General features: G+C 34.9%; 2 protein-coding genes across 2 annotated transcripts in view; one reads left to right on the top strand and one right to left on the bottom strand.

Annotated features, from left to right (window-relative positions):
* LOC131145892 (uncharacterized) overlaps positions 1–2,030 on the top strand; it is a 3,891-nt gene extending 1,861 nt beyond the window's left edge. The window contains exons 3-4 of the mRNA XM_058095073.1: positions 58–138; positions 1,674–2,030. Of these exons, the coding sequence (XP_057951056.1) occupies positions 58–138; positions 1,674–2,030 (438 nt within the window). The remainder of the gene's footprint in view (positions 1–57; positions 139–1,673) is intronic.
* Positions 2,031–33,528: 31,498 nt separating this feature from the next.
* Positions 33,529–46,044, bottom strand: LOC131146781 (protein-ribulosamine 3-kinase, chloroplastic). The gene is made up of 9 exons (XM_058096567.1): positions 45,857–46,044; positions 40,851–41,004; positions 40,585–40,675; positions 40,385–40,459; positions 40,131–40,219; positions 39,263–39,381; positions 37,019–37,159; positions 35,317–35,393; positions 33,529–33,768 (listed from the first exon to the last, which is right to left on the bottom strand). Exons 1-9 carry the CDS (start codon positions 45,963–45,965, stop codon positions 33,622–33,624), a joined length of 1,002 nt encoding a protein of 333 aa, XP_057952550.1. The 5' UTR covers positions 45,966–46,044; the 3' UTR covers positions 33,529–33,621.
* Between the last annotated feature and the right edge of the window lie 26,045 nt (positions 46,045–72,089).

Raw genomic sequence — 72,089 nt, 5'->3', positions numbered from 1 at the left:
CCTACTATTACCAGAAGTGCGAAGGCAGTAGAGTTTTTGCACTTGACGTATAGGTAGACGACGGTGCAGCAGTATGCAGCCAGATTTGTTGAGTTGTCCCAGTTTGCCCCGTATTTGGTGCCGGATGAGGAAAAGAAGGTGAGGAAAATCAAGGAGGGCCTAAGACATAGTTTGTTTGGGTAGGTTATAGGCTTTCGAGCCCAAACTTTTGCAAAGGTAGTGGATAGAGCTGCAATGATTAAGAATGGCTTGTAGAGAGGTGCTGCAGCACAGAACCAGGGAAAGAGGCTCGTGCCTCTAGATTTTCAAGTAGGCTCCAACCGAGGGCCTTGGGGAATGTTGGATAATAGAGGAGGATAGAGACAGGGAGTGGGAGATCGGGAAGTACAGGGCAGACAGATGCCCCCTCTTTGTCCTATATGCTACAAGAGACACCCCAAGGGGTGTTGGGTCAGGGAGATTGTTTGTTATCGATACCATCAGTCTGGGCAGATAGCAAGAGACTGTCGAACACTACCAGCTATCACACTTGTTCCTAGACCATATAGAGGAGGTCACCAGACACCTCAAGGTGCTTAGTAGAGGAATACTGCCCCGACAGGAGTTTATGCACTGACACTGGGAGATGCTAAGGTGGCAGGAGATGTCGTGACAGGTACTATTTCAATACTGTCATATAAATCTACTGCTTTGTTTGATTCAGAGGCAACTCTATCGTTTATTGCCTAGGAATTCATTAAATTTTGTGGGATAAAAACTCGGCAATTAGACATTAATTTGTTCATTTCTACACGGACTGGGGCAGTAGTGTTGTGTAGAAAGGTACTCAAGAACTGTCCAGTCCATATTCAAGGGAGGTATTTACCAGTTAATTTGGGGGTTTTGGAGATGCATGGATTCGAGGTGATTCTGAGGAAGGATTGGCTAGCTGCCCACTATGCCAGTATTGACTACCATTAGAGAGAGGTGGTTCTTAGACCTTCAAAAGAACAAGAGTACAGATTTGTGGGGTCATGTGTGCGCACCCCACCACAGTTGTTAACTTCCATTTAGACGAGGAGGTTGTTGTTAAAGGATTGCTAGGGATATTTTTCTTATATGAAGGAAGTATTAGAAGGGGAGTTTAGGGTAGAGGATATCCCAAGAGTGAGGGATTTTCCTAATGTTTTTCCCGAGGAGTTATCAGGACTACCTCTTGATCGAGAGGTAGAGTTTGCCATTGATCTAGTTTTGAGGACATGCCAATTTCGTAAGCATCATATAGAATGACACCAGCGAATTTGAAAGAATTAAAGGAACAATTACAAGAATTGTTATACAAGAGGTTTATCCGACCCAGCGTGTCGCTCTAGGGAGCGCCAATTTTGTTTGTAAGGAAGAACTATGGGTCAATGAGAATGTGCATCAACTACAAGGAAATAAATAAAGTGACTATCAAGAATAAATACCCGCTTCCTCACATCGATGATTTATTTGACCAACTACAGAGGACAGAGACTTTCTCGAAAATAGATATATGCTCTGGGTATCATCAGGCAAATGTCATAGTAGAGAATGTTCCAAAGACAGCATTCAGGACTCGATAAGGCCACTACGAATTCCTGGTTATGTCGTTTGGATTAACAAATGCTCTTGCAATGTTTATGGATCTGATGAACAAGGTCTTCCACCAGTATTTAGATCAGTTCATGATAGTGTTCATTGGCGACATACTAGTGTATTCAAAGATCCCAAAGGAGCACGAGGAACTTCTGAGGATAGTGCTTCAGGTGCTGAGGGAAAGAAAACTGTATGCAAAATTCAAGAAGTGCGAGTTCTGGCTGGAGCAAGTTACCTTCGTTGGACATGTGATATCTAAGGGTGGTATTTTAGTAGATCCAAGCAAGATTGAGGCGGGAGTAGACTGGGTACAACAGAAGAATGTGCAGGAGATAAGAAGTTTCCTGAGATTGGCTGGGTACTACCGTAGATTTGTTGAGGGTTGTTCTAAATTTTCAGGTTTGTTGACTAAATTGACTAGGAAGGTGTGAAGTTTGAGTGGATCGACAAATGTGAACGAAGCTTCCAGGAGTTAAAGCAGCGACTCATCACTACACCTTTGTTGAAAATTCCTTTAGTAGGAGAGGGTTTGGTGATTTACAGTGATGCATCATATGTGTTCTGATGCAGTAGGGGAGAGTTGTAGCATATGCCTCTCAATAGTTGAAATAATATAAGAAGAATTACCCTACCCATGATCTGGAGTTAATAGCGGTGGTTTACACACTAAAGATTTGGAGACACTATCTTTATGGGGGGTAGGTGTGAGATTTTCACTAACTATAAGAGTTTGAAATATTTCTTCACACAGAAAGAACTAAACATGAGGCAGAGAAGATGGCTGGAGCTGATAAAAGATTACAACTGCATCATCAGTTACCACTCGGGAAAAACTAATGTGGTGGCTGATGCTTTAAGCCAAAAATTAGTAGGTTCATCAGTATTTGTAGTTGTGATGTAGCATATGATTCAGATGGATTTAGAAAGGATCGATGTGGAACTTGTAAAGGGCGATCATCAGACATTTATTGCCAATCTAGTATTACAGTCAACCTTATAGGAAAGAATTAAAGCGGCTCGGAGGAGTCGTGCAGAGTTAGTAGAGCTTATAGATCAAGTACAGGATGGTTAAGAGGCAGATTTCAGTATCTCAGATGATGGAGCCTTAAGGTTCCGTACCAGGCTGTGTGTACCTCCTGACCCTGAGATTAAGAAAGTTATTTTAGAGGAAGCGCATCGATCCCTGTATACTGTACACTCTGGTAGCTCTAAATGCATAGAGATCTTCGGGAGTCTTTTTGGTGGAGCAATATGAAAAGAAAGATTGTTGAATTTGTAGCGCAGTGTTTGACATGCCAGCAGGTGAAATCTGAGCATTAAAGACCGACGGGAACATTGCAACCACTCCACAACCCTGAGTGGAAATGAGAACATATATCGATGGATTTTATCATAGGATTACCGCCGACGTTGCATAGTCAAGACGCTATTTGGGTGGTTGTAAATCGACTAACGAAGACTACCCATTTCCTTCCTTTCAGAGTTAACTACTCCTTAAGCAGACTGGCAGAGTTGTACATTCAGAGATAGTTAGACTCCATGGCGTGCCATTGTCCATAGTATCAGACCGAAACCCACAGTTTACATCTTAGTTTTGGAGGAGTTTGCAGAAGGCCATGGGTTCTCAGTTGATGTTCAGCATAGCATTTCATCCTCAGAAAGATGGCCAGACAGAGAGGATGATATAGATACTGGAGGATATGCTACGAGCTTGTGTGCTAGATTTCGGAGGCAGTTGGATACAGTTCATGCCACTAGTCGAGTTTGCTTATAATAACAGCTATCAGGCCAACATTGGGATGGCACCATATGAGGTGCTATATGGCAGGAGGTGTCGATCCCCGTTGTACTAGGATGAGATGGGAGAAAGATAGATTTTGGTGCCAGAGCTGATATAGCAGACTCATGACAAAGTCAGACTCATCAGAGACAAGATCAAAACGGCACAGAGTCAACAGAAGAGTTATGCAGATACTCATCGACGAGAGTTAGAGTTTGATGCAAGGGATCATGTGTTTCTAAAAGTGGCACCAATGAAAGGAATTATGAGATTTGGGAGGAAGGGTAAACTGAGCCCTAGGTATACTAGACCATTCAAGATTCTTGAAAGAGTAAGTCCAGTTGCCTATAGGTTGGCATTACCACCAGTTTTATCTATAATCCACAAAGTATTTCAAGTTTCTATGTTCATAAAATATGTTACAAATCCCTCCCATGTGATCAGTTATGAGGCACTAGAGCTTGATAATGCCTTATCTTATGAAGAGATACTAGTGCAGATTTTAGACTAGAAGGAATAAGAGTTGCGTACAAAAGGGATTCCACTAGTAAAAGTGTTATGGCACAATCATGCAGTAAAGGACGCTTTTTGGGAATTAAAGGAACAGATGCACGAAAATATCCACATCTCTTTATTGGAGTTTAGAGCTGAGCCAGTCATAGTAAAAGAAAATATCAAGGTATGTATGTTGGTTTATATAGTGTAGCGTAAGATAGATAGTGTTTTTTTTTTGTTTTTTTTTTTAGGATAAGAATGGTTTTGGGGGAGTTTTATTTTGTTGTACATGATTGTAATCTCCCAGAACCCTTTTTCTGTAACCATAATATTCTTCCGCCATAAGTGAGGGTAATTAATAAAATTGCGATGTTTTCTATAAAGATGAAAAGGTGATGAATAGCAATTTCGAGGATGAAATTTTTATAAGGAGGGGAGTATGTAGAAATCCAAAGAAATTTAATTTGTGAAAGTAATAAAAGAAAAGAAATGAATGAGAAATAAAAGGAAAAAGGGGGATCAGCAAGGGTTCATCAACGAATCAATGGTCTTCGCCGATGAATGTCCCTCTAGGTCTCGCCGACGAAGTACACGTGTCTCATCGACGAGAAGATACCGAGAGTTAGGGAATTTCAAAGAATTTCAGGTTTGTCAACAAACCAACCTACTCATCAAAGAAGTGTTTTCATTGGCTCATCGATGAATCACTTTAACTTTTCGAAGAATGTTGGCCTATAAATAGACCCCAAGTAATTTTCAGCACAATTTCTCTCATTTGTTTTCTCTCTCTCTCACACACACACAAGGATTTCGGTCCTCCTTCTTTCTCTCTTCGATTTCTACTCCGTTTTAGGCCGAATCAACGATACGAAGATACCACAAGGTTCATGGGAAGATTCTATGTAACTTAACTAGAGCAGATTTCAATTTGAAGTTCTGGGGAACCATCCCAAAACCAGGGTACATGAAGTATTTTAGGGTTTAATGGCTATTTGAAGTATTCGGAACCTAGAAAGTGATAAATGAGAATTGTTCTAAGAATTGAGTTTATTAATTTGAAGAAATGTGAATTTCAGGCTTTTGAGCTGGGAACGCCGTGGAACGTAGGATCTAGGGTATTAGTGGACCTCTCAGTAAGTCAGGTAAGGGGAATAAATTATAGCAGTATTTTAGAAATTATATGTTGAATAAATATGTGAAAATGGTGATATGATATTTTAACTATATATATTATGATATGAATAATAGACGAAACTGTGTGGCATATGAGTCATACTGAGAACATGATTGAAACTGGGTTATGTGAACTACATGGTGAGTTATGAGAATATGAGATAAACATATATTGAAATGTTTTTGTGTAGAAAAGAATATAAGAGAAATCCAGTTATGTTTATATACTGAACTGTAATGATAAGAGAATTTTTTTATTGAGAAACAATGAAAAGTGATATATCGAAGAGTATTTTCTGAGAAATGATGAAATAGGTACATGGATATGTTTATTGGAAAAATGATGGAACATGAATATATATATATATATATATATATGTATGTATGTATAGAAATGATTTCTATGATAAATGTGACAGTATGAAATAACAATATGTTTTATACTGAGAAATGTTGAAATACCTAAAATGAGAACCTGTTGCGAATACTGAATTGGGAATATTAAAATATAAATATTGCAATGTGAATACTGCAATGTGAATATTGAAATGAGAATATGAAAATGTGAATGTTGGAATGTGAATACTAAAATGTGAATATTGCAATGTGAATACAATGTAAATATTGAATTGTGAACAGTGAAATGTGAATGTTGAAATGGGAAAACTAGAATGTGAATGTGTAAATGTGAAAATGAGAACCCTGATGGATGGATTGTATAGAAAGCATGGTACCGATGCTAGTGGATGATAAGTGCAGCCTCACAGTCTTGTGGAGAGTGTGGCGTGATAATTGAATGAGCTAGTGAGAAGGGTAGTTTTACCCTCTAGAGTCCGAACCAGGGTTAGGCAGGCCATTCGTACTACAGACAGTTATATGGATTGTTTATTTTGATCTAACCGAGTAGGCCAACCGTAGTTTAGATCCAGCCTTCGGATTGCACAACCTCGACCATGGGGGGAAGCATGGCGTGGAGAATATCCTCAGGGCAGCCATGAGTTAGAGACGCGCATGTATTGGTTACCAAGGACACTCATGTGTTAGATGATGAAATGGAAATGAAAAAAAAAAAGTGTGAGTTTAATAACACAAATAAATAAGGCGAAGTAAAACTCTCCATCTGAGGGCTTACTGAGTAAGGTGAGTGCCTTGATAAGTATTATTTGCAACCTCACTCGAGTTAATCGGGAAAGGTTACAAACGATATCAGAGTAGAGGAGAGCTACATGTATGGGCGTGTAATATCCCCTATCCTCGGAAACTTTCACTGTTAAATATGGGTTGCATGTGAATGAGTTGAAAAATGGAATTAAAGCTCATAAAATCTTGTGTTTTATATCTATACGATTATGAGTATAATTGGTATATTTTTCTTAGATGGTATTATCACTGAAATGAAAATATTATGATATAATGAAACTCTTACTATCACACACAGTAAATAATTTATTCCGTTTTACTAAGATGTGTCTCACCCAAATATTTAATATTTTAGGAAATCGTAATAGATCAGGAGATAAAACTCTGAGATAAAGGGGAGCCGACACCCTAATAGACAGGGTGAGTACTTTTGAGCTAGGGATGTATGATTCTCCTAGGATTTTTGGTTGATTTTTGGTTGATTTTTGGGAATGTATTAGATATGTATGTGATGACCCAAAAATATATATACGATTAAAGCACAATAATAATAAAATAAAAAAAATAGTCATTAAGTTAATATCAATACAGAAGTGTTTTTCTGTAGGATCCTTGATTCCATGTTTGATGCCTAAGAAAGACCTTGTCTTAGTGAGTGCTCAGAGACCATTACGATTCAGTCGCTCCCTAGAGGTCGGCCTGATCAAAATGGAATTTCATAGGATAAACATGATAGACACTGTTTGTGCACGTAAATAAGTACATATACATAAAATAGTGTTTTGACAGACATAATTTATAAAAATACATAGTAAGATAATAATAATATAGGTATATCATATGTGGGGCCCACATGAGTCCTGAAGTCGTGTGACATTCACATGAGTCCCGGAGTTATGTAAGGCTCACAAAATCGTAAAAGGACTATTGCAGTTACATAGGACCCACTTGGGTCTCGAAGTTATGTGGAGCCCACAAGACCATGTGGGGCCCACATGATTTTTCAAAATTCAAATTTAATTCTTTTTCAAAAATAAATAATAAAATAAATAAATACTAAAAATAGTTTAAAAGTAATAACAATGATAATAATAATAATGATAATAATGATTAAAAAATAAAATAATAAAATATTTAATTAACTAATTAATTAATTAATTAAAAATTTATTTAATGGAAATGGTGGCAAACACTCCCACATGGCCTCCATCTCCATCCTATACTCAAGCCATACCTGGCCCATCCTTTGTCCATTCTTTAATTTTTAAAAAATTATAATTTCACCCCTATCCCCACACTTTAACAAATTTTACTTCTTCTCCAAAATTTTCCTATAAATAGAAAGCTCTCAACCTTCATTTTTCACAAAAATTTTCAAAGGAAAAGAAGGATTAGTGAGTGAAAGAATTTGTGGTGGAGAGAGAATTTTTGAGTAAGTTCTCACTCACCCACTCTTTCCAATCTCATTTCTTAGAGATAGTTATTGTGTTCGTAGCACAAGATAAAAAAAGATGTAAGTAAATTTGATTATGTTAGTTTTTTTATTTAAAATTCATACCCGAGTTTATTTTGTAAGTAAATTTCAATTATGTTAGTTAGTTTCATAAAATTTCCATGAGTTTATTTTTATGTATATTTAATTATACCAGTTCTATCTTTAATATACTTGCATTTATTTTTGGGTTTAGAAATGTTCTAATCCGCTCGGATAAATTTTCAGCATTTCTTTCTATTAAAAAAATTATATATATTTTTAATACAAAAATTGTGTGGCATAAGTTTACTTCTACGTTGCATTTTTTCATGAAAATATGAGTAAAGATGAGATTTTTATGATTTTATTTTTAAATTGCATAAATTATAATAAGATGATTTTAAAACCCCTTATGGCAATGAAAGTTCAAAGTTACAGATGCTCGATACCGCAGCTTAGAGTTTAAATGGATCAGAGTGCACCCACACTGTTTATAGAGTGGTTATTTATGTTAGTGGATCTCTCTTGAGTGCACACCTGGTTCCGGACCATGACTTAATAAGGAAAATCTCACTTAATATTTACGTACGTTGACTTAGTTTGGTCTGCCAACAAGCTAAGTCCAGTCTTCGGACCGTACAACCTAGTCATGGGGGTAAACATGACTTACGAAAAATAGGCCTAAGGGTAGTTTTTACAATAATGTTTATACATATTTAATTACGTGTACAAAGTTATTGATGATTTGAAGGAAAAGTGTAACTTTACATGAAAAGGATCATTTTTGTGCTTAAATGATGATCTAAAAAAAACGTATAAGGAAAAGTATATGTATGTTTATCATTAAATATTTTTACAGTTTTAAAGTTAGAAGTTTAATTTAACAGCTATAGTATATGATTATAAAATTTTACTGTTGTAATTGAAGACAAAAGTTTTACGCAAAAATTTTTAAATTTATATTTATTATAGAAGCAGTTTTGAAGTTATAGTATTAAATATTGTTTTGCGAAATTTTTAAAAAGCTCATTTTTGTCACACACTAATAACAATCATATTTACTTACTGAGCGTCGTCTCACTCCAATCATATTTTTATTTCAGATAATTCTGAAGGGCATGTTAGAAATCAGACTTAGCAAGCATGCGGGTGGGGATAGAAAAAATAAAGATTGATTAGAAATATTAGTATGATGTCACATATTTATGCTTGTGTAATTTTTCTTCCTTTAAAATAAATGATTGTAATATGGATAATTAGTACTCTAGTTTAATAATAATTGAGTTTATTTACTTCCACTGTAAATCAATAGTAAAAAGTAAATATCCCAGATCCTTCGGGGTTGGGGTATTACATTTGCCTTTACTATTGCTTTACAGCGGAAGTAAATAAACTCAATTATTATTAAACAAGAGTGCTAATTATCCATATTACAATCATTTATTTTAAAAGAAGAAAAATTACACAAACATAAATATTTGGCATCATACTTATATTTCTAATCAATCTTTATTTTTCTATCCCCACCCGCATCCTTGCTAAGTCTGATTTCTGACATACCCTTCAGAGTTATTTGAAATAAAAATATGATTTGAGTGAGACAACGCTTAGTAAGTAAATAAGATTATTATTAGTGTGTGACCAAAATGAGTTTTTTAAAAATTTCGTAAAACAATATTTAATACTATAACTTCAAAACTGCTTCTATAATAAATATAAATTTAAAATTTTTGCGTAAAACTTTTGTCATCAATTACAACAGTAAAATTTTATAATCATATACTATAACTGTTAAATTAAACTTTTAACCTTAAAACTGTAAAAATATTTAATGATAAACATACATATACTTTTTCTTATACGTTTTCTTTAGATCGTCATTTAAGCACAAGAATGATCCTTTTCATGTAAACTTACACTTTTCCTTCAAATCATCAATAACTTTGTACACGTAATTAAATATGTATAAACATATATTGTAAAAACAACCATTAGGCCTGTTTGCCGTAAGTCATGTTTATCCCCATGACTGGATTGTGCGGTCCGAAGACTAGACTTAGCTGGCTGGCCGACCAAACTAAATCAACGTACGTAAACATTAAGTGAGATTTTCCTTATTAAGTCCTGGTCCGGAACCAGGTGTCCACTCAGGAGAAATCCACAAACATAAATAACCACTCAGTAAATAGTGTGGGTGCACTCTGATCCTTTTAAACTCTAAGCTGCGGTACCGAGTATCTGTAACTTTGAACTTTCGTTGCCATAAAGGGTTTTAAAATCATCTTATTATAATTTATGCAATTTAAAAATAAAATCGTGAAAATCTCATCTTTACTCATATTTTCATGAAAAAATGCAACGTATAAGTAAACTCATGCCACACAATTTTTGTGTTAAAAATATATATAATTTTTTTTAATAGAAAGAAATGCTGAAAATTTACCCGAGAGGATTAAAACATTTTTTAACCCAAAAATAAATCCAAGTATATTAAAGATAGAACTGGTATAATTAAACATACGTAAAAATAAACTCATGGAAATTTTATGGAACTAACTAACATAATTGAAATTTACTTACAAAATAAATTCGAGTATGAATTTTAAATAAAAAAAAAACTAACATAATCAAATTTACTTACCTCTTCTTTTATCTTGTGGTATGAATACAATAATTATCTCTAAGAAATGAGATCGGAAAGAGTGGGTGAGTGAGAACTTACTCAAAAATTCTCTCTCCACCACAAATTCTTTCACACACTAATCCTTCTTTTCCTTTAAAATTTTTTTATGAAAAATGAAGGTTAAGAGCTTCCTCTTTGTAGGAATTTGTAAAAGTGTGGGAAGAGGAGTAAAATTAGAATTTTTAAAAAATTAAAGAATGGGCAAGGGATGGACAAGGTATGAGTTGAGTATGGGATGGGGATGGAGGCCATGTGGGAGTGCTTGCCACCATTCCCATTAAATAAATTTTTAATTAATTACTTAATTAATTAAGTAATTAGTTAATTAATTATTGTATTATTTTATTTTTTTAATCATTATTATCATTATTATTATCATTGTTATTACTTTTAAACTATTTTTAGTATTTATTTATTTTATTATTTATTTTTAAAAAAGAATTAAATTTCAATTTTAAAAACTCATGTGAACCCCACATGGTCTTGTGGGCTCCACATAACTTCGAGACCCAGTGGGTCCTACGTAACTCCAATAGTCCTTATACGATTTTATGAGTCTTACATAACTCCGGGACTCATGTGAATCCCACACAACTTCTGGACTCATGTGGGCCCCACATAGTCTTGTGGGCCCCATATATGATACCTATATTATTATTATCTTACTATGTATTTCTATAAATTATGTTTGTCAAAACACTTTTTTATGTATATGTACTTATTTACGTGTACAAATAGTGTCTATCATGTTTATCCTATGAAATTCTATTTTGACCAGGCCAACCTCCATGGAGCGACTGAGCCGCAATGGTCTCTGAGCACTCGTTAAGACAAGGTCTTTCTTAGGCATCAAACATGGAATCAATAATCCTACAGAAAAACACTTTTGTATTAATATTAACTTAATGACCATTTTTATTATTTTATTAATCGTATATATATTTTTGGGTCATCACATTCTCCCCTCCTTATAAAAATTTCATCCTCAAAATTTGTTAATTTAAAATGAGTACTGTATAATTGGTTGTGCTATTTGAAAGAGTAAATTGATTAACAATTTGACTAAGTCTTAGAATAGATTGAGGATCAATTTGGTGAAGTATTTTATTTTGAGAATTGAAGTGTGAATTGTTAGTCTAATAGGGGTTGAAATGGAAAAGAAATTAAGAAGATGTGGAAAAGGATAATTATATATATATATATATATATATATTATACATGTCCTATAAATTAAAAATATATGTATAAAAATGAAACGAAATCTGACATTTAGAACCTTAGATCAACGTCAACATCTATCGAAGTGCTAGCGGTGTCACTACTAACCGCCTGGGTTCTTTCTTGGCAGAGTTGACCTCTTGTAATGTCGTCGGCTTGGGTCAGAAAAAGGGAAAGAATGCCCGTTTGTTCGGCGAGGGAGAAAGAGCTTCCCTCTTCCCTATGTGGCATTTGGTGGGGATGATCATAACGAGTCATTGGTGGCCTATATATGAGTCTCAATGAGCATTGAATCTCTTTGCAAAGGTGGAGTAGGCCAACATTATCCGAAACCCTTAGTGTGGTAACTGCAATATTGCCATTGTAAGGGGTATGGCTCATTGGTGTGATATTAGTTGTAAGTTTCAAAGATGGAATATTGTCGATAGGGATGAGGGTACAAGTGGTTGGAAGAATGACAGGGGCACTGCTCGGGGCGGTAGTGGTGGAGGAGGTAAGATGGAGATTTGATGGGGCAGTAATTGAGATAGTAGCTTCTCCAACTGATCCCCGCCTATGCCTATGGTTCTCAAACCAAAAGCGTATATTTCTCGGCTCGATTGGACCATACTGTCGGAGTTGTGTTGCAAGCAAGATAGTCTGCTCCACAGAAGCGAGTTCCCCTTGACTACTGTGGAAGGCCTCCTCTAAAATCTCCAGTTGTGCCTTACTGAGTTTCCATCTTTGGATCGACGATCTAGTGCTGCTCTCTACAACTTGGGGAGTTGGGTGATTTGGCAACATTTTCGAATAATGAGACAACTAAGAGACAAGTTGGAAAGAGATAATCACTGCAAACCGAAATGTGATTGTTCAAAATGATAGAAAGTTGTGATGCTTAGAGTTCGAGAATGGCAAACCATTTTTATAAGGGAATGGCTACGTGTTGTGGAAATCGAGAGAGAGCGACATGTGCAACGAGAATCAAGGGAGAGTGACGCGTGTCACGAATATTGAGCAACGCATTTTGCACAAATCGAGGGAGAACGACGTGTGTCACAAGAATCGAGAGAGAGCGACGCGTGTCACGGATATCGATCAACGCATTTTTCTCAAATCGAGGGAGAACGACATGTGTCGCGAGAATCGAGAGAGAGCGACGCGTGTCACGGATATTGATCAACGCATTTTGCTCAAATCGAGGCAGAACGCGTGTGTCACGAGAATCGAGAGAAAGCGACGCGTGTCACAAATATCGAGCACGTGTTTTACACAAATCGAGGGAGAACAATGTGTGTCACAAAAATCGAGAGAGAGCGACGCGTATTGCAAAATTTGTGGACTCAAGGTTCTTTTTATGTTTCTACATCTTTATTAATGCTTTAACTATAATTAATTTCATCCTTAGGTCACCACTTGGGTGGGTGGCCTAGTGGTAAGGAACCGTCCATGCATCCATGTGATCGCAGGTTAAAGTCCCCACTCTGCCCAAGTGGTCTCATGCCCTGGCCTTGCTTCGGGGGTGAGCTATAGCCGATGATTTTCATCCATGTGGCTTTTTCTTTTTATTTTTATAACTGCAAGAGTACTTCTTTTATATATATATATATATTCCATCATTATTATTATTATTATTATTATTATTATTATTATATTAGATCAAATGTATGTTGGGCATGTTTGGCCGATTGATGATTTGACATTGGTTAGTTATTTGAAGGAAATTAGTTAATTTTTATATTGCTTTCATTAATGGAAATTTTACTATATATAGTTTTTTTTTAATATAGAAAAGTTTAAGTTGTATTAACTTTTATAAATTTATACAAAATTAAAGATTTCGTCAAAATTGTTACTCCTAACTCAAACTTGGATACTTGATGGAAATTGAATATGTAATGGAAAAAATAAATAAATATACATATTTAACTTGCACATGCTAAGGGATTTTTTTTTTTTTGAATTTAAATATAATAAGTAATATTTAAATTATATTTAATTCCTTATAAACTAATACAAAATTAAAATTAAAGATTTTATCAAAATATATATTCCTAAATTAAGTTTGAATGTTTTGTTGTTAACTGAATATGTAATGTAAAAATACATATTCATATCCAACTTATACATGCAAAGAAATTTTAGGTAAATTCAAATTTCATAATAGACCGTTTGTTCATATCTATTTGTATGTATAGCACTTCTAAACTCAGTAGGGTCTAATGAGTTATTTCTTATATATTTAGTGAAAATAATACCTGTGAAAATAAATAAATCTCAGATATTATTATATTATTATATTATTATATATATATAAATTTTAAATTATTAATGCATTTGACAATTAATTATGAATCATCAATATGGGTACGTGTTTCTACAAACATAAATAACATATTTAAATTAATTAACGTGTCTTCAATAATACTACCATTTTTCTTAGTAAATTTATGATTATTACCTGTCCTTGGGAGCCTTCACGTTAATTTTATTTCCTCCAATGCTGCTATCTTTAAGATCCATTCTTAAACAATGATCAAATGTTATTTTAAAATCATAAATCTATTATTAACGTATAATAATATCACAAACTAAAATAAATATTCTAAACTACCCAATCCTACCCAAATCATGTTTTATGCCTAAGCTCTGGTAAAATCTATATATTAGAGTATGCAGAACCTATATCCTATGCTCTGGTAAAATTATTTCCTAAAGTCTACAGAACCTATAACCTATTGCTCTGATACCAAATGTAATACCCTAACTCTGAACGGTCTGGGATATTTACTTTTTACTATTGATTTGCAGCGGAAGTAAATAAACTCAATTATTATTAAACAAGAGCGCTAATTATCCATATTACAATCATTTATTTTAAAAGAAGAAAAATTACAGAAGCATAAATATGAGGCATCATACTAATATTTCTAATCAATCTTTATTTTTCTATCCCCACTCGCATGCTTGCTAAGCCTGATTTCCGACATACCCTTCAGAGTTATCTGAAATAAAAATATGATTTGAGTGAGACGACGCTCAATAAGTAAATAAGATTATTATTAGTATGTGACCAAAATGAACTTTTTAAAAATTTTGTAAAACAATATTTAATACTATAACTTCAAAACTGCTTTTAGAATAAATATAAATTTAAAAATTTCTGCGTAAAACTTTTGTCATCAATTACAACAATAAAATTTTATAATCATATACTATAACTGTTAAATCAAACTTTTAACCTTAAAACTCTAAAAATATTTAATGATAAACATACATATACTTTTCCTTATACGTTTTCTTTAGATCTTCATTTAAGCACAAGAATAATCCTTTTCATGTAAACTTACACTTTTCCTTCAAATCATCAATAATTTTGTACACGTAATTAAATATGTATAAATATATATTGCAAAAACTACCCTTAGGCCTATTTGCCGTAAGTCATGTTTACTCCCATGACTGGGTTGTGCGGTCCGAAGACTGGACTTAGCTGGCTGGCCGACCAAACTAAATCAACGTACGTAAACATTAAGTGAGATTTTCCTTATTAAGTCCTGGTCCGGAATCAGGTGTGCACTCAGGAGAAATCCACTAACATAAATAATCACTTTGTAAACAGTGTGGGTGCACTTTGATCTGTTTAAACTCTAAACTGCGGTACCGAGCATCTGTAACTTTGAACTTTCATTGCCATAAGGGGTTTTAAAATCATCTTATTATAATTTATGCAATTTAAAAATAAAATTGTGAAAATCTCATCTTTACTCATATTTTCATGAAAAAATGCAACGTAGAAATAAACTCATGCCACACAATATTTGTATTAAAAAAAATATATATATATATATATAATTTTTTTTAATAGAAAGAAATGCTGAAAATTTACCCGAGAGGATTAGAACATTTCTTAACCCAAAAATAAATGCAAGTATATTAAAGATAGAACTGCTATAATTAAATATACGTAAAAATGAACTCATAGAAATTTTATGGAACTAACTAATATAATTGAAATTTACTTACAAAATAAACTTGGGTATGAATTTTAAATAAAAAAAACTAACATAATCAAATTTACTTACCTCTTCTTTTATCTTGTGCTACGAACACAGTAACTATCTCTAAGAAATGAGATTGAAAAGAGTGGGTGAGTGAGAACTTACTCAAAAATTCTCTCTCCCCCACAAATTCTTTCACTCACTAATCCTTCTCTTCCTTTGAAATTTTTTGTGAAAAATGAAGGTTGAGAGCTTCCTATTTATAGGAAAATTTAGGGGAATAAGTAGAATTTGTAAAAGTGTGGGGAGAGGGGTGAAATTATAATCTTTTTTAAAATTAAAGAATGGGTAAGGGATGGGCAAGGTATGAATTGAATATGGGATGGGAATGGAGGCCATGTGGGAGTGTTTGCCACCATTCCCATTAAATAAATTTTTAATTAATTACTTACTTAATTAATTAATTAGTTAATTAATTATTTTAGTATTTTTAATCATTATTATCATTGTTAATATCATTGTTATTACTTTTAAACTATTTTTAGTATTTATTTATTTTATTATTTATTTTTGAAAAAGAATTAAATATGAATTTTGAAAACTCATGTGGACCCCACATGGTCTTGTGGGCCCCACATAACTTCGAGACCCAAGTGGGTCCTACGTAACTCCAATAGTCCTTATACAGTTTTATGAACCCTACATAACTCCAGGACTCATGTGAATCTCATACAACTTCGGGACTCATGTGGGCCCCATAGAGTCTTGTGCGCCCCACATATGATACCTATATTATTATTATCTTACTATATATTTCTATAAATTATGTCTGTCAAAACACTATTTTATGTATATGTACTTATTTACATGTATAAACAGTGTCTATCCTGTTTATTCTATGAAATTCCATTTTGATCAGGCCAACCTTCAGGGAGCAACTAAGCCGCAATGGTCTTTGAGCACTAGCTAAGACAAGGTCTTTCTTAGGCATCAAACATGGAATCAAGGATCCTACAGAAAAATACTTCTGTATTGATATTAACTTAATGACTATTTTATTATTTTATTATTATTGTGCTCCAATCGTATATATATTTTTGGGTCATCACAATGTATATGTGTGTGTGTATATATATATATATATATATATATATATATATGTGTGTGTGTGTGTGTGTGTGTGTGTGTGTGTGTGTGTGTGTATAGATGTATAGTACTCTGGGTATTTGTATTCTTGATGGTTTGTAATTATTAACATCCTTTGTTAGGGTTGTTTATATAAGTTTAACTGATTACCCGGTACCCGTTTCGGGTCGAGTTATGTTGATACGGTATCAGAGATTCTGAGGTGGACGATGTTTGAGTATTATTGATTATATATATATAAATAATGGTATGAAAATCGAGGTGTCACAAAAGGCATACTATCATATGAATCATTACAAGACTCTACACTAGATTCTTTCGATGAACTATAGTAAGAGTTTACCTCAACATTGTGCACCATAAAGCACATGTTGGCTACTTCTTGTTCACTTGATTCATTCTCCGATTCGTTTAATCTTGTACCCTCCCATGTAGCTTTCATTGCCTTATTTTTCTTCTTCTTGTCTTTCTTCAGCTGTGAACAATTAGGTTTAATGTGTCCGACCTTCTTGCAATTATAACATGTAGGTGGTTCATTCTTAGTTTCCTTTGTGTTTGTTTCTCCTTTATTAGTTTTTTATCCTTTCAACTTTCGAGGGAATTTCCTATTCTTTTTTAAAAAATTTCCAAGTCTTTTAGTGATAAAGGCTAGTTCTTCATCATCTAATTCATTATCTTCGTCTTCATCACTAGAACTTTCTTTGTCAGCCTTAAAGGATCCGATTAACTGATCAAAAGAGGTATTTTTCAGGTTTCTTCCTTCTATGATTGTTGTGGCCTTAGGTTCTCATATCGGAGGAAGTCCTCTAAGGATTTTCCAAATCTTTTCATATGTTGAATAATTTTTCCCTAAAGTATTTAAGGAATTTATTATGTGAGTAAACCTAGTATACATGCTAGTGATAGTTTCATCAGGATTCATCTTAAAGGCTTCATACTCACTAGTGAGCATGTCAATTCTACTATCTTTAGCATCTACCATTCCTTCATAAGTTACTTTTAACTCATCCCATACTTCTTTAGCTGACTTATATGTCATGACTCTATTGAATTCATTAATGTCTAAAGCACAATATAGTGCATTCATGGCACTTGAGTTTACTTGCATCATTTTAGTCATTATCGGTCAATTCTCATTCTTCTTTAGGAACTTTTTTACCATCTACTAATTTAGTAGGAATGTAGTCACCATGTGTGACAACTTTCCCTATTTTCCAATTCATAGTTTGAATATATATTCTCATTCTTTTTTTTTCCAAAAAGTGTAGTTTACACCGCAGAAAATAGGAGGTCTAGTTGAGAATTCTCCTTTAGAAAAAAGGGAATTGGGTTTATAAAATTCTTTTAAGTCTTTTTACAACATCACGACCTTTTGTATACTTAATAAACACACAAGAATGTTTTAATTTTAAATACTCAATTAAACCAACCACAATCCACACTCAATATCAACACAAGCCAAATACCTTTAACAATAACAATCAACCAATCATTCAAACACACGATACTTAACCAATTATAAGAGCTGTAGCACTTCTTTGATTTAGTGTTTGTAAAAACTCAGCTTAGAGTTTAAATAAAGTCTTGTATGAATTAATATTGGAGCACTTCTTTTAACCAAGATTTCCACAAACGATTAATCAACGAGCTCCCTTTAAGGTTTCCGCAAAAGATTAATTAACATACTCTTTCAAATTAAAAGTTTTCTTAGTCTCAAACTTTCAGCTACCTGCACTTTGAAACACAACCACAAAATTTATATATGCTGAAAATTTAAAGAGTAAGGATAGAAAGTGAGACCGAGTTTTTTACAAGGTTCAGCTTATACCCAGCCCACATCCTCGCCTTAGGCCAGGCCACCTAAGGATTCCATTATAAAATTCCTTTGTTGGTGGAACAAACTATTTACAATCCCTTCTTTAGGGTGGAGCCCCCTCTCCACGCGATACTCCATGCTTGGTACAACGATCTAATGACCTGAACCATCAAAGAAACAATGAAACAAGAAAGATTTCTTTTGTACAAGAGATGCTCTCAGATAGAGTTGGTTAGTACAAATATATCTCAGCTAATATACTTCAAAACAAATATCAAAGAGAAACTGAATTGAAGCTTAAGAATGTATCACCGAAATTCTTCTCTTGATATGAAACAGTAATTTAGAGGTTTGAACTCACAGAATAGTGATCAGAGACTCAGTATATCTCAGTAATTCTCACTATGAATGTGTAAACAAGAGAGCTTTGAGAGAGAAACAGCAATATGGCTTGAAAATAGATTTTCAATTCTTGGTACTGATTTGATTTGAGAAATCATGTATTATAGGCCCAAAAAGTGTTTAATTTGTGTTACCCAAGTTACTTGGAGTGTTTCCCAAGTTTATACGAAGTTTGAGGCACAAGCAATATAAATTTGAATTTTAAAAACTTTAAAAATTATAGTCGTTAACAAGGGTCAGGCGCCTGAGGCTTCCGGGTCAGTCGCCTGAGCCTTCTGAATACAGTGTAATTTCTCAACTTGAAATAGGGTCAGGTGCCTGAGGTTTTAGGGGTCAGTCGCCTGGACCTACACTGCCTGTTCAGAATTTGTTCAGAAAAATCTTCAGGTGCCTAAGGTTTAAAGTTCAGTCGCCTAAACAATTATAAAATCTATTTTTTCAGTTTATTTTCAAAAACTCTTAGTCATCTTGTGTTGATACTTTAAAAAGCTTTTTCCAGGGTTTTCAAAGTAAGGTCTCTAAGTCCATATCAACCCCTAATGAGCTTCAAAGCATTTCAAAATGATATTTATAATGAGGTGCTTACATAAGTCAACGCAAAGAGATAAAAACTCTCTAAGCTTGAAGTCTTCATATATCTTTGCTTTGAATCCTCTTAGACTTAAGCTTCAATATTCTTTAAGCTTCCACATGTTTTGAACGTCTTGGTCCTCTTGAGCTCTCTTTTGATTACTTAGTTGATGGAGTATACTTTATGGTACTTGTGATCTTGAACTTTCATTTCTTTGATCCTTTTGAACTTTGTCATACAAGGTTTCCTGAAATATCATCACTTAAACAAAAATATGTTAAATTAACCTTTATTTTTTATAATCAAAACAAGATTCAAAAGCCATGTAAGGCGAACAAAGAGTTTTGATGTTCGCTTAAAAGTAAGCAAATAAAACAGAAAGAGAGATTAAGAGAGAATTTAAGGATAGGATTCCTGGTAGTTCAATATATGTCAATTATCTGACGTTTTTAACGCTTAGGAGGGTAGATATATAGAGATCATATGAAAACTAACCATTTTATTCATGTTAAAACCTTTGGGCTTGTTAGAACAGTCAATCACTTAAAGAGTCCGATCAACTGCTTACTAGTGATTATAGAGGGAAAAGTGACCATTGCAAACAAAAGGTGCTAGATTGGTTGACTATCTCTGGCCTCTGCATGGGCCAATCAATCGCCTCCTAGGGCTGGTCAACCACCCCTAACACAATACCAAAGTTCGATCATCTTTTTGTCCCTAAATTGCTAGTTTAAATTTTATTGTGCTATGCCTTATATTTTTTTTTTATTTTATAGTTTTACAATTTAGAGTACATCACAATTGAGAGAAAAATAGCTAAAGTTAAATGACTTAACACCTTTAAAAAATAACTCAAATACAAAGTCATTAGTTCATAATAGTTTGTTATCGTCAAAACCAGGTTGATGAAACCTTGGGGCTAACAAAGAGAAGTAAATTAAGCTTCAATAACTACACAATAAGGGCAGTTGATGACAAAAAATATTGTGGTAATTTTCCAAGGTCCAACCTAGTAGGGGTAATGATATAGCTAGCAAGAGGTATGCATGAAAAATAGTCCACGTATATCTCCTAAGGTTTAGGGAGGGAAAAAATTCACTAAAGAAGGCTCAAAAGGAGGGGAAGCCATCACCTTTATGGAAGATGACATAAAAGGTGTCCAAATGCTTTATGATGATGCCTTGATATCGTTGGTAAAAGCAAATTACAGAGTAAGGAGGATTATGGAGGACAATCTTGTTTTAGATGGCTTTGGCAGTTATGAAGATTGAATGGGACTATCTGAAGCCTATAATACCCCTCTAGAAGGTTTTAAGGAGATATGGTGTAACCAATGAAAACAAGTTCACTTCCCATGATAGTAAGAAGAAAGCCTAGTCCCCGCGACATGGCGCGGTGGAAAGGCATCAGCAAGTAAGAAGGAGCATTGGGGGTTCAATTCCAGGTAGATACACTCATGGAGCTAGCGGTACCTGTGGATGGTGAGAGTTTACTCTGTGAGCTGGCGGGGACCATGGATGGTGAGAGTTCGCTCTGTGATCCAGCGGGGACTGTGGATGGTAAGAGCTCTCTATGAGCTAGCGGGGACCATGGATGGTAATGGTGATGTATCCCGGGAGTCGATTTGGCTGAACGTCCAATTGATACACAGAAGCCGTGTCCACATTCAGACTTTACCCTGATCAGAGAGACCTGGGGGCGTAGGACGTTGATAAATAGGTTTGGTGCCGCACTAGGGGGTCCGAAGGGCTCGTTGGTGGTTGGAGTTCCTATGTAAATCAAAAAAAAAATAAGAAGAAGAAGAAAGCCTCGTCAAATTATGGCACTAAAAGACTTTGTAGTGATAGATTGACAACTCATAATTAATGTGATCATAAAGTTTCCTAGCGTGGATACCCTTTCCAACCCTATAAAAGGTATAAGAAGTCAAAGGTGACTAGAATGCAACTTGCAACTATTATATGGCATCATTGAAAGGAAATAACAATGTACAAGTGACTACACCTATTAAATATTTAGACATCTGAGATCGAGGGGAGTCGACACTGAGTTCAATTTTGGGTAGCCTGTTTGTTGCTAACTAGTTTGGTGACCCTTTTAAAAACTATGTGTAGACAACCAAACAATTGATTATCGAAATCATTCTTTTTATTTTAGAAAATGGAGTTGTCACTTATTTTAGTTTTGAAAAGACAAAATAAAAGAAAACCTTTTAGAAAGATATTTTTTGTTTGGGAGTATAATTGTGAATAGAGAAGGTAGTCCCTTTAATTTATTTTAGATAGAATTTAAAGATGAACTTTCATCCTACAACACTCATTCCAAGGATGGTTATCGTACTTACCTTGTGAGTATGTGTGTCTCCCCTAAGAAAAGTTATTTCCTATGAAAAAAAATTACTTAAAAATCATGGAGAATGAATTGCAGCAATGATCAATCAACCATCAAAGATCAGTTGACCGCCTCCACCAAACTTCTCCTTTTTTATAGTATTTTTACCCCAAAAAAAAAAAATCATACTTAAAACCCCTTTGAAAAGGCTTTGGAAAGGTCCATGCAAAGAATTTAACCTCATAAAGACCCTACTATTTTATGTCTCTCCAAAACAAACATACATTAACACACTAAAAATAAAAAGGAAAAAGGATGAAGAAGGCGGAAAACTTTTGATTTTTGATTATTATGGCTGACTCTGCTCTATGGTCTGTCGATATATCCTCCAAAGAGGAATCAAGTCATCCATAGTTCATCAAAACATTTTCAAATCAAATTTTGAAAAAATTTTTGATGATTTTTTAAATTCTTGATGTCTTGACATCCTACGAGTGAGGTGCCCTGAGGAGGCAAGGGAATAAAATATAATTTTTGAAAATTTTGAATTTTGAGTCGCCACTAACCTATTTTTCCTTGGTGTGGTTAGAACACTCGATTACTACTCATTTAGTTAGTCATTAGACCAAAAAAATGCCAAGGAACTAGTAGTCTCATTTTGCTTATACTAGAATCGGAATCGAGAGTTCGGTTATGTAAGGGGAAGGTATTTGCACTTCCTACACACCCATTCTATGAACGATACCTAATTAATTAAGAACTATCCCCAAATTAAATTTAATAACATTTAATCGACTCCTTTTAAAATAAACAAACAAATAAATGAATAAATGTACAAAATTAACAGGAGATTAGAAAATCTAGGTGTGACTTAAGAATGTCTAATAAGACCTTCAAAAGAGCGGATCTTGTTAAAAAAAAAAAAAACCCTCAAAGTCGATACAGGTGAGGTCTTAAAATACTCCATTGCCATTTTTAAAATCATAAGGACACTCATCCAAAAATCAAGAAAATCATCAAAAATATCTTTTAAAAATATTCCCAAATTTTTTTCAAAATTGTGCAGAAATTCAACCGAGCATTTTAACATTTTTTTTTTCAAAAATTTCTGGAATTTTTCAAAGATTCTTCTCAATTTTTCTAAGTCAAAATAACTCAAAATATTTTTCTTGACTTCAAAAATATTTTTCTAAAGTTTTCCCTATTTTTTGGATTTTTTGTGATATTTTTTTGTGCAATTTTTCTCTAATTTTTAAAAATAAAATTTTAATTAAAATTATAAATAAAATAAAATAAAATAAAAGGGTTCAAATTTGAACTGGGTCAACCCAGTAGGTGCCACGTGTCCACCCACTGTGGTGACACGTGGCCAATTTTTTTCTCCTTTTTTAAAAAAAAAATATTTTTCATTTGAATTTTCTAAATAGGGTGGTGTTATCATGATGTCGCTCTAACATGCGTCAGCACTCTATTGACTCAATTCTTGGAACACAGATTGCTGACGTGGTGAATATTTGACCATCTAGAAAAAGCAGACATCGGACGGTAGATCTTGAACCACGTTGCCCCCTCCCCCCCCCCCCAATTCCTTGGTCTAGAACGTGTCATGTGTCTTCTCACGAAGGTGACATGTGGCCCACTATCTCTGAATATAAGATCCTTTTTTCCCTTTTTTGCCATTTTTTCACTTTCCTCTCTCTCTCTCTCTCTCTCTCTCTCTCTCTCATCTCTTTTTCTCTAGCTATCTCCCTTCTCTCTCAAATATTCTCTGCTCTCTGTTCACCCTCCTACCCGGTTCTCTATTCCTTTCCCTGTTCTTTGTTTATTCTTATTCTTTATTTGTTTCCCTTCATGCTCTATATTTGTTCCCCTTCCCCCACCTATGTTCAGTTCTATAATGCACTCCTGCCTACAAGACCTCCCTCTTTTTTAGGGTTTTCAGATCTGCGAGTTCCTCGTGATGTTATCCCTTAATCTGACCCCTCAGATTTGTTTGCAAGTTATCCTTCCCTTTTTCCCTTTCGTTTTCTCTTTTATTGAACTAACCTATGATTTTTTATCTTTTCTACAGGTTTTGATCTACATGAAGGGTGAAAAGCTCTCAGATCAATCATGAACTCTAGATGAGTTTCCTTTACCCCTCTATTTTGTGTTTTGTTCTTAGATTGGGTGTTCTGTATTTTGTGTTCTAGGTTTGGGTTAAGTGCTCTGTGTTGAGCTTGGTTCTAGATTCTGAGTCAAATAAGGTTCCAGGTGAGTCAACCCACCTTGAACTAGTGAGCAGGGTTAGGGTTGACTCGAATGAGTCAACCTGCTTGGGTGAGTGCTGGTTCACCCGAGTGAGTTAACTCACCTGGCCTCAAGGGGACCTAGGTTGGATTTGTGAATGGGTGGACTCAAGCCCACTGTAGGGCCTAACTTGGATGGGCCCTGGGAATGAGGTTTGGGGCTCAGAGTCTTTTTGGGCTTTTTATTTAAAAATGTGGCCCTTCTGGGTTCTTTTTAAAACTGGTCTTTTGGTTAGTTAAAAAACATAGGCCCTGGGGTTTCTTTCAAAATTGAGTCTAATTAGTTTTAAAAAAGATGGGTCCTAGGGTTTCTTTCCAAATTGGGTATGAGGCTTGTTTGCTTGTTTTAAAAAGTAGGCTTGTGGGCTTGTGGGCCTTATGGCTCTTTCAAAAATAGGCTTGTTTTAAAAACATGGGCCTCAGGGGCTTTTTCTAAATCGGGCTTATAAGCTGGTTTTAAAACGTGGGCTTCAAGGTTTTTTTAAAACTGAGCTTTTGGGATAGTTTTAAAACACAGATGGGCAACGGTGCTTCTAGGCTTTCAAAGTGGGGCTTCTGGGCTTAGGTTAGCAGAGTGGATCTTCTGGGCTTGGGTTAGCTGAATAGGGCATCTGGGATGGGTTCAATAGAGTGGGGCTTCTACATATATGCCTGCATGGGGGATGTTCCCTTCCTTCTTCTGACTGAGTGCCTGTGATATATGATAACTATGGAAGAGTAAAGCCAAAAATAGCCATACTAACCTGGTATCTTCTACTCCTTTGGGTTTTCTTATCCCTGCGTTCTCCTATTTCTGGGCTTTTACTTCTCCCTTCAGGTGGTCCTATGGGTGGGGTGTCTATCTTCTCTAGTAGGTAGGGAAGCCTTCGAGTTATTGCAGTAGTCTCTGTTGCATTCTTCTATGAGAAGGGTAGAAAATCACCCTTCTATTTTCTCTAGGGTTTTTACCCTCGAGACTTCACTAGCCTATCCCTACAATGATGCCTCTCCACTCCTTCTGTGAACCCCCCCCCCTATTTATAGGATTAGAGCCTTAGCTAAGATAGGCAACCACTAGGACTTTCCTTTCCAACTACCTTCCGTTCATCCAATTCTTCGCACGTTTTTTCTTTCCTACAACAAGAAATCTCACTGTTCATGCAATTTGGCTGATTCTCTCTTTCTTAGTGAGTCTTTGGCCAAAGATATGAGGGGATACATTCTAATCTTTTGAAATTTTCTCTAATTAATTTTGGAAACACTCAAATTTTATTTCCTTTACTGCTTTATCTTCTTTCTATTTTTGGATGCAGGTGCCTACAAAGATGCTTGGGGATATTCTTGTGCATGGAATTTTTATTCGGCCCCTTTGTATTTTATGTATTTTTGTATTTCTTGTGATGTATTTTCCATATATTTTGGTGTATTTCCCATGTATTCTGATGTATTTTCCCTATATATTAATAAAATTTTATTATATTTAAGGTTTGGTTAAAATTAGGTGTCTACACTTGAAAACACTTAAAGCTTTTGGTTTAAAAAATCTCCATTTTTCTTAAGAATTTTAATTCTTTAATAAACTCTCTACAAAAGCAATGCCACTAAACCAAGTTCAAGTTAGCAAGAAAAAAAAAAAAACTTTCCCACCCCCAAGCTACTTCATCGGTGATTACTTTGAAAAATATTATTTTCTTCCTTAAACTTTGAAAGTTTTATTTTTTTGGTGGGAGAACTACAATCCCATCTTGAAAACTCAATAAAAGAAACTTGAAATCTTTGAAAAATGCCCAAAAAACACATCACAAATGTGATTTTTGGTTCATTTCAGAATTTTGTTTTAAAAACTTAAAAACTCTTGAAAAGCACTTTAAAAAGTGAAATTTTGATTTTTTTTTTTTACATGAAAACTATGAAATCACATTAAGATATCAACAACCAGACTTAACCACACACTTTGGTGAGTGTTTTGGCCTATCAACATCATTAAAAATTTTAAAAAAGTTCAAAAAAAAATGGCAAAAAATATGGCCTTTGGACTGATTGGTGGATCACCTTTAGAGGCAGGTCGATCATCAATAGCAGCCAATGATTACATTTTCAAATGCAAGGATGAGCGATCAACCATACCTATAGGCTGATCAACCATCTATATGCCTATTCTTCAAAAAAAATGCAATCCTATGCAATTTTTATGCGAGTTTTTTTTACATATTCATACTACGACTTCGCTTTAAATAAATCCTAGATGATATATTCATCACAAAAACCTATGATCTTATTCAAAGACAATCACAAACATGCCACATAATAACACACATGACTTTATATAAAAACCATAATGAAACTTGAAAAATGACCAAAATAGGGTGAGAGGATTGACCTTAAATATGATGCAACAAATGTATTTCAAGTGGGATTCCCTCTTTTAGGACACACACTCCCCAAAAAAGTCAAAGGCAAGAAAAGAAAAGGATATGATTGTTTTCCAAATTTTCCTGAAATACAATTCTCTTTTAGACCCTAAGGACACTCAAATTCTTATGTAATTCACTCCTTACCCCAACTTGGCATGCCCCCAAAATGCCTCTCACATGGTCTATTTATAGAGCATGCAAAAATGGAGGGGAATAAATTTCAAATTTTCAATTTTGAAAAATTTAAATTCAAACTAAAATAACCACAAACAAACAACTACTAACGAACTCGATCGTTCCCTAACACCTAGCAATGATCCGAGCACTTGGTACACTTAGATCCTCTAGCCAATCAAATCAAGACAATTGAAAAATTAAAAAATTGAACTAGCCAATTGACCATCCCAAGGGGATTGGTCAATCGCTCTTGAGTGGCGCGATAAGAACAGGTTAGAAGAAGGTTGCATGTTCAACTATCATTAAATGGTCAATCAACTGCCCTATACAACTTCTCGTTATTATTTGATTTCTAGCTTAATTTTTCATATATTTATCTATATTATGAACTGCTTGAGATAAAAAAAAAATGATGACAGGGTAACTTGCGCAAAGGGTCACCAACAAAGGAATTAATTGAAGTGCAACTCGAGGAGGAAGAGTAGAGGAGTTGTACAAGTAGGAACATTACTTTCAAAACCACTCAATAGCTCACCCTATTAGAGCTATTGAAAGAATATGCAAACATATTCACTTGGGCTTCTACAAACATAACAGGTATAGACTAGTAGTCATGCATTGTCCATGAATTGCATATAGATTTAGTAGCAGCCTGGAAAGTAGAAAAGAAGCTTCGCCTTTAAGTATTTTAGAGATATTGACGAGGAAGTGGTTTGACTAATGAAGGCAAGTTTCATTTAGGAGGTGCACTACCTTAGTGGTTGAACAATGTCATGATTGTGAAGTAGGGGTCTAATCGATTTGATTTGGTTCGGTTCGGTCAATTTTCTATAGAATTGCACACCTAAAAATTTGCCTAATGGAATCCTTATTGGAAATATAACTAGATGTGCCTTCTAAAAAATGAATTGTTGAATTGATTTTTAAGGAGATGTTAAAAGAAGTGAAAAATTATATCAATTATGTTCTTTAAAATTTTCAAAATTAGTAATTAAATGCCTTCTCAATTAGTTTTATATTTTTGGTTTCATAAAACATGAACTTGAAACCAAATTGAAACATTTGATTCGCTAATTTTCTGAACCAAATCAAACAGAAAAACATAAAGAATCAATCAGCTTCAGTCATGGTTTGGTGCAGTTAGGTCAATTTCATCAGTTTCAATCATTTTTGTTACATCCCTATTGTGAAGTAAGCCTTATTGTTGACTTTGACACTTTTGAGGTTTTTTATGGTTAAGGGGACTTCTAATCCCTGTACAACTCTTAATATGTGCCTTTTACCTAGTTCTAAATCTTGTATTGTGTTTTGCTTCCGAAATTTCAACCATCAATGAGATAGTTGGAAGACCTTCTTAGATATCTCTTCTTCCCTTTATCATTAGGCAAAATGAGAACTCTCATTTGATGAAGATCGGATTATTAATGGAAATTGTGATTCCAAGCAATGAGATTAAGTCAAATGAAATAAGGTATATAGTTTCTTATACACATTGAAATATGTTATATGATATATTAAGCTACTAGTTAATTTTCTTTACTTAATGCAAATTGATTGCTTTCCTATTTTTGAAGGCTTGGTTTTGGCCAGGATGGGATACTTAGATAATATTATAGGATAGCATTTTCTTTACTTTGTCTTAAGCAAGGTGCGGGTCACCTCTTCCTGATAAGATCAAATGATTGAGAGAAATTGATACCTCGATCATATGAAGCAAACTCTGCAACATAGTGAGAGCTTGTACTACGCTTTTTTGGCAAGGTCTTTCGTAAAAATGGAGTCTTGCTTGGTTTTCAAACAAAATATTTTCAAAAACTTATTTTTTTTCTTGAAATAGGCCAGAAATAAAATCCTAGTGCCCTACCTTTCAAGTCAATTCACCCTCAAACTTTCATTTTACAAAACCATTCTTTTATCAAACATCATGGATTGTCAACAACTTCAATTTGCAAAATCATTTTCATCCCATTTAAAGGCTTAAAAATTAGGATACCTAAGGCCCCAAGAACTTTGAACTCCTATGCTTGAACATCCTTTCCTGATAAGTATTTTACCATATATCAAAAAAGGTTTGTTCTTGCTGGAATTCTTTTCTATTTATCTTTTCTTTCAAGTGTATGCATATGTAAGAATAACAATTACTTGAACAAGTAACAATAGGAGTACTAGATAACCGATTATCCGCATCTTGATTGGTCATCCACGTTTCCTACATATAGTGTACTCCTAAACCCATTTTCTCATTTCGTACTCTTAGGGTTCTTCTTCATTTTCCCTTTTAAAAAATGAAATGACTACTCTACTCTCATCTTATTTTTCTTTTAAAAGTTTGTTTGGTTCGCAACATAGCTATATCTTAGAATAAGAAGGAATATAGTAAAAATTTTGGGAATATAGATAATAGTTATTCCTTATATATTCCTCACTATAATTCTAGGAATGTAAATAATAGATATTCCTTATACGTTTCTAATTATTTCATTGAACATGTAATAAGAAAACAATAAACATTCTCATACTAAAAGAAGAAGAAAAAGAAGAAGAAGAAGAAGAAGAAGATACATTTCACAAACCAAATATAAGATTATTGTTTTTCTTTTGTTGTTCCATTAATTTTCTTGAAAGTGTCATGGTAACCGACCATCCCTCCCAAACAGAATTTCATCTTGACAAGAAGAAAAAGAAGAAGATACATTCCACAAACCAAATATAAGATTATTATTTTACTTTTAATTTTCTTAAAAGCGTCACGGTAACCGACGTTCCTTCCCAATAGAATTCCACGTTGACTAGAAGGAGAAGAATCCTTTTAACATTTTTCCAAATTTTCCTTCAAACTCCTCTTCGTTGGAGATATTCTTTTATCAATAAAAGTAATTTTTTAAACTTAAAATGTAACCTTCACCCGTCCGGAACAAGGGCCCCAACATTCTTTTTGGCTATAATCAAGTTGTTGTTTGGGTAGGAAATAAGGGAGCATAAATTTCACAAACATTTTAATGTTATGCTAATGACATCTTAATTTCATATTTATTTGTTCATAAAAATTTGATATAATGGACATATTCACATTTCAAGTAACGTAAAAACTCTCATAAAATTTGGAAATCCTATTTTCATCTATTCCCATGAATACGTTAATGGAAATCATATTCTTAAGAAAATCCTACTTTTTAGACCGAATTGCATTCACTATTTTGACTTTTGAACAACAATACCTGTTGATTCTATGAGTTCTTCCCGCTTTGATTATGACAAATCTAATAGTTCTTACCTGTGCTCTGAGCTTATGAACAGGAACTTACTCTTAGCACGCATGAATGGTAAGGGCGCAAGGAAGTCGTAAGTACCACAATGATCACATCAACTATGACATTGGAAGAGCAAAGAGGCCGAAAAACCATATGGAGATGAAGACCATTTATTTATTGTCTAATTTATTCTGGGTTTGTAATATTATTAATTCCAAAGGCCTGTAATAATTGGTGCATATCACGCATCTAGGAACTATAAAGCTCAAATGAACTTAGACAAGACTTCGGTCGACCCAAGGTCAACCGATGCCAGATTTTTAGGCATACTTGAAAAGCCTAGACCATTGACTGGCCCTAGGACCTTGCACAGATACTTAGAATAAGTCTCCACTTTCAAATATGCAATTAAAGGAAACATTGTTTGCTTAGGTCCTAAAACTGTAAGGCTTCGGGCAACCGAACTAGGTAAGTCAAATTGCCTCGGTTTACCGAACTACTGACTGGTCAAATAGTTAACCTGACTTTGGGCGACCGAACTCAAATGACTTGAGTATCCACGGTCAACCAAACTCATACCCTCACTTTTTCCAACAACTCAGGCGCCCGAACTTCACGTTCAAAATACCCACGGGCAACTGAATGTTCAAGTTTGGCAAATCGAACTTGAGACTAGGCGACCGAATCTCGAATAGATTAGAAAATCACCTTGGTCAGCAAACCGAACCCTGAACTTCAAAAATCACATTTTCTGTTTGCGTCTGTTCGGGTGACTGAACCTACGGCTCGGTCGACCGAAACTCTCGAGTTGGTTTAAATTTTATCGCGGTTAATTTGGGTTAAATGGGGTCAATTTCTTAAACACATTTAAAATATTTTTAATAATTCCTTGAGTGTCCCCAACGGTTATAATTTTGGTCTTCTCTATATGTATGAGTTCATATTCATAGATTAAGAGTGATTAGCAATTTGGATTAGCACAAAAATCCTTTAAATTTTTTAGAGCATATTTTTTTTATACAAAGTTAAATACACGCTTCCTTTGCTATTCTCTTGAGAAATCAAGTTTCTAAAGTGTGTTTTTGAGTAATCCTACTTTGATCCAACTTGTATAAAACTCTCTTTGTGTTGATTGCTTTGTTATTTTTATTGAGAATTTTAACCAAGGTTTTTCCCCCGATTTAACTAATAAATCTTTATGTGAGAAAACTTTTATAACTAGTGAGTCTATGCATTATTGTTGCGAGACACATCAAGCTTGTATTTTTGAGTATGCAAAAATCTTTTCACAAACTCATTTTTTGAATATCTCTTGTACTTGAATATTAAAAAAATATTTTTTAGAGATATTTAGAATACTCTTGGTAGAAATCTTTGAAACTCTAAACTGTGATTGAGACTTACATCTTTACATAGTTTCAAAGATTAACTTGTTGATACACTCTTGTGCTTGATTGAATATAAACAGTATTTTGAGTGTTGTTACACACTTATAGCACTGAGCTTATAGTTCTTATCTTGTTGATGTGCATTAATTGATATTGGTACAAATTTGCTTAGTTGAGAAGCATATATTTTGTACACATCTTGTATTGTGATATGCTTATATTCCAGACGTGGACCTAAAGATGGAGACTTGCCCTGTGAAAAGTCTCAAATTGATTTTGACTTGGTTAGGAAAGTTAGGTGCACCATTCTGGTAAGGTGTTGTATTCGGTGTCGCTCCACCCGTGAAGTAAGCACTTAGTGGAATCCTTGTGCTTGAGAACTAAGGCGGGGACATAGACAATATTAACCAAACCTCAATATCATATTTGATATCACTTTTACATTTGCTGTATTATATTACACTTTGTGCTTGATTTAATTTCTCTGCTGAATATATTGCATATCTAATTGACCCGATATTGAATTTAATTTAGAAATACTGAAATTGTGGTACATGTACTATAAATTGTTTAATATATCATATCTGCAATTTCATACATACTTAGACTGCCCCTAAGTTGTGTAATACTGCTGCTGGATTAGTTGAACCTATAAGGAAATTTTTTAATCTCCAATTCACCCCTCCCCTCTTAGGATTGCACCAAAGTCAACAATACCCCTATAATATAATATAATCACGCCCTATTATTGGATTTAAAATAATAAATTACTAATAAATTAAAAATAAAATTTTCAAATTAGCATAAATATTAGTTATTTTAATTAGAAAAGATATAAAATGTTAATTAAACATGTTTAAAATTTTAATTAAATTTAATTAATTATTAATTAGGAAAAATTAAAATTTTAATTAGTATATATTAAAATAGCAATTAAAATTACAAATTAACATAAATTTTAGTTAATTTTTTTAATTAAAAATATTAAAAATTTTCAATACAAGTATTAATAAAAATTTTAAATAATTTTTTAATTAGATAATATTTAAAATGTCTATTAAAAGTATTAACATTATGTTAATTGACATTTTTAATTTATTAAATAAAATATTTTTATTATTTTATAAAAAATTAATATAATAATTAATATTTAGATACTATATTGCCCTCAATTAATTTGATTAATCGACTTTTAGTGTTAAATGTTTTAAAGTTATAACTATTGAAAATTTTAGGATATAATTTAAGCATATTGTTAGTATGATTTCGTATTGAAAAACACAATCCGTATTTATCACACATGTCAAGAATATAAAGGTCATCTTTTTAAAACCTAACCTACTAGGATTACCATGTTGGACCAAACATTGACATGAAAATCTCACAATATATGAACCAAACAAAAATATTCCCATAAAATAAGCATTATGTTCCTAAAAATATAATTTTCAAAAACATCATTCTATAATAAAAATTTTTATACTGCAAACCAAACAACCCCTCAAAATTCCCCACTGTAGTATCACTCCCCAGCAAGCCTCGCTCAAAAACGTATAGAAAAGAAGTGAAAAGGACAAATAATGACTTTCAAATTTAAAAACAAAGGGAACAGAGGAAATAGTCAAGGAACAAGTGAAAGCTTTTTTTTTGGGTGACAGAAAATCTTTTATTATCGGAATTATCTCTTAAAAAAGCAGAGATTGTGTTTGAATCAAGGATTTAATTTGAACAAAAATGAATAAATATATATATATATATATATATATATATTCAAAAAGCAAAATAAATAAAAAATAAAAATAAAACATAATTTATTTTGCATTATATTTTCTCTCTATCAAATACTATTAAAAATAAAAATTTATTGTAATATGATAAAAAAATTTAAGAAAAACAAATGTTTATAGGGTGTAAAATCAAATTTTTGTTTGATTTGATATTGTTTTTTTCTTTCTCACTTTTCTAAAACAGGATTCCTTCACCTTAATATTTTCCAAGTTCGAACAGGGTACAAGGGAAAAGGGCTCTCCCTGCATACTCTTTCTTTTTATTTGAAAATAATAAAGCAAAAACAAAAGCTCAGCGTCCCTCTACTTCTATTGAAGGGATGGAAACATCAAAAGGAAATGAGTGTTTCAAATCACAAAGCCATAAACTAGAATTTTATTTTGAGAATAAGAAAGAAAAATTTGGGCATTATTAAGAGATCAGACTACAGAAGAATTTAGAGCCAAAGCAAGCAACAACATACATAGACTTGATCTTCTTGAAAAAATCAGTTATTTACAAAGAGATGCTTGGAACTTGGACCATTATCTAAGCTTTTAACATACGTAGATAGTCATCTATTATAGACATGGCAGATGATCGGTACCCAAAACCAAATAAATTGTAATGATTCAAGTAATGGTACAACATATACAAACCTCTCCTCTCCTCAAAGCCTTGTTGTTTGTGCATTACCTGGATAAAGTTTTTAAGCAGAAAGTGTGAGAACAACACTGATAATTCACATAGAGAATCTAAATCGCAATATTGACTATTGAGAGGGGATAGGTGTAGGGAACGGCTCGTATGGTTCAATGGAATAACTATTCATTAGGATAAGAGATGTCATAAGTTAAAATTTGGGGAATCAAGAGAATAGTTATTCCTTATTATTTCATTTAACATACAATACAAAAGGAATAGAAATCCTATGATGAAATTTGGGAATAGTTATTCCATCGCTATTCCTTATTATGGACTCATAATCTGGTGCAACTAGGTTCACCCAGTTCTAAAAATTGGGCTTTCGGTTGGTTTGTCATCAACAAAGAGCAAGCTGACTTAGCTACTTAAATGTCCCCTGGCACAATCACGAGAGAGAGAGAGAGAGAAATCCACCCCTTCCTTCCCCCTTTTCCTCTCTCTTCCCCTGACTAATGTTCTGGTATTGCAGTACTTTGAAATAAATAAAGCAATACTTAGTAACCACCAAAAGAGAGAGAGAGAGAGAAAGAGAGAGAGAGAGAGAGATAGCACATCCCTTTCTTCACCCCTTTCCTCTTCTCCTCACTTGGTTTCTGGTCTTGCAGAATTTTGACATGAATGAAGCAGTACATATGTACCCCTAACTCAAAACTCTAGAATGGCATTAATTTTGGTTAAGCTTAAAGCTTAGATAGGTTTTAAATATACACTTGCTTTTGGTCTTAATTCAACACAATGCATAGAAGCTATCACTAATGATTCCAGGATTAGCACTCTTAAACCTTCAATTCAGTTAGGCCATATTTGATGCTGACCTACCCAAATTGAAAAAGCACTCCTAGTTCACATTTTGCCCATTTTCCGTCATCAAGTTTCCACCACTATTTGTAATTTTGTATCAATTTGGATAAAGGATTCTATTTGTGGAAGGGAAAAGAAAATAAGAAGAAAATTCATCTTTTACTATATTTTTTCTCTATATCAAATACTACTAAGAATGAAAAAAAACTTAATATGACAAATTAAGAAAAATTAAATGTTAATCATGAGTAAAATTGAACTTTGTTCATTGATTGTGTGTGTGTGTGTGTGTGTGTGCGTGTGTGTACATATATATATATATTCTCACTTCTTTTTATAACCAAACATGAAAAAATAGATTCCTTCATATTTCCCTTTCCTTCCCCCTATGCTTTCCAAGTTCCAAACAAGGCCCTTGTGATTAGACAAATTATTTATTTCCGTGACAAGTTTCTATCATAGAGTGAAGCAACAAAGTTAGAATATAGCCCCATTCAAATCACGTAGCCAAAGGCCCTATAAATTAAGGAATGGTACATGGTATCCAACAAACATGAACTTTTAAGTTCTTGATCACATCAAACAAGTTATAAATTCTTAACTATATTTATGTGACATTTCCTTCCAAATTAGTCCGGTAATAACACTTTATATAGAAAAAGACACAAGATGGAACATAACATAAAAGATGATTGTTCATTCGGATTTTTCTTTTATAGTGGCTGGAAATGGCAGTACCTCAAAATAGGAATTATAGAAAGATTCCCCGAAGCCTGCACACCATGACATTCCAAATTCTGCTTCATTATGCCCATCTATGGAAGAAAAGAGAAACTAAAATATCAGTGCATTTTGTGCTACAACTTAAAATATCTATAAAGGCTTACTGTAAATATAAAAGAAGCACAAAAGGGCATTCAAGTTTGTAACGGATCTTCCCAAGTTTATACAGCTACACTTACAGTAGAAGAATGGAGTCAATGGACTCTCATGGTTTTCGCTTCTTCCTTATGGTAGAATAAAGGCACATCGCATGACCCTAAAACTATCAAAAGCAACCTTTTCTATTTTTCTATCCCTCTTCTTCTACAGGATTAGCATCTGTAATACCAACAGCTCCTCCACAGCATAAACACATGCGAGCACTTTCTATATCCTCCACTGCTGCATTCCCGTACATAGGATCTAACTTCACTAATTTATTTCTCTTCCCTGAATATCATTGGGTATCCGAAACTATCATATTAGAAATCTGGCTGAAGTGGCTATTTCCCCCACACAAACTGCATCAGGTATATCTTTTTCCTATTACTAGGTTGCTACCACTATATGATACCAGCGATGTAGTTTCACAATATGGAATATAAATCTTAAATCTTCTTTTCCTTTTGTTAAGAAATCATGAGGATTATATTTCAATTGTTCAGTGCTGGTTTGATCATTGATTTCTACTTGTATGTGCAATATGTTTCAATTATTTTGTTTTTTTACGGGTGTATGCATCATTTAGAATTGATTTTAGAACTGCGTATTGAATCTTACAATTCAATTCACTTCTTAATTTACAATCTCCAATTCTAGGATTTCAATTCATGATTTGAATCTCAATTTGACAACTATGCGTATAAATCTTAGATGTGGGATTAGGCCCATACATGTATGTAAGACATTTTTCTTTTCCATTTCTATCAGATTTGGGATTACTCCAAGTGAGTTTTCCAAAAATAACCCAAGGACAAACGAAAAAACGTTGGCCACACCATGTGTGAGAAAGAAAGATATCCCCATCCCAAGCCATCCTCCCATCTCTATAATGATAGGGAATCACCATTTATATTTAAACACCAACAAGACCCATAGACATTTTTTTTTTTTTAAAAAGTCAAAGTTTGGAACTAAATACATTTTTGAACATCTAACACATCTTCTATCATAGTCGAGCCTTGTTGTGTGCGCCTTGAATTCCTTAAACTCAAACCCATTAGTACAGGGGCCCTTCCCTTAGCTGTTCAGAGTGGAGAGCAGCCCAGTGAGTTGGTGTGCAAGGGCAGTGTTAGAGACCCTACCTGTTAGGGTAAAACTTTCTTATGATTCTCAATTCTCAATTCTCAAATCTTTAACCTTCATTTGTTATTTTGTTCCTCTTAAATGCCTAAGGAATTTGCCCCCAGAACAGAAATTTGCAATATTGCACTCAGCAACACCTGCCTTGCATACCCTGACTGAGAATTTCCAGCATGAAGGTTATAAAGCAAGTGGGATTTGTGATTAGAAGATGACGACAAATTAACAGACCAATTTCAAAACTAGTATAATCTGATCCATAGAACCACTCAGATATTAGGGTTCTGAATACATGGGTAATATCCAAAAAATAAAATCAATAAAATAAAATAAAACAATCTGTCAACATGAGAATCTGGAACAGCCTGAGACTTACAATAACAAGCTGGGTCAAGTATAACAGGCTGGCCATTCTTGTCAGAACTGATATTCCCACTCCATAAGTCTCCATGCAGCAAGCAAGGTTCTATCACAACATTTTCAAAGAGAGGTCTCATATTCTTAACCAGTCTTTGCCCTGTCAGTGTTGATATTCCCAATAGCATCAAGTTATTTTCCATATAATTTAAATAAATAATATCGACAAAAAATTAGGAGTCCAAAATTTAAAAAAATCTTCACATTTATTTATAAGAATATAATTCCAGTATGCAATAAAAAATATTACTTGCCTCTAATTTACATAAGAGAAATTCAAACTGACTAATAATAAAATAAAAAAAATTACATAATATTGCATGATATCCGCAATAATATCACATATTATGCTATATTATCATTCATCTGGTGATGGTGTCTTTAATTTTAAACAAATAATTTTTTGTAAAAATTCAACTAGGATTTTGTGACCCCCAAATTGAATCATTGTTGGATGCACGCAAACAAAAACAAAAACAAAAAACAAAACAAAACAAAAACCAAAAAAAGCAGAGATTTGGGTCGTACAATTATTTGACACTATAACATGCTTATTAATGCAAAAGTCCATGCTCAAATACTAACAAGAGGGAGAAAATGTTGAAAAGAACAGCACTATAAGAGTAATACGACCCCCTAAAGATAAGTAAGTCCTCTATCAACCTTCCAATCTACTACCCACTCTCTTCACCACCAATTCCCAAAAATGAAGAGAAATTAGGATTGCCACCTAGAGTGGCTCTAGCCTTGGAGAGAATCATGAGAGATTTTTTGCAGTCAGATCTTGGGGATGAGAAGAGAGATCATTTGTTAGTTGGGAGAAAGTGAAAAGACCTAAATAGGAAGGAGGTTTGGGCCTAGGGAATTTGGAGTCTAAAAACATCTCCTTAGTGGGTAAATGGCCTTGGAGATTCCCTTTGGGGATTGATTATTTATGGCACATGGTTATTAAAAGCAAGTATGGTATGCACAGGAATGTGTGGGATATTAGGGGTAGTGGTATGGGTTCTTATGTTAGTCCTTGGAATTTATTTCTCAGGTGGCTCAGTTTATTTTTGTCCTCTTAACTGTTATTGTGTAGAGAACAAGAATTATATTCATTTTTGGCAAGATGTTTGGGTGGGTGAGACGCTATTAGGATATTTGTTCCCTTGTCCTAGATAGTTTCTCTTGCATAATGCCTCGATTAATGTTTTTTCATCGATTCAAGGTGGGGTTTCTAGGGATTTTGAGGTCTTTAGAAATCTCAATGAGAGAGAATTGGGTAAATGACTTTGATGGTGAATATGCAGAATTCTTTTTTTCCTCAAATGGATGGTGATTCGAGGATTTGGATTGGAGATTCCTTTGGTTATTGAAAATGCCATATCCGTCCTCTTCTCCATTGTACCAATTTATTTGGAAGGCGGTTCCTTATAAGATCAAGGCTTTAATGTGGACTCTTTAACTCTTAGTTGGCCTAATACCAATGATTTGCTGCAACTAAGGAGATCTTACGATGCCATAAGTTCAAATATCTATGTTATGCATTTGGAAGCCAGTGACACCAGTGATCATTTGTTTCTATATTGCAGGGCGGCTAGGCAGATGTGGGTTTTTCTTTTCTCGGTGTTTGAGGAGGCTTTGGTGCTTCCGACAAATGTGGAAGTTTTCCTAATGGTATTACACAAAGGTTTTTGTACAGTACAAAGGAAAATTTTTGTGAAGATGTGCAGTGTTTGGCATTTTCTGGACTCTGTGGATTGAAAGGAATGCAAGGATCTACGCTGGTAAAATAAATTCTGTGCATTTCCTTCAGGATAGGGTTGCTTTTAGGGCTTCTTTTTGGGCTCATTCTTTGGTCCTTTTTCAAGGAATTTTATTATCAGATCTCCAAAGGGATAAGAGAGGGGCTTAGATGTAATGTTTTTATATCTTCTGTTTTTTCTATCCAAAAAAAAAAAAAAAGTCCATGCTCAACTAAAATCAAAGTGTCTAGTCATTTTTAGCTTTAAACAGGCATCAAAAAACATCAACATCGCCTTTCGACCAGCATCACAAATGAAAGCTTAATATGCACAAGTGGCAATCTAAAGAGAAAAAAATCAAGTAGAGCATTTATAAAGATGATTTGGCCAGTTTGATATGCTCAGTAGGTTTGAAGATGAAGACAATATATGATATAACATTGATATAATATGAGAACTTAAATGAAGGAAAACACCTTTTTCGTAAATGGTTGAATCGCCATATTGTTCCTCTGCCAACTTCAGTTGATAACCCAATCTATACTCTGCATAGAACTCAATCCAATCTGATGACCAGGTATTTATCTGTGGAGTACTACAGAATAAATTACATGAACTCATTAGGAATCCACAACTGCCCCAGTTCTTCGACTATCTTGAATTCCTCACAGCTATCACATAAAGAACCAATAACAGGTATTACAGAATTAAACAACTAAATAAGGAGGTTCAAAGATGTAAAACACCAATTTAACAAGGCATTAAAGTTGGGGCTCTTATTTGGTTATTGACACTTGACAGAATAAACTCCAACAATCTCTGCAAATTAGAAGGCCTAATAAAGCGTTGTCATCTGACGTTTGTGTGAAGCACCATAGCAGTCATCAATATAATTCCCATCTCTTCTTGCATTGTTCTAACACTTGTATGGAATAAGCTTTTTGGTTTGGTCGAGAGCAGCAGATTTGCCCAAATTCTTGGGGGATTCATTCTTATTCCCTTGAGGAGTTTTGGAGAATAAAGAATGTAGGAAATCATGGATTTGTGCTGCGCTAGCTGCAATTTGGTGTGTTCAGTTGGAGTAGAATGCTACGATCTCTAAGGGTCATATCCACCAGATTTTTTTTCCTTGCTTCCTTATGGGTTTACGTGTCTATAGCTTTTCTGAGACAGTGTTTCACTGATTTCCAAAGTGCTTGAAGTGCTTTCTTCAACTGATTTTCTCGATATTTTTTCACTTTTCTTTTTTCTTGAGTAGGAGGATGTTTTGTGGTCCTTATATTTTTGTTTGTTTCTTGAGAGAGAGAGAGAGAGAAGTTAAATGACAATCAAGAAAGATCATACCTGCCAATTGTATTATTAACATCAAACCCAAATCCTTTTTCAGATTTTCCAGCCTTATGCATCTCAGCAACTTTCCTTCCCAAATCAGACTGCAAATCAAGAAATGGTAAAGATGTTGAGAGTACAATCATACCGGAAAGGCTACATCCAGTTTGCAGTCTGACAATTGGGAAGGGGTTCCTCATCAAAAGGGAAAAAAAAAATTAAAAACTATACCGCCATAATCAAGTCAGGAAAAGCTTCCTCAGCCTCACCTGATTGCCTCTTGATGCACCAAATTCAATAAATTCCATTATTATGTATGAACCACCCATTGGTAAGGGACCCACCTACAGTACTTAACAAGAGGCACTTTAGGTTTCTTGGCATGTAGAAAACTTACATCAACATCAAAACAACTATTTTGGTAGCCAACAAGATGCTTTTACGGTTAAAATAATTACAGGCTTTCCACCTTAAATGGCTTTGGTACATGGATTGATCTGGTCTCATACATTGCACTTAGACCAAGAGCCTCTCCCTCAAACATTGATGGTCCAATACTCCTGTCAAGGGTCACAGCAGCAGAAAAGAGAAAACTCATAATCTATTTGATAGATTTGAAAAATGTGAAGCACTCAAATAACAATTGCAGAAGGAAAATTGACACAAGATGACCGAAACATTGCAACTGATGAGGGTTAAATATCTAATTCATTTATTTCACACAGAGTACCGCACCTATTTGTCTTGACAAAGAAAGAACCAGCATCAGTATCATAACGATTTGCAAGATTGATGCAACCACCACCAATAGGGCTAATCCTTGTGATCTGAGTGGCATTTCCTTCCGAGAGGATCCATTCATGGATTGGATCATCACTCCATGCCGCCACTGTAAAATAATCAAGTCTCATGAACACAACAATGCATGTCTAAAAGAGAAATCTATAGACGAAGCATAAAATTGCAGGTAAATCCCCATCTTTCAACGAATCACCATCCCATAGACAAAAGCCATCATAAATCAGCTCCCCAAACAGTTTAGTCAGCAAATCTTGAATAGAATTTGTCACTGATACAAGCTTAGTATAATCATAATTGAACAAGACAATGACCCATGACCTCCTAAGCTCCATGAACAGCTCCATTAAGTTCTTTTAAGAAAAACAAGCAGCAAAAGAAGTCAGTGAATATCATCACTGTCAGATAATATCTTTAAACCATTAATCAGCTCCACTGCAACCGGAATTAAATATAATTAGTGAATTATTTAAAATTAAAGGAAAGTTTCAAAAGGTAACTTTCTAGAATAGGTGGACAACAAAGTATACTCATACAACCATCAAATCAATAAGGATAAATTCTGAAAATCATTAATTTGTATCCTCACAACTAAAAAAATTACAATAAAAATTTAAGAATTTTGCATATCAAATAAAGAGTTATGAATTTCATGAGAAAATGCCAAATCAATGAGAGGTAATCTGTTAAGACCCATCTACTACCATCATCACAGCTCAAAGGAACGAACATTGTGTGATTTCCAATACAAAGAGATTATAGATATTGATAAAGCTCATACGTACATCAAGTTGATTATGTGAAGTCTCTCACATCTCCAATCAATTAAAAAGGAAATAAAGAGCTAATCTGCAATTTTAAAGTGCACTCACAGAGCCATAGAAATCATAAGACCATGAAATTAGAAAGCAATTTCCAACAATAACAAGAAAACCGGCGATGCAAAGCAGGGAAAAAAAAATATGATGGGACGTCAAATAGAGCTTAGCGTTTAGAGGGTTACATCCTAATTCCAAGTACTAGAGAAAAAGATGAAGTGATTCTTGGTTCAGTTAAAGACTTTCCACTTTTCATGGAATTAGCAAACACTAGATTACTCGATGGCGATACCCATCCTAAGTCTCACTAGGTGGGGTCGATTAAATGAATCTTTTCCCTCCAATTTATGCGACCATGGGTCATTTCTTTTGACAATTTCAGGGCTATTAAATTCTTACTATCTCATTCCAAGTTATTTTAGGTCTACCCCTACCCCTTCAACTGTCCTTCACAATAACTAACTCACTCTTCCTTACTAATGCACTATATGGCCTAAGTTACAAGTGCCCAAACCATCTAAGTCATCCCTCTCTTATCTTATTTTCTATAGGAGTTATACCTAAATTATCACGAATATATTAATTTCTTAATTTATCTTTCAATGTTATACCACTCATCCATCTAAACATTCTCATCTTGGCAACTTTTACTTTTTGGATATTCTGTTTCTTCGTCACTCAACATTCTAATCCATATAACATAGTTGGTCTTATCACCGTCTTATAAAACTTCCCTTTTAATTTTACGAATATTCCACGATCACAAAACACACTTCAAGTACTTCTCCATTTTAGCCAACCTGCTTTCACTCTATGCATTACATCCTCTTCAATTTTTCTTTCAGCTTGCATAACAAATCTAAGGTAACGAAATCTACAAGAGTTACTTATTTCTTTATCATCAAGTTTAACTTTGTCTCCAATATTCCTCCTACTATTACTGAGATTACATTTCATATATTCTATCTTCTTTCTACTTATCCTAAAGCCCCTAGATTCCAAAACTTCTTTCCATGATTCCAACTTAGTCTCTACTTCGTTCCTAGTTTCATCAATCAGTACAATATCATCTACAAACAACATACACCATGCAACCTCATTATGGAAACTCTTAGTCAGTTGATCCATCACTAAAGCAAAAAGATATGGGCTCAAAACATATCCTTGATGTACGCCTATGGTGATTGAAAATTCTCTAATCTCTCCATCTATAGTCCTTACATTAGTCATTACTCCATCGTAAGTATCCTTAATGACATCAGTATACCTACTACATATACCCTTTTTTTCTAATATCCACCATAAAACTTCCCTAGGTACCCTATCATATGTTTTCTCTAAGTCAATAAATTTTATATGCAAGTCCCTCTTCTTTCTCCTAAACCTTTCCATTAATCTTCTTAATAGATATATCGCTTCTGTAGTAGATTTCCGAGACATAAAACCAAATTGATTTTCTGAAACCTTCGTTTCTAGCCTTAATCTTTGTTCAACTACCCTTTCCCACAGTTTAATCGTATGACTCATAAATTTATTTCCACAATAGTTATTACAATTTTGAATATCTCCTTTATTTTGTAGGTATTAAAGTGTTTTTACTCCATTCATTTGACTTTTTCTTAGTTTTAATAATTGTGTTAAATAAATTGTTAACCATATAATTCCATTATCACCTAAGCAAATCCAAACTTCAATTAGGATGTTATCTGATCCTATAGTTTTTCCATTTTTCATTTTTTTTAGTACATACTTAACTTCGTTAACTCTAATTATGCAAATAAGTTTCATATTTTTAGTCTTTTCCTTATTTTTCAATTCTAAGTTTAAGTCTTTTATTTGGTTTTCATTAAACAGCTTACTAAAGTAACTTCGCCATCCTTCTTTTATGTCTTCTTCCTTAATCAAGACAATACCATCCTTCCTTTTTATATATTTTGCATTACCTAAGTCTTTACTCTTTCTTTATCTAGCTCTAACAAGTTTGAATACGTTTTATTCCCTTTCTTTTGTATCTAATCTATCATACAAATTATTGAATGATTTACGTTTAGCTTCACTAATAGCCTATTTTGCATATTTTCTCGACTCTTTATACTTTTCAAAGTCATCCATGTTTCTATACTTTTGCCACATTTTATACCATATTCTTTTTGTCTTTACAGATTTTTGGACATCTTTATCCCACTACCAACTTTCTTCGCTACTCAAGAATCTTCCTCTTGATTCACCTAAAATCTCTTTTATTATCTTTTTAATAGAGCTAACTATTCTACTCCAAAGAGTATTTGTATCTATCTCATCATCTATAGTTCAGTCACCATATTTAATCATTTTATCTTTAAATTTTATTATATTTTCTCCCTTTAGGCTCCACTACCTAATTATCTTACACTAATATATTTTATCCTTTCTCTTCCATTTTTTAATACATATATCTAATACTAGGACTCTATGTTGTGCGTTTAAACTTTGACCTGGAATAAATTTACAATCCTTGCAAGATAAACGATCTACCCTCCTAGTTACGAGAAAATCTATTTGACTTTTATTTTGTCCGAATTTAAAGGTTATTCAGTATTCTTCTCTCTTCTTAAATCAATTATTCATTGTAATCTCCACAGACTCATTTTTGTCACCATATTCATATCCTCCATGTCTCCTCTCATAACCTTTATTATCTCTTCCAATGTGTCCATTCAGATCTCCTCCAATTAATATTTTCTTAGACCTTGATATGTCCTGTATAATACTATCCATATCTTCTCAAAATTGTCTTTTAAGATATTCTGCTAAACCGACTTGAGGAGCAGAAGCACTAATGATATTTATTATCTCTTGGCTTAAGACCATCTTTATTTTTATAATTCTATCCCCTACTCTATTTACATCTACAATGCTATCTTTTAAATTTTTTGTCTATAATAATTCCTATCCCATTCTTATGTTTTTCTTTTCCAGTGACCAAAGTTCAAATTTTGATTTATCAATTTCTCTAGTTTTCTCCCCCACCCATGACCCACCTAATTTCTTAAAGGCATATTATATTAATTTTTCTTCTAATCATTGTGTTCACAATTTCCATGCTTTTACCAGTAAATGTCTCTATATTCTAAGTTATTAATCTAACCCTAGTATCCTGAACTAACTTATCTACCTACCCACATCCAAAATGATACAAGAACCCTCACATATTTGACACAGTACCTGGGAGCCGACACAACTTGTTGCTTCGGGGCGACGACCTAGTCCACCCTCACCCACTTTTCGTTACACCTGAGTGGTACAAGTACAACACATAGCTCATAGGGGGTGCCCCAACAAATATGCAGTTAAGGATTCAAGTCATAATGATCTGACAAATTATATCTGGCTATAAGCTACCTAATACAACTTTCCTCCTTTACCTAGGCTTGGGATCAGCTGTGTATGAAAAGATTAGGACATTAACTGTATCACAGCAGAGTTCAAATTAGAAAGCAATTTCCAAAACCCTATAATCCTTTTATCACAGATCGTACCAATTTAAAAAAAAAAAAGCTACAAAGAAGTAATTTGGCAGAACAGATTGGACATCAGCAGAGGTCAAAAGAACGTAAAATCTGCCACAGGTAAGTCTCTTGAAATTTAAAACCGATACTTGGCTCTTCTGGCAGCTAAAACTAGTTCATTACAATTAAAAGGAAACTAACGAGAAGTATTTTTGCAGAATAAATGAACATCAACAAAGCTCAAGAGAACGGGAGGGTAGTCTCTTAAACCCCATAATTAGCTCTTCTCGCACCTAAAATTAGTTCATTTAGATAAGAAAATAACTAACAAGAAATAATTTTGCGGAACAAAATAGACACCAATTAAAGCTCGAAAAAAAAAAAAAAAAAAACATTAAACCTACGTCGGGTAGTCTGTTAAAAACCCCATATTGGCTCCTCTGGCACCAAAAATTAGTTCACTTCTATTAAAACGAAACTACCAAGAAACAATTTGGCAGCACAAATGGACATCAACAAAGCTCAAAACAACATAAAATCTGCGAAGGGTAGTCTCTAAAACCCATAATTTGCCCCTTCTGGCAGCTAAAATTAATTCATTACATCCAAAATGCGTGGGAGAAATGCGGGTTCTTACTGGCAAATGATCTGGCCTTGGCTAAACAGAGATGAGGAAGACGAGGCGGAGAAGAAAAGCAGGAGGAATTAGGGAAGAAAAGGAGTCCGACTCCGCATGCCGCCATCATTCTCTCACACACACGGGGGCGCCCAACCTCTATCCCGCACGCAAATGTAGGACGGCTGCTAAGAGGTCCTAAACTGCTGCCACGTATAAAGCCGCGCAACAATTCAACATCTAAATTCAACCCCATCATTTTAAACGGCTATGGGGTATCAAGTGTTCTAATTCAATTCTTTTGAAGAAAAATTACATAAATTTCTCTCGTTTGATTCAAAATTAATAAGTTCTATTATAAAATTTTATTGTGATCATTCATTTTCTGTATGTTTCAAACAAATAAAAAAATTTATAATGCTATTAACTCATATTTATTCAATAAATCACGTTGAAAAGCTACTACATTTACCAATTTCATTTTATTTTATTTTTTTCCCAAATCAAAAGGCATTGAAGCTTAATTTTTGACAAAGTAACTAAAATAAAACAACAAAATTTAAAATCCCCAAATAAAGAAACCTACAACCCTAAAGATTAAATCTAAATAACAATGGAAAGCTTGCCCAAATGTAAATCACTTGTTGGTGTTCATTCATCTTGAACACACACAGCGGAAGCACACAATAAAACACGAATCACTCAACAATCACTAGTGTAATCACTCGATGATGAAATATACTAAAGAAGCAAGCAATCAATAAAAAGATTAAGTAAAAACACAACTAGAACACACAAGATTTACGTGGTTTGGCAATAGTCTACGTCCACGGGAGCAACAACCTCGATTTCACTATGATCAATGTCAAAGCTTCCATCTTTGGGTTATTATAGTGTTTAAGCATGAACCCAATGCCTATAGAAGAGTTCTAATAAACCTAAACTACATCTATAGTGATCCCTCGGAGGAAAATCTTCCAAATAAGTCCAATCTACAAGCCCCCGATTTGAAATCATGTAATTTGTGCTGATAGTAACCGTCGACGGTTTGGTGATGAGAAAATAACCTCCTGCATACTATATGAAACCGTCGATGATTTGGGCCCAATCCGTCGACGGTTTGCCCTCAATGTTGCAGACTCCTATCATGCAATTGTCTCTCACTTCATATAACTTCTCCGGTACATTTAATCCGCTCAGAATATGAGTCACATCTCCAACAATCTCCACCTTGGCGAATATTCACTACCTTGGAAATCTGAAAGCAAAACCTCTACTCCACTTAGACCTATAGATTAGGTATGTCTCCCCTCTAGCACTTGGAGATATAGATCAAGTCCAAATAATGCTTGAACTTGTCCGTCATAACCAATTTCGTCAGCATATTTGCCGCATTGTCAGACGTATGGACCTTCTCAAGGAGAAGTTCCCCTAAAGTAATTAGTTCCCTAAACTTGTGATACCACACATCAATGTACTTCGTCCTCACATGGTACACCTGATTCTTTGCCAAGAAAATGGCACTTTGACTATCACACTACAGCCGAACTCCATCTTACTGGACCCCCAACTCTCTGACTAGCCCCATAAGCCATAACGCTTCCTTGGCACCCTCAGTCACTGCCATGTATTCCGACTCGGTAGTAAACAACACCACGAGTGACTGCACCATAGACCTATAATAAATAGGTCCTCCTACAAGGGTAAAGATGTACCCCGTCGTAGACCTCTTGTCATCCAGGTCTCCTACATAATCAGCATCCACGTACCCCACCACCGATGGATCACTATGTTGTGCTATAAACTCTATGTCATATCCGGTCATACCCCTCAAGTACCTGAGAATCCACTTTACAGCATCCCAATGTTATCGACCCAGATTTGAGAAGAACTTACTCACCACGTTGACAGTATGTGCAGGTCCAACCTCATACGCACACACCATGGCGTACATCAAACACCCCACTACACTAGCATAGGGGACCCTTGACATATCCCTGACTTCATTGTCTGTCCTTAGGCATTGGGCGGTAAACAACCTAAAATGACTCGCCAAAGGCGTGCTCACCAACTTAACATTAGTCATATAAAACCTCTCCAACACCTTGTCCACATAGCTGCCCTGAGATAACCATAGTCTCCCTACAATTCTGTCCTTGTGAATCTCCATGCCAAGTATTCTCTTGGTTGCACCCAAGTCTTTCATGTCAAACTCATTTCCCAATAGAGTTTTCAACCGATTTACCTCGGTCATGTCTTTAGCAGCAATCAGCATATTGTCTGCGTATAGCAATAAAAAAAAATTAGAGACCCATCCACAAGTTTCCTCACATAGATGTAGCAATCGTACTCACATCTCCTGTAAACCGATCTGGGTCATATAGGCATCAAACCTCTTATACCACTGCCTCGGAGACTATTTTAGCCCGTATAGTGACATGTTCAATTTGCAGACTAAATGCTCCGGTTGGCTAAACCCTTTTGGCTGTGTCATGTAAATCAGCTCCTCCAGGTCACCATGGAGGAACGTCGTCTTTACGTCCATCTGCTTGAGATGCAAATCATGTTGCACCACCAGCCCTAACACTATCCTGATGGAAGTGTGCCTAACCACTGGGGAGAAAATTTCATTATAATCTACTCCCTTCCTTTGCAAGTACCCTTTCACTATCAAGCGAGCCTTGTACTTTTCTCTTTCCTTTTCTAAAATTACTTCCTTTTTTCCTATATACCCACTTGCATCCAATTGCCCACTTCCCGGCTGAAAGTTCCACCAAGTCCCATATATGATTCTTATGCAATGACTCTATCTCCTTCATCATAGCGCCTATCCAGCTACCTTTCTCCTAGCTATGCATCACCTCCTGATAGGTAGTAGGATTGCCGCTACTGGTGATAAGCGCATAAGATACCAGATCGTCAAAATCGTATCTTAGGGGTAGCCTAACAATGCGTCTGGGTCTGTTTACAGCTATGCTCCGACGCAGTTGCTGATCATTCGAGCTAGAACTCCCTATGTCATCTCCACCCTAAGTTTTTGACTCCATCTGCACCACTAGCTGATCTCTCGGACTAAGACTCCGTGCATGTTTACGCTGAGTCTCTAGCTCCACCTGAATTGCACGCTCATTGCTGCTACGATTTTCTAGCTCTTGTTTCTCTATTTCTTCTTGAGTTTGTCACAACATGGCTTTCTCATCAAAAATCATGTCCCTACTGATCACCACCTTGTTTACCACTAGATCCCACAGTTTGAACCCTTTTACACCTTTTTGATTTCCCAGAAAGATGCACTGTCTAGATTTCACCTCAAGCTTAGATCTCTCCTCACCCGGGATGTGTGCATAGGTCGGATACCCAAATACTCTAAGTCCATAGTAGTCTACCTTTTCACCAATCCACACCTCCTCAACATCTTTTCCACTCTATGATGCCCTAGGTGGTCTATTTACCAAAAAACATGCCATATTAACTGCCTTGGCCTAGAAATTCATGGCGATCTTAGCCTGCAACCTAAGGCACCGAGCCTTTTCAGCTAGGGTCCAATTCATCCTCTCTACCACACCGTTTTGCTACGGTGTCCAGCGCACGGTAAAATGCCTCCTTATGCCTTGCTGCTCGCAAAACTCTTTGAATTCCAAATTTTTGTACTCAGACCCATTGTTTGTCCTAAGGAATTTTATTTTTTCCCGGTCATGTTTTCCACTTCAGGTTTTTACACTTTGAACCTAGCAAACATTTCCGACTTGTGATGCATGAAGTAAACCCAGACCTTTTGTGAGTAGTCATCAATAAAACTCATGAAATACACGTCCCCCTCGTGATGCCACTCTCGCCGGTTCCCAAACTTCATAATGAATGTACTCCAGTACTCCCTCCGTCTTGTGTGTGGTTATCACGAACTGAACCCGTGTCTAATTCCCAAGATAGTACTTGTAGAACTCCAGCTTGCATGATTTTACACCCTCCAAAAGATCTCTGTTGTGAAGTTCCTGCATCCCAAACTCTCCCAAAATGCCCTAGATGCATATGCCACAAAAGAGTATTGTCAAACTCAGACTCTACGGCTATAGCTCCACCTACAACCATTGTACCTAGTAGTGTGTAAATATTACCCGGCACCCTCTTCCCCTTCATCACGGTTATAAACTTCCTTCATCACCTTCATTACTCCACCTCCGGACTTGTAACTGAAACCATTACAATCTAAGATGTCTAGCGAAACCAGATTCTTCCTCAACTCAGGTATATGCCTCACATCGCACAACGTCCACACTACACCATCGTACATCCTGATTATGATATTCCCCATCCCAATCACTTTGCATACAACATCATTCCCCATTATAACAAAACCAAAACTAAGCAATCTATACATCATGAACCAGTCCTTATTGGGCGTCATATGATATGAACATGCAAAGTCAAAAATCCAAGAATCTGCGAACTCGTTCGACCCCGATGAAATTGAGAGCATATCACCGTCACTACTCCCAAAGTCTCCTTCTTCAACTACATTCGTCATTATTGGTGAACCTTCTTTATTCTTAGCACCTCCTTTCCTCCTCTCCTAACACTCGGGTTTTATGTGTCCTCTTTTGCCGCACTTAAAACACCGCATGTCCTTCTTCTTCCTCGACTTGGACTGTGACGACCTCAAAAATTCTACTATATTTATTATTATTATTATTATTATTATTATTTTAAATTACATAAAACTCTGATACCATATATAAACCACCCGACCCTCGAGTGGGTTGCTGGGTACAACTGTCCATAAGCTAAACTACAACATAACAAAAGCATAATATACATAAATCTCATATACAATACCAGAGTACTAATATCATCATAATACAAAAGTATCTCTCTCCCAAAATCACCTATACAACCCAAGGTACATAAAACATATCCATACACAGGTAAATAGCAGTGTCTCACCGGCACTAACTTCAACCCCAAAATCACTAATCCTGCCTAGACCTATCTAAGCTCGTCTTTCTGGATTTCCTAAAATGTTAAAAATTAAGGAGTGAGACACCTCTTAGTAAGACGGATTAAATTATTGTCAATGTGTGGCAACATAAGTTTTAATGTATCATAATACGTTCATTTATTAAATAATTTAATTGAGTAATCATGAAAAATGTACTCGTATCCATATCCATATGCATATATATATATATATATACACATACATTTACAACCATATATTTTTCTCAAAAATATGTACATACTCAATACGTTTCTTTAGGTTCAAAACCCAACATGTCTGTAAACGTAGATTTATCATGTTTGTAATGAGGAACCAACCTGAGTGGACATTCATTTATCACCGTCATGTAATCACCCTACATGACCAGGTTATGCAGCCCGAAGGTGGGACTTAGCCATGGTTGGCTTACAAGGCTAAATCAAAAAAATTATCGTCTCTAGTATAATTGGCCCACCATAGCTTGGTCCAGACCTAGGGGCGATCAACATCTTTCCACAGGCCCAATTGACTTCTAATACCAACATTCACCCCAAGAAGTGTAGTTGCACTAACTCATTCACTAGTAACGGTACCATACTCTCATGTACATCACTAGTCCATCAGGGTTTTCATTTCCACAATTCCACTGTAATCTCAATATCAAAAATATCATGTCTGTATAAATTACATTTCTCAATATAAAAAATATCATGTCTGTATCTTGGTATAAAATCGGCATTTCACATATTTTACAAATTCACAGTATTTCCAACATTTCCATAAAATCAGTACCATTTCTCCATTTCACCATATAATTCCATAAAAATATTCTTATTCAATTATGTAATAAAACATATTATTCTCATGCCACACGATTTAAATTATAATTTCAAAATATCGTAAACTACACGGGAAAAATACATTTTTAATGAAAATTGGGTCTGATCGCCTCCACAATTTTATTTAACCACAAATATATTTTTCAGAAACAATGACAATCAACCTACACATTTTAGGTTTTTCCCTAATACATATAATAATCAAAAACATCCATTTCATATACCTGAATCATACAAAAAATTATATATAACATATACAAGATCATATACTCAAATTTAATTAATTAAATTTTTTTTTTTAAAAAACTTGACATAATCTATTCCCCTTATCTTATCCTTGGAATGATGCCTAAGATCTCCAAATGACGGTTCCACTTTGATTAAAATGATGAGGATCGAAGTTATGACCCCGTGGTGGTGTCCGTTTTTCGATTTGGCTTACGGGTGGAGACAAATCTTAGAGCGAGTATGAGGGCTTGAGGAGAGAGAAAATGGAGAGAGGGTGGAGAGAAATTCCATGGGGGGGGGCTTCTGCTTGAAATTTGATTTTCAATTGAACCTCGATGCTTCTATAAGCATCCAGGTTCCATTCGTATATATATATATAATTATATCATTATAATATTATATTATATTAATATATTATATTATATTATTTAATTATTAATAATTACTAATTAATCCATTAATTTTTTTATTTTTTTATTTTTATTTTTATTTTTATTTTTATTTTTTAGGATCACTACATGGACTAAGCCCTATGGTTGCTCGATCCACTCTGGAAACCGCTCCTCCCACGATCCTGATTAAACTTATCCACAAGTCCTTCAGCATGTGAACCCTTGTCGCTGACCTTCTTCCTTAGGTGGAACTCTAGCAATGCACTCATGATATCCTCCAACTCTAGGGTTTCTTTTCTCCAAGTTAGTGTCGTCTCTAGGTTTTTGTATATCAAAGACGTTGGTAGGGAATTCAGTAGCATCAATGTCTTATCCTCTTCCTTGAACTTCACATCAACATGCTTCAGATAACTAATTATATGATTGAAAGTCTTGATGTGTTGAGTCAGGTCCAAAACCTCCGCCATCTTAAGCCAATAAAGTTTTTTGCTTAAGATATATCTTGTTCATAAACGACTTCGACATGTACTAGCTTTCAGGCTTTAACCATAGCCGGTGATTCCTCATCCATGACTTTGTACATAGCGTCATCGGCTAGACAATGTCGAATAGTGGAAACTGCCTTTGCCTCAAGTTCCTTCCAACTTGCCTCGTTCATGTCGTTTAACTTCTTTCCATACAAAGCCTTCACCATCCCTTTGCTGCACTAGAAAATCTTTCACTCTTCGTTGACAAAACCCGAAATTACCCATTCCATCAAACTTTTTCACATCAAACTTCATCAAAAAGACCCCAGCCATTGTAGAACCAATAGCTTTAATACCACTTGTTGGAGTTGTTCAACTTGAACACGCGCAGTGGAAGCACACAATCAAACACAAATTACTCAACAATCACTAGTGCAATCACTCAATGATGAAATATACTAAAGAAGCAAGCAATCAATAATAAGAACAAGCAAAAACACAACTAAAACACACAAAATTTACGTGGTTCGGCAATACCCTACACCCACAAGAGTAGCAACCTTGGTTTCACTATGATCAATTGTTGACTCTATGAGTCTGATCCCGTTTTGATTATGACAAAACCAATGCTTCTCACCTATGCACTAAGTCTCTTGAATAGGTTCATCCTAAGTATGCACCGTTGGTAGGAACTCAAGCAAGTCATATAGACTATAAAGATCAAGTTTCATTTATGGTGTCTGAAGAATCGAAAGAATGAAGACCTATTTTCTATTGTATTTGCATTCATTTTTAATTAGTATGTAATATAATATGGTCTGTAATAATGCATCTGCAGGCATGATAGGGTTTAATGCTCAGCATGACTGTAGATTGACCATAGGGACCAAATGACCTTAGGGCACCCTTCAGTCGACCGACGCTAGGCTTTTGGGACTAACTTAAAAGACCTTAAAAAGACTTTAGGTCCTTGCACAAACACACAAGATAGTCCCCAATATCACTTATATTATCAGGGGAATTAATTGAAGTGAATAGGACATAAAAGGCCAAAATTGTGAGGTTTCGTGCGACCAAACTCCTGGTGTTCAAAACATGTCAGGCAACCAAACCCATGACCAATCAGAAAGTTGACTTGGTTTTGAGCAAACGAAGCAATTTGATCGTAGCATCCTCGGGCGACCGAACCGCTATTCTGACTTTTCCCATCAACTTTGCAGCCCTAACTTCGCATTCAAAAATGCCTTAGGCTACCGAACTTAGGACCAGGTGACTGAACCATGGACAGAATGAAAATGGCCTTGGTTAAGCAAACCAACCCTTTTCTCAGGCACCCAAATGTTTAAAAAGCACTTTTCTTCATGTGTTTGTTCGAGCGACCGAACCAAGGGTCAACACTCGTATCTCTCGGGTTGCTTTATTTTTACTATGGTAATTAAGGTTAATTGGGGTTAAAATTCAAATTAAACATTTCTAATATTCCCCATTGTGTTCCAACAGTTACTTTTTAAGTCCCACCTATATATAACACTTGATTTGGCTTAATTAGAAACAAATTAGAAAAAGTGATTAGGGAATTTTCCTCTCAAATTTTTCATACTCTTTTGCTACATCCTTCTGATTCCAAGCTCATATCTTCGAAAAAATCTCACTCATACTTTCTTGCAAACATTATTTTCGATTAAGTGTTGGTTTTACTTGTTCCCATCTCTTGCAAATCAATTGCAAGGTTGAAGGGAAGTTATTGTGGTTATTGAATACACTTTTACAAATCATTCCTTTGGCAAATACTCTCACATACACATACATTTTGAAAAATTCATTGTGAGAGTTCTTGCTTATTTGATCTTTCCCATAGTATTTTATTTCATAAATATTTGATTAGGAAGATCTTGATTTTAGCTTGCTAGTCTTGGCATTTATATTGCAAGACTTGAAAGCTTGCATACTTCATTTGATAAATCTTTTTCTTTTTTTAAACCCTAAGTATCTACTGTGATTGTATTTGATAAAATATTTGCTTAATACTTGATTAGGGGTTTTGAAGTATCCTTGACTATTCACTTGTTGAATATACTATCTTGAATTAAGTTTCAAGATCTCACTCGAGCATTAAATCCATATCATCTGTGAGTGCATATTTATCTGGATTGTATTGTAGTATATATATATATATATATATATATATATATATATATATATATATATATATATATATGCTTGTGTAGAAGTGCTTAAATTGTACACAAAATTTCATATTCATTAATTGTATTCTAGGTGTGGCCTGAGGGGGCGGTAATCTAGTTTGGAAGGATTGTTTGTAAAGGTTGAGATCAGCCCTGTGCTAATTGACCTGGTTGTATTAGTTGCCGCTCCACCCGTTAAGTGAACCCATAGTGTAATCCTTATGTTGGTGAGCCAAGGCGGGGACGTAGGCAGGATTGGCCGCACCCTGATATCATATTCGGTGTCATTTTTACATTTCCTATATTATATTCTGTTTTGTGCTTGATTTAATTTCTCTACTGAATATACTGCATATCTGTTTGACATGATATTGTATCTGGTTGAGAAATACTGAAATTGTGGTACATGCACTGAAAATTGTTTAATATATCATATCTACAATTTCATATATACCTAGAATGCTTCTAGGTTGCATTATATTGTTGCCAAATTAATTTAACCTAGGAGGAAATTTTTAAATCTCCAATTCACCCCCCTCTTAGGATTGCACCAAAGTTAGCATCAATGTCAAAGCTTCCACCTTTGGGTTACAATAGTGTTTAAGTATGAACCCAATTCCTATAGCAAAGTTCTAGTAAACCTAAACTACATCTATAATGATCCCCCGAAGGAAAATCCTCCAAATAAGACCAATCTACAAGCCCCCAATTTGAAATCACGTAATCTGCGCTGACAGTAACCGTCAACGGTTTGGTGCTGAGAAAATAACCTCCTACGTATTGCCTGAAACCGTTGATGGTTTGCCTTCAGTGCTGCAGACTCCTCTCATGTAATTGTCCCTCGCTTCACGTAACTTTCTTCGGTACATGTGATCTGCTCCGAATATGAGCCACATCTCCAACATAAATCAACTGTTAGGTAACAATTAAATCTTCCATAACTTATGAATTGAATTGAAAACCTAAATAAATTCTAAATTTCACTTAATTTTGATATGACCTTCAACCAAATCACATTTGGAATTCCTCAATGGTTTCACTCATGTGAGAAGTTCAATAAAAAGGAACATAAGAACTAAGATGCCTTTGAATTACTCAAAAAAAAAATTATTTTTGGTCATTTCAATTAGCTCCAAATGGTTATGAATAATAAAAGTAGATGACAAATATTCATGGAGATGTTAATACATAGTCAACAAAGAAGAATTTAATAGGACGGGTGTTCTTTTTTGAGAGAGAGAGAGAGAGAGAGAGAGAGAGCTACATATAGTGTGTGGCAAAGTATTAGGGCAGTTAGAGATTGAGACAAGGAGGAAGCAAACAATAAGCTAAGAATACTAAAAGAAGGTGCTAGTCCAACCAATAGTGTTCTATGGGAAAGGGGCACTATCTTTGTATGTGATAGTTCTATTGGTTTGATGGTTGTGTTATCTCTTTCCTAGGCTTGTTCTAGGTGTGTACCCAAATCATCACATTATTTGGCATCATTAAGTCTATTCACTCGAGAATGGTTCCCTAGGTCTTTGGTCATTTAAGATCTCTTCGATTTGTATGGCTTCACTATTTGCTTCTATAATGGGCACAAGAGAGAGAGAGAGAGAGAGAGAGAGCATATTTATAGTGTTAAGGCATAGAAAGAGAACATATTTATAGTGTTATGGTAGCCAGAAAGGTAAGAGCAAGAAGCAAATGGTAAGTTAAGAATACTAGAAGAAGGTGCTAGTTCAACCAAAAACATTCTCGGGGGAAGGGGCTCTGTCTTTGTATATGATGGTTCTCAAAGTTTGATGATTTATTTTTCTATCTTTTGTAGGCTTGTTCCTGGTATGTATCCAATTTATCATATTTTTGGCCATCATTTAGATTGTTCACTTGGAATGGTTTCCGTAGGTCTTTGGTCATTTCAGAACTCTTCAATTCATATGGGTTTATTGTTTTCATGTACACGAGGAACATGAGAGAGAGAGAGAGGGAGAGGGAGAGAGAGAGAGAGAGAGAGAGAGAGAGAGAGAGAGAGAGAGAGAGAGAGAGAGAGAGAGAGAGAGAGAGAGAGTTATGTTTAGACTTAAATTGGAGGGTATTGGTCAAGGTGGGTTGAGTCATTAGTTGTGACGACCTGCTTAATTTTCACACATTTTTTTAAACACAATAAAACCCAGCATATCATAATCCACTTGGACCCGCAGGTACCAGAGATACATCAGAACACATAATGGAAGCCTAAGCAGCAGGAAACATACAATCACAATATCATAAATACGAAAACATCCATCACAATACCATAAATACCAGAGTCACTATATACACTATATTTTAGTATACACATCCCAAAAATAAGATCTAGGGACATTTCCCACAAAATCCAACTATCCCTACTAAAATTTACCCTTCAAAGAGGGCAGATCAATAGCATTAGATCAGCGGCGCTTTTCCCGCTCTCCTATTAGGGACTCTTGAAAAGTTTATAAAATTCAGGGTGAGACACCTCTCAGTAAGGGAAATAAACTAATACTGGTGTGTGGCAACATGAGTATTCCATGTTATACATATACCATACAAAACATATTTAGTAAATTGTTATGTCAAATCTGGGAAACATATATATATATATATATATATATATATCATCAAAACATGGCAGAACATATTGCATTTTCATAAACATATATCATCTCATATAATAATAATACAAAAACAATCCTAGTAGGTTAGTTGACTATTGTCATGTATTACTCTCACATGACTGGGTTATATGGCTTGAAGGCGGAACTTGACAATGGTTGGCCGACCCCTGTCAAGTTAAAAGTACAGTCTGTAAGTCTGATGGGTCTGCTAGATGTGGTCCGTACACCAGGGGCGCTCACACACTTCTTGAAAACCACATCGACCATCCAATCTCACACCACTCCGTAAAGCGGCGTTAACACAAATATCATGATCATAATGACCATGGACACATAGCAACAGTACTGTGCAAGTGCTAGCCTAAACTAAGCCAACCAGGTTCTGATATCATATAACATATACTGAAGCTGTGATACATGGATATTTCATGTCATTAATTATCAAATCAATCATATCATTTTGCATATATACGTATATCATGAAAATCATTGGCCCGTATGCCGACAAATCATATTCATAGCACAGCCCGTACGATGGAAAATCACATCCATAGCTCGGCCTGTACGCCGGCAAATCATATCCATAGCTCAGCCCATACGCCAGCAAACATATATAAAAATCTCGGCCTATACGCTGGTTTTCTATTATAAAAATCCGTATCGTAATCACATTCCCAGAAAACAGTATTTCATAACAATTTCTACTCATGCCACATTAAACAGGTTTTTTGTATATTCAACATACCATCATTTTCAACAGTGTTTTCTCAAATATAAATCATATATATAAATATATTTATTCCCTTGAAATCAAATGTTATAATATTACACATATTTTTCATAAAATACTAGCTTAGTTTTCCCCTTTACCTGATTCTTGAAAAGCCCTTAAGAAAATCTGTCCTGCACCCGCAGGGTTCCCTACTCAACACCCTAGAAACAGCATTCCCTAGAACAAAAGTTCAGTATTTCTACACGTACAACACTTCCTACAACTGTCAAATAACCAAATACTGAGTAGAAAGCCTTACCCTAGATTTGGGATGGTTTCCAACTCAGCCCCACTGATGATCCACTCCGGCATACTTGCAGAGAACTTTCCTAGGAGCGTCGTGGTGGGTTTAGATCGTCGAATTGGCGGAAATTCGGCCCGAAATCGAAGAGAGAAGGGGGAAGAACCGAAGGATGAGAGAGAGAGAGAGAGAGAGAGAGAGAGAGAGATTCTACGCAAGAAATGAGCTGAAAAATCACATTTAACCCTATTTATACTGCGGGATTCATCGATGAGCCACGTCACCTCGTTGACGAGTCTTGTAGAAAGTTCGTCAACAAACTTCAACCCTCGTCGACGAATTTCAGGTTTCCACAAATCTTCTCTCGGTATCTTCTCGTCGACGAATCCTGTCCTCATCGACGAGCTCCTCTTATATCCTCATCGACGAGTCTCCTGTGTTTGTCGACAAGGAGCTGAAAAATTCCTCGGGATTATCCCATCCAAAATGCAATGTTGTCGACGAAGTTGACTGCCTCCTTCTGTCCCTGTTTCCAATTCCCTTTCCTTTTATTATTTAAATACCATTATTCTTCGGGTCATTACATTAGTGACTCATTTACTCATTTATAACCCATTTATGTAAAATAATTTGATTCATTTATAACCCTACCTATTTACACAGTCAACTTATTTACCTATTTAATTGTAAGGCATGTGAAACTAATAACTGAATATATATCAACTGAAATTTATAGCTTCAAATGTTATAGTTGGCACATCTTTTTGTCATCCTTAAAAATTACTTATTTTGATGCTCGATTGAAAAAAAATATATATGAATTATAGAAGTAATTACATATATATAATTGCATAGATGAATTTCAAATGATTAGTCAATATTATAACTATGTACCTATATAATTACGTACATATCTAAACGAATTACATCATTACATACATGTGTGTTAATTACTGTGGATCTAAAGCAAACTAATTAGAACATAAGTAATTATGCAATTATATACATATTCGATCATCGATTTGTCTTTAATTACAAAATTATGTACTTAGGTTTCTGAATTATTGTATTAGTTATAGTGTTATATAGTTTGATTTTGTAGTTAACACATTTAAAAACCAAACTAGTTAGGTAATTACTTATATTCATATTAAAATGGTTTGGATAGCCAAATCAAACCGAATTGTATATATTGTAACCAAATTGTGTATATTTACAAAATTATATATCTAGATTTCTGGAAAATTATAGTATTAATTACATAATTATATAGTTTAATTCACCAAATGATAGGTGTGACAATACTATAATTACATACATTATGGACATATATAAAGTGAGTCAATTACTAAATTACATACACATATGCATATTAATTGGATTGGATCACTTAACCAAACCAATTACATACATATTTGAACTAACTTTTCCATAATTACTATCAACACCGGATTTAGATGACCCGCTTTAATTGCCAACATTTTGGTGATTTAAGAAAACAAAGATAAGTGAAATGATTCAAACCATTGATTCCTTTATTTATTCTTTTTGTCTATAAATGGAGTCGCTACTTTATTTTAACTTTTAAAAAGAAAAATTAAAGGAAAATCTTTTTTTAAAAAAATATTTAATATAGGAGTATTATTGTAAATATGGAAGGTGGGCTTTAAAACCTTTTTAATAAGTTTAAAAGATCCAGTTTCCTAAAACACCCATTCCAGAAATAACCATTGTACTTACCCTATGTGAGTGTGTGTGTCTTCCATTTTTAGGTTCAAATTTTGAAAAAAAAAAAGAAAAAAGTTTAAAATAGGGGGAAAACACCTTTACAAGGTCTACTGGTTGACCACCTATAAGGGGTGGTCGACCGCTTCCTGAAGATTTCTTTTATATTTAATTTATAAAATGCATACTGTTGCCTTTTTGAGTTTGATCCCTATTTTGATGCTGATAAACCACTAGTATCTTATGTGTGTATTTAGTGTGTGAATAGGTTTTCATGTCAGCATGAACAAAAGATATCGAAAAATGGAAGCTAGCAAGGACATAAAGCTCACGCATTACTGGCGAATTCCATGGAAAATGGAGAGCAAAAGAAGAAGACATTTTTTTTATTTTAGTTGTAATGCATTTAATTTTCATATCTCTCGTTTGTAATAGTGCATGCTTCTGCCTTATATGGATAAAATGCTCAGAATGACCATAGACAGACTCTAGGGACCAACACACTTCATAGAAAACCTTTTCCTAAAAGACTAAAATCATACAAAAGGTCTAAAAATAATTTAGGGTCAAATTTGGGGGCAAAAACAGACTTCAGTCGACTGACATTGGATTTTTGGGCTTAATTTAAGCCGACTGCATCCTTGGTAGTAGAAATGTCTCGGTCGACCGAATAGGTCAGAAGTCACCATGTTGACTTCGCTCGGTCGACCGTTCTGTCTTGAACGCACTGTCCTCAGTCAACCGAACCATAAAGTTTCTAACATGCTAACTAGTTGGTTGACCAAACCTTGTAGTTCAAATTGGCCTTGGTCGACCAAACCTTGTAGTTCAAATTGGCCTTGGTCGACTGAACCATATGAGTGGTCAACCCACCTTTGTCTTGGTTGACCGAACCCACGAAAGGTTCAGAATTGCCCTGAGATGGTCGACCATATCTTTAGTTCAAATTTGCCCTGGTCAACCAAACCTTTACCTGGATCGACCGAGCCTCTAGGGTTGGAAATTTTTTAAAGGCTAAAACATAATTATTTTTTTAATTAAACTTTTCCAAAATACCGAGTGTGTTCCTCAATGGTCAGATTTCCTAAAAATATATAAATACCCCCTCCATAACTCATATTAGTAACTTTGATTAACTCCAAATTCTCTCTAAACCCTTTGTTAATTAAAGTTCCCTCAAACCAATTTTTATTGATAAAATAATTTCTTTAGGGCATATTTTTATCAAATCTCTTCCACTCTCTTTTCGTTTATTTATTTCAAAATTTATTTTGAAGGAGAACATATTTATTTTGGGCATTTATTTTATATTCATTTACATTCACTCTCATTTGCATCTTCATTTATTAAAATCATTTTTGAGAGTAGCCTTAAGATTTCTTCCGGTTAATTTTCTTGATAAACATTTTTGGAAGAAATCCTTTATTGCACAAATATTTTTCTTGAACTTAAACTTCAAATTCTCCAAACATTTTTATTAGCAAAAATCTTTATTGGAGAACATAAAAATCATTTTGATATTTTCATATGTTTTATTTGTGCATTAATTATTTAGATAAGCACCCTTTCTCTATTGAGTATAAATCATATCATATTAGAGTGTTCATTTTATGAGCTTAAATGTGTACATCCCAACCTATTTTTGAAGCATGTTATATGTACAAAAATGATTTTTATTATATCAATTGGGTTCAACCCGGAATTGAACTAGGAAGTCTTAGCCCCATAAGTGAGACCGGTTGGGTACAGCCTGTAAATTGAACTAGGGTGTCTCCAACCCATAAGGGAGATAAGTTGGCCATAGCCTTGTAATTGTGCTAAGGTTTATCTTGCCTCGTAAGGAAAGGTTGTAACAGCTTCTGTTCCACTCGTTTAAGTGAGTACGGATAGTGTAATCCTTGGGGGGTATGCCCAAGGTGGGGACGTAGGCTGGTTTGGCCGAACCTCGATAACAAATATCGTGTGTCACTCTCTCTCTATCTCATTTAATTATAGCACTTTAATTTCCATATATGTATGTTTGCTTGTTCACTGCTATAATTATTCGCATGTACACATTTAATTTAAATGAGATAAATTGCACATGTGTATGTCTGCATTGATAGTTTAATCATTTTACATACATATTTTTAAAATTGAATGAGATATGATTTGTGGTGAATTGGCGAAATGTTCAAATTAGCTAAAAAGTTTTTAAAACCCAATTCACCCCCCCCTCTTGGGATCATACCAAAGTCAACACATACTTCAAGCCCTCGACCCTTATAGAAAATATTTTCATAAAGGTCATTTAGAGACATTTGCCTTATGAAAACTCTACTACTTTGAGTACTTTTCCAAAATCCTCAAATAATATGCACAAACAAAGAAAGGAAGGAAGAAGGAAGAAGGAAGAAGGAAGAAGGGAAAGCTTAGTTTTAAAGTTCTCACTGAATCTACTAAAGTAAATTTCCCACATATCCTCTATTAGATGAATCAAGTCACTTGTAGTTCACTAAAATATTTTCAAAAAATTATTTTTAAAAATTATTTTGACGCTTTTAGAAAAAAAAAAAAACACTTGAATTCTTTTGAAAGTACTTAAAATCTTTGTTAAAAAATCATATGCTTTTTTAGTAGAAAACTAATTTTTCTATGAAAGCTCTATTTTAAAAAGAGTTTTTAAAAAACATTTTGATGATTTTAGAGAAAACACTTGAATTCTTTTGTAACAACTTAAAATCTTTGTTGAAAAATCTTTTTTTTATTAGAAAACTATTTTTTCTGTGAAAGCTCTGCAAAATAGAAACTAAATCAAGTTAAACTTAAAAAAAAAAAAAAAGAACATCTTTTTTCCACATCAAGCCACTTCATGGGCAAGTAGTTTTGAAAAATACTTCTTACTTATTTAAACTTGAAAAACTGTGGATTCTTGGTAGGAAAACTACAAACCCACCTTGAATTTAGTCTCTAAAGTTTTGAAGAAAATCCAAAAGCCACATTATGAATGTATGACTCCAAATTTTAGTTGGAAACTTAACAAAGCTTGAAAACTTTTTAAAAATTTATATAAATTCATCTTGAAATGAACACATGGTTTTTTTTATGAAAAAAAAAAAACCATAAAACCCTCAGTAAAACAACATTTAAACATAACGAAAGGCGCTCTAATGTGTATAGACTCAAAAATACTTGAAATCGTAGAGAAAATCATGAAAAATGCAAAAAAAAAAATGTAGTTTAATTATGTAGTGATCCCAAAAAATAAATAAATAATTATTATTACTTTAATAATATAATATAATATAATAATGTATTAATATAATATATATATATATAAATTCCTTCAGGATTGAATTGGAACAGAAACAGAGAGAGAGAGAGAGAGAGAGAAGGCGAGGAAAGAGAGTCTTTCCTCGCCTTCTCTCTCTCTCTCTCTCTCTCTCTCTCTCTCCTCATTCTCTTAGCAACTGGGTTCCTATCTCGACTACCAACATTTTAACCGGAGTTGATTTGTGATTAGGGCGTCATAGGCACCACTCTTGAGATAAGGTAAACCCACTATCTCTCTTCAATTTCTCCCCAATCTTCAACCAATTTGATGATCGAACAACACCACAGGGTCTCGACTTCGATCCTTAGCAAGTTAATCAGAGCAGATTTTAGGTTTGAGCCTCCTAGGCACTTCTCTTGGGATGAGATAAGGGAAATAAATTATATCAGAAATTTTTATAAATTAACCAATTAAATTATAATATGAGATTGCAGGAATTATATACACATTTTTTTGAATATTTTGGCATATAGAAATTGAATTTTGAATTATTATTATTATTATTATTATTATTATTATTATTATTATTATTATTATTATGAATTGATTAAATTGGTATTTGTGAGTATAGGGATTTTAAAATAATTATTATTTTAAAGTTGAACCGATTTAATTAAAGTATTTGATTTCTGGATGATTATAACGGATTTTCTGAATAAATTAAATGGATGAAATTAATGTCTTGGATTATTAAAGTATGATTTATTATTTACAGGCAGTTTAGTAAAGTATGGTTAAATACATAAATCGTGTGGCATGAGATTAATATTTTGTGTGATTTAATGTCCTTCATGCATATCGCAATATAACTTTGGTAGTCAACTGAGGAGTTCGTTATATTATCCATGATATTAGTTGTGATATAACGTTGGTAGGATTATGAGGAGTTCGTTATATTGTCATTTATATAAATGGGGCAAAAATGCAAGATGGATTATGAGTTCGTTTTTGTCGATGTGCTATGAATGGTGTTGTGTGTATTGTATCTGTGAAAATCCTTGTGTGGGCCACGTATTGAGATCTGCTTGGTATGCAGTGAGAATGATGAATACTGAAGTACTTGTGCATTAACCTTGGTGGGTGTGAGTATGTGTAGGTGAATTGATTACATTATGATTTTGGATATGCTGTGTTATTATGAAAAGGACGTGTATGTGAATTCGTTGGTATGATTGATGATGAATGTGTGTGAGTACATGTATGTGAGTTAAAATGCATAAACAAATTACGACAAGGTAAGACTCTCTACCCGAGGGCTTGCTGAGTAAGACGAGTTCCTTGATAGGTATCAGTTGTAGCTACACCCAAACTAAATGGGCAAGGTTACATAAGGTATCAGAGCAAAGGGGCGTTACATGTATGGGCGTGTAATCCCCCCAATCATCGAGAACTCTCGCTTTTAAAATAATGTTGCATATGTGAATACAGTCTATAAGTGTTTTAACAGTTTTTGTCATTTAACAAATGATTATATTTTGTATATACTAAAACTCATCTACCACACACTGATAATAATTTATTCCATCCTTACTGAGAAGTGTTTCACCCCATCATTATCAAATATTTTTTATATGCACTATGGAGAGAGACAGGAATCAAAGTAGCGCATCGGAAGCGTGGGTGGGATTGGATAATGAGATTTAGAATAAATGTTAATTTTGTTATTCTAGTTCATTTTTAAATTCCTAAGGATGTATTAAATTGATTTTGGAGATATTGTTAATATTTTATTTATGTTTTGATGAGTTCAAAACCTTATTGTCATATTGGGATATTTATTGTAATAAAGGATGATTTTCAGTACTTTGGTAAATTGCTATGGAGATCTTCCGTTGTTATTTATGTGGTATTAGAGATTTAAGTTAGAATAACACCCCGGGTCCCACTTGGCAGGTTCTAGGGCATTACAAATTATTCTATATAGATTCCTAAATTATTGTATTAGTTACATGGTTATACACATTTAAACCTGCTAGACTAGTTATGTAATAACTTATTATCATATTAAAATGGTTTGAATAACCAAATCAAACCAAATTATACATCTTGTTAACAAATTGTGTATATTTACAAAATTATATATGTTGTATAAAACTTGAATTTTGCACAGCAAAAGTCTAACACAACAATCATTAAAGAACCAATACAAAACACAACCACAACAATCAAATGAAAGCAAGAACAACACAAGGAATTACGTGGTTCGGCAATGCCTACATCCACGGGAGCAATCGTCGAAGAACTTTTACTATCTTGTATCAAAGACACTTACAAGATTATTCTTACAATGCAAATACACCCAGAATTGTAACGACCTGCTTAATTACCATGTTATTTTTTTTTTTTTATATATAACATTTACCATACTCTGATACCAAATTATATTAAACCCAATCATTAACCTAAGCAGCGAGAAACATACATCCAATAAACATATCCATATATAATTATATACAATACCAGAGTGCTAATAGGTTTCCTATAATTTACACATATATCTATTCCCCAAAATACCCTCAACTATACTGGGATATACAAAAATCCTCCACAATACTCCACTGACAGGGCACTATTGAAGCCCTTCTATCTGCGAGCCTGGTCCGCTCACCTATGTGGATCACTTGAAAAATGATTCAATACTGGGATGAGCCAACGTTCAGTAAGACGAAATATGCTATTACTAGTGTGTGGCAAATGAGTTACAGTATTATGAAAATATGTTTTCATATAGACATATATAACTGAATATGTAAATACAATATAAGTAATAAAATTCACCCCCTTTCCATGTTGTTTAACATAACAGTATCGTAGGTTACTATTCAAAATATTTCTATTCTACATAAGTATGTTCCTTGTTTCTGTAAATCTGTACATACTTAATAGTAACTGAAAACTTTCCTTGTGGATAACTGTGTGTCATGATTTAACCCCACATGACAGGGTTGTGCGGCCCATAGGCGGGATTTACCCTGGTTGGCCAACCAGGAATAAATCACTATATCCTGGTTGGCCAACCAAGAATAAATCACTATACTCCATCGGTCTGATCTGCCCACCTCAACCCATATCTGATGAGGAGTCTATCCACGTCAAGGGCCTAGGTGATCGACCTACTACCACGTATTATCTAAATAGGTGGTTGCACTCATAACGTAACATAATTTCTGTAGCAACGGTACCGTGCTCTGTAACTGCATAGTCCAATAGGGTCTGATACTATATAATATATTTCTATATACCACTATCTGATTTACCATGATTCTGAAATAACTGTAATAACCATGATACTGAATATATTGTAACTATAATACATATGTCATGGTACTGAAAACTGTATAATCATAACACTGATAACTGCATAATTGTAGTACTGGAATTCATAAAATCATGGTACTAAAATTGGTATAATCATGATACTGAAATTCGTAAAATCATGGTACTGAAATTCGTAAAATATATCCCATGTTATATTCATATTCTCAAGCCACACCATACTATAATACATTATATTCATAATTTGATAAACTGTATAATATTTTAAAATTACCTAGCATAGCATTTCTCTTACCTGACTACTAAAAAGCCCCTATGGTATACTGGCCTAGTACCCGAAGGGCCTTCTACACAACACCCTGAAAACAACATTAGTCAGAATAGAATATTAGTATTTCTTCGCCTACATCATTTCCTAACTGTCAAAAGGCCGAAAATGGACTAAAAGGCCTTACCCTGAATTTGGGATGAATTCCAACTTGATCCCACCAATGATCTATCCTAGAAAACTTGAAGAGAACTCCACCAGGAACGTCGTGGTGGTTTCAGATCTTCGATTCAGTGAGGAATAAGCTCAGAAACAAAGAGAGAAGTAAGAGAGGGTCGTAGAGAGAGAGAGGAGAGAGAGATGCGGCGTTGAAAATGGATAAAAATTCGGTTTTTAGTTATTTATAGGGCCAGATTCATTGACGAGACACGTCACTTCATCGACGAATCCCTATATTCGTCGACAAAATTCAGAGTAGCCCAAATCCGTCTCTCAGTATTTTCTTGTTGACGAACCCCTGTATTCGTCGACGAATTCCCTTATGCACTCGTCGACAAACCCCTGTATTTGTCGATGAATTTCCTTATGCACTTGTCGACAAACCCCTATATTCATTTACGAATTCTAGAAATTTCTTGAAATTATTATATTCTTCAAAATGCAATGTTGTCAATGAAGTCTATTGCCTCCTTCTGTTCTTGTTTCTATTTTCCTCCCTCTTTATTATTAAAATAATATTATCCTTCGGATCACTACATTCTCCCCTCCTTATAAAATTTCGTCCTCGAAATTTACTATCTGTATTTCTTTCTATCATCCTATAAGCCAAAATGATCTACTTATTTTATTACCTGTCCTCACTTATGGCGGACGAATATCGTGGTTACATGGGTAGTTCTGGAAGATTACAACCATAAAAGAAAATTTCTCCCAAAACCAAAATACTACCTAACCTATACTCTACATTACAATTATACTGGACCCAGCACGATAAAATTACCATCTTAGCATATACATTAATACTATAATTCATCAAATAAATAGGGATATTTTCGTTTGATTTCATCTTCAAGCTCCCATGAGGCTTTTTCAATAGTGTGATTTCTCCATAGAACTTTTACTAGTGGTATCGTCTTGCTGCGCAATTCTTGTTCTTTCCTATCTAGGATCTATACTGGAGCTTCTTCATATGCTAAAGCCTCACTGACTTTCAATTCCGCGTGGCTGATGATATGGGAAGGATCTAGGACGTATTTCCTTAGCATAGAAATATGAAATACATCATGAACTCGAAATAGAGATGGCGGTAAAGCTAGCCGATAGGCTACTGGCCCAATCTTCTTAAGTATCTCAAAGGGGCCAATAAACCTAGGGCTCAACTTACCCTTCTTCCCAAATCTCAAGATCCCCTTTAGTGGAGTTATTCTCAGAAATACGTGATTACCCACTTCAAATTCCAGTTCTCGGCAGCGAGTATCTGCGTAACTTTTCTGTCGACTTTGCGTTGCACTGATCCTATCTCGAATAAGTTGGACTTTATCACACGCCTGCTGAATTATCTCTGGACCCAAAACTCTCCTTTCGCCTATTTCATCCCATAAAAGAGGAGATCGACATCTCCTACCATATAATGCCTCATAAGGTGCCATGCCGATGCTAGTCTGATAACTGTTATAATAAGAAAATTCAACTAGCAACAAAAACTAAATCCAGCTACCTCCAAAGTCTAGCACATAGACACGAAGCATATCTTCTAATACCTGAATTGTTCTTTCAATCTGACCATCAGTCTAAGGGTGGAAAGCTGTGCTGAATGCTAGCTTAGTCCCTAGTGCCTCCTACAAACTCCTCCAGAACCGTGATGTAAAATTTGGATTACGGTCTGAGACTATGGATACCGGCACTTCATGGGGTTGAACAATCTCCTGTATATATATATATATATATATATATATATATATATCTGCTAACTAGTTCATAGGGTAGTTGACCTTAATAGGTAGAAAATGCACTGTCTTTGTCAACCTATCAACTATTACCTAGATGGCATTTTGACCATGCAACGCCGGCGGCAGCCCAGTAACAAAATCCATGGACACGTGGTCCCATTCCCACTCAGGAATGAAAAGTGGCTACAACTGACCAGTCGGCCTCTGGTGCTCAACCTTAACCCGCAGGCACGTCAAACACTGCTGCACAAACTCTACTATCTCCCTCTTCATGCCACTCCACTAGAAATAATCTCACAGATCCCTATACATTTTCGTACTACCAGGATGAACAGTGTATAGAGATCTGTGTGCCTCCTCTAAAATCGTCTTCCTAATGCTGTCATCTGCAGGCACACACAATCTGATGCGAAATCTTAAAGCTCCATCATCAGAAATATTGAATTCCTCTCCCTGACCATCCTATATTTTGGCAAACACCTCCACTAACTCTAGATCATCTCTCTAAGCAGCTTTAATCTTTTCATACAATGTAGGCTGTACAGCCAAACTGGAAATAAGTGCCTGAGGATCATCCTTCACTAATTCCACCCCGAGTCTTTCTAAGTCCATCCGAATCGAATGCTGAATTACCACTGCTAGCTGTGCTGTGTCTCCTGATTTACGGCTCAGTGCATCAGCTACCACATTTGCTTTACCTAGGTGGTAACTGATGGTACAGTCGTAATCCTTAATGAGTTCCAAACATCTCCTTTGTCGCATGTTCAACTCTTTTTGTGTAAAGAAATACTTGAGGCTCTTATGATCAGAAAATATCTCACACCTCTCACCATATAAATAATGTCTCCAAATCTTCAGTGCATGCACAACCGCAACGAATTCTAGATCGTGAGTAGAGTAGTTCTTTTCATACTCTTTCAATTGTCTGGACGCATATGCCACGACCCTATCATGCTGCATCAGCACACAACCATGCCCTTTCAAAGACGCATCACTGTAAATAACATAACCATCGCCTCCCGATGAAATTGTTAGAACTAGTGCAGTGATGAGCCACTGCTTTAATTCCTGGAAACTTTGCTCACATTCTTCATCCCACATAAATCTAACATTTTTCTTAGTCAAACGCGTGAGAGGTCCTAACAAAGTTGAAAATCCCTCCACAATAACCTGCTAGTCCTAAGAAACTCCTGACTTCCTGCACGTTTCTCGGCCTGGCCCAACTTACCACTGTGTTAATCTTGCTGGGATCCACTGAAATACTGTCCCCTGAGATCACATGGCCTAAAAATGCAACCTTCTCAAGCTAGAACTTACACTTGCTAAACTTAGCATAAAGCTTCTTTTCCATGAGAGTCTGTAACACCTGCCTCAAATGCACCTCATGCTCCTCAAAACTCCTCAAGTACACCTGTATATCATCAATGAAAACTACTACAAACTGATCTAGATACTGGTGAAAAACTCTGTTCATCAAGTCCATGAACACAGTCGGGGCATTCGTCAGACCAAACAACATAACAAGGAATTCATAGTGTTCGTATCTGGTCCTGAAGGCTGTCTTTGTGACGTCCTCCACTTTTACTCTCACTTAATGATACTCGGATCTTAGGTCAATCTTGGAATATACCCGTGTACCCTGGAGCTGATCAAACAAATCGTCTATACGGGGTAGAGGATATTTATTCTTAATGGTAACTTTGTTTATCTCTCTGTAATCAATAAACATCCTCATGGACCCACCTTTCTTCTTTATGAACAACACTGGAGCTCCCTATGGCAATATACTGGGTCGTATAAACCCCTTGTTTAACAAATCTGGCAACTGCTCCTGTAATTCTCCCAATTCAGCTGGAGCCATATGATAAGGAACCTTAGAGATCGGCGCAGTCCCTAGAGGTAAATCTATAAGAAAATCCACCTCACGCACAAGAGGCAACCTTGGTAGCTCCTCTGGAAAAACATCTAGAAATTCTCGTACTACTAGAGTGCTATCAATCTTCGAATCATTTTCAGATGCTTCTTTCACAAATGCTATAAACCCCTGACCTCCATCCAAGATTAATCCACTCGCCTGCACGACTGACACTAACTGTGTTGGAGCACATACCCGTGAACCAATAAATCTGAATTCTTGCTTTCCAGGAGGTCTGAAAATTACTTCTTTCTGGAAACAATCAATGCTAGCATGATTGATAGCCAACCAGTCCATACCCAGTATATATCAAACCTACACATATAAAACACAATAAGATCTACTAGTAGTACTTTCCTCTGAATTTTTATCGGATAGCCCCTAAGTACCATCTGACATCTGATCACTGATCCTGATGGTGTAGCTACCGACAGCGCTACATCTAATGGCTGGGTCTCACTCTTAGATAATTTAACATAATATGTAGAAATGAAAGAATGAGTAGCACCCGAGTCAAAAAGAATAATAACTGGATGTGATAAAATAGTAAATGTACCTGTCACCACATCTGTAGCAGCCTCTGCATCACCTGGCATCAGAGCGTATACTCGTGCTGGGGCCACATTCCTCTGCTGGCCACCACGAGGCGCCTGGTATCCTCCCCGAGCTGTCTAATGTCCTCGCTGATAGGGCCTGGGAGCTGGGACCTGGTCCTGCTGACTTGGGCATTCACGTAGCACGTGACCGGGTCTCCCATAACGATAACATACATCTCTGCCTACCCAGCACTCACCCAGATGATGTCTCTTGCACGTCTGACACATCTGCCTCTGGTCTCCCCTATCGCGACCTCCTCTCCATGGACCCCTATTGGTGCCAGCTTGAAAACCCTGAGGCGCATGCCTCTTTCTCTGACTCTGAGCTGCTACACCCCTCTGAATGCCACTCTCATTAATCGCAGCTTTGTCTACAACCTCCATGAATGTATGAGCCCTGAAACCAATCACCTGCTCAAACAAGTTCTGCCTCAGTCCCTCTTCAAACTTTCTCACCTTTTTCTCTTCATCAAGTGCCAAATGTGGAG

The sequence above is a fragment of the Malania oleifera genome, chromosome 13 (genome assembly GCF_029873635.1).
Source record: "Malania oleifera isolate guangnan ecotype guangnan chromosome 13, ASM2987363v1, whole genome shotgun sequence".
Taxonomy (NCBI): Eukaryota; Viridiplantae; Streptophyta; class Magnoliopsida; order Santalales; family Ximeniaceae; genus Malania; species Malania oleifera.
Note: the sequence above shows the minus strand (reverse complement) of the source record. Positions and strands in the feature narration are given on the sequence as shown.

Bases quoted from the DNA above. Each gene is read 5' to 3' on its own strand.
- LOC131146781 (XM_058096567.1), bottom strand. From the start codon at position 45,965: ATGATGGCGGCATGCGGAGTCGGACTCCTTTTCTTCCCTAATTCCTCC. The intron at 35,394-37,018 runs GTAAGTCTCAGG...TTTCTTCCATAG, and splicing joins ACTTGACCCAGCTTGTTATT to ATGGGCATAATGAAGCAGAA. The intron at 33,769-35,316 runs GTACTGCCATTT...AACTTTATCCAG, and splicing joins TCTATAATTCCTATTTTGAG to GTAATGCACAAACAACAAGG.